Genomic DNA, 72089 nt, shown 5'->3' on the forward strand with positions numbered 1-72089 from the left:
CCTCCAAGTTCAAGATGTCTTCGATGGGAGAGTTGAAGTTCTTCCTTGGTTTTGACATCAAACAACGAAGAGAAGGAACCTTCATCAACCAAGCCAAATACACTCAAGACATGCTTAAAAGATTCAAGCTAAGTGATGTCAAGCCGGCTTCTACACCAATGCCTACGAAGTGCCAACTTGACATCGATCCCAATGGTAAAGCGGTGGATCAAAAGGTATATCGCTCCATGATTGGCTCCTTGCTTTACCTTTGTGCATCTAGACCGGATATCATGTTGAGTGTGGGGATGTGTGCACGGTTTCAAGCCGCACCAAAGGAAAGTCACTATGTGGCGGTCAAGAGAATCTTTCGATATTTGGCTCATACCTCAAACTTTGGCTTATGGTACCCAAGAGGAGAAAATTTCAAGCTTGAAGGTTTCACGGATTCTGATTGGGCAGGGGACAAAGTGGATAGGAAGTCCACTTCCGGAGGGTGCCAATTTCTTGGTTGCTCTTTGGTAAGTTGGTCTTCCAAGAAGCAAAGTTGTGTTTCCCTCTCGTCCACCGAAGCGGAGTATGTGGCGGCCGGTAGTTGTTGTGCTCAACTCCTATGGATGAGGCAAACTTTAAAGGAGTACGGTGTCATTTGTGACAAAGTGCCTCTTTGGTGTGATAATGGAAGTGCCATCAAGATTTCTCTCAACCCGGTACAACACTTCAAGACGAAGCACATTGAGATTCGGTATCACTTCATCCGGGATCACATTAGGCGAGGGGAGATCGAGCTCAAGTATGTCAACACTCATGATAACCTTGCAGATATTTTCACGAAGCCCTTGGATGAAGCAAGATTTCGCGAGTTAAGGCATGAGCTAAACATCATTGATTTGAGCAATGTGACTTGAACCCGTACACCCCCCACCACACTCAACGTGTTGTCTAGTTTAGGTGTAGGCATGGACATAGGGGGAGTGTTGTTCTCTCAATGAACTCTCCCTCCCCCCATTATGCATAAATCGATCACCTCTTTCACATTAGCCATTTTTAATGGTACTTGTGCTTCAAAGATGAGTTTTGGTCATGGGCCCAAGGATAATTCTTCGCGGTGCCATACCATCCAACTCAAACATAGGTGGCTTCAGCCACCGCCCTCTCTCCTCGAGAGGCTTTGTCGCTTGGTGGTTTCTTGTTGTCTTCTTGCCTCTGGTGTGTGCGTGTTCTTGTGTTTCTTGTGTGTGAAAAGTTTCCGTGCAAAGGCTTCTTCTTTTTCGTGTTGAAAAGCAGTGACTTGAACTCACGGTACTACCGCGGTCGGCTACGGTACTACCGCAGCCTGCCACGGTACTACCGCTTGCGGGAGCACGGTACTACCGTCACCACGCGGCAGTAATTTTTTACTGCCGCCTGGTTGAGCGGTACTACCGCCTCGGTGCGGTACTTCCGCCCAAGCGGTACTACCGCGATGATACGCGGTACTACCACGCCGGTTCAAGCGCGTGGGGGATAAGGACGGGCAGGGGGAGTTTTAACTCCCCATGCCCATTCGATGTCCTCTCTCTCCACGTCGTCTCCTTCTCTCCCTCGCTCAAGAACAGAGCCGGCGTTCGTCGCCGGATCTCCTCCACCGGCTGCCCTCCTGTGATTCCAACCGTTGAGATCGTTCCCCACCACGTGCTCTTGCTATGGACCAAGGTTTTTCCCCAACTCCCTCTCCGTGTTGTTTGTGTTTAGTGTTTCTAGGTTTTGGGGGAGGCTTGTGTGTTCTTGAGATTCGTAGGCTTAATCTCTGCAAGAGTAGGATGATGGAGCATGGTATTGCATAGGATTTATACTTGTATTGTTGTCTTGCGCTAGATCGGATCACCGTGGCACCGCCATTGTTTCGCGGTTCTTTTCAGATTCAAACCGCCCGTTGGATCTGACGCGACGCGGTACTACCGCCCGTCTGGCGCGGTACTACCGCTTGCGCAGTACTACCGCTTGCGCGGTACTACCGCCCCTCGGGAGCGGTACTACCGCGTTCTGTGCGGTACTAAAAGTTTACTTCCGCCCCAACCATGGTACTACCGTGCCCTAGCACGGCACTACCGCGTTTGGAGCAGTACTAATATTCTAGTACCGCAAGTAGTGGCAGTTTTACCGTGGCTCACATCTATCGCATGCCAATTTCTCGTATGCCTTCTATGTGTTTCTTGTGCTTTTTCGTGGCCTTTGCATTGATCTTCTCGCGTCTTTGGTGTTTTGCGTGTGTGTCTCAGGTGGTGGCTCTCGCCGGTCCAACCCCAGTCGTGACACTAGCTCCAAACGTCTGCGCAACCCAGGTGAAGTACCAGAAGGCTCGTCTGCCTCCAAGCGCAATGTCAAGCACTCAGCTAGCAAGCACAAGGAGCCCGCTAAGGGCATGGATGAGATAGCCCAAGCTGATTATGTCCGTCTCAGGCAGCTTCACCCTTACGTGCATCCGCATGCCACCTTCAGAGGTTGTGAGCTATTCTGGAACAAGCAACAGGTCAACATCTATCTGGATGTCATCAAGAACAAGCAGAACACCTATGTGGAGGTGAAGTGGACTGATATGCATCACATGAGGAAGGACAAGTTTCGCGACTACTTTGGAGAGTCTCTGGACTTGGTGGAGCAGTTTGGCATTGAGCATGTGATTACCTTCCACCTCGACTATGACCCTGAGCTTATCTGTCAGTTCTTTGCCTCAGTCTACTTTCACTCCGATGAGGAACGGAGGATGACCTGGATGACCAACGGCCGTAAGCTGTCTACTACTTGGAAGGAGTTCATGGATCTCCTCCAGGTACCTGATGATGGACTCGACTCTCCAGTGGGTGTTCGCCCCCATGCCAATGCTGATTCTGCCAGCAAGGACAGACTTGCCCTTTTCATGGTTGAGAAGGCACTCGCCAATGGCAAGACAACTTTGGTGCTCAACCCTTTCCTGGATATCATGTATCACATCTTCCGCAACTCCTTGTTCCCTCGCATTGGTGATAAAGACAAGGTTCATGCCTATATGGTGGACATGATGCTCATCTATGAGGATGCTCATTCGTCTCAGTCACAGCCACTTGATGTCTCACACATCATGTGGTGTGAGCTCCGGTTTGCAGTGTTCAACCGCAAGGTGCCTATCTATGGGCTCTATATGTTTCTGCTGATTTCGAAGACTTGGGAGAAGATGTTTCCTGCTGATGAGTTTCTTGCTCCTGACTGGATTCGCCATGAGCCCATCTGCCTGCGTATCAAACCCAACTGGGCCAACACCACTACTCGCGCCGAGGCGACTGCTGCTAGGACTGCTGTTGATGAGGAAGATGCTGGCGCCGAGGATGTTGCTGAGGGCCATGCTGCTAGACCTTCCCAGAGTGCCTCTATGCCATCATGGGCCAAGAAGCTGAAGGACAAGATGAAGACTCTTTTCTGCATGCAAGCCAAGGGGCAGTACAGGACTCACGTGGCGTCCAAGGAGAGTCGTCGCCGGGACAACAAGATCTTGCAGCTCTATGGTGAGGTAGTGTCTGGCGGGTCTGAGGAGCACATCACTCCAAAAGCCGAGTGGATGGAGAAGCAGGGCTACAGGTGGACTGAGTCTGAGGAGGATGTCGAGGAGACCATCCCTGCTGCCGAGCCGTCCGATAGAGAGGATTGGGACGAGTTCTCTGCTTGAGCCACCTCTTGTGTGTAGGTGTCCTCTCTGCCTTTTTGGCGTCTCGATACCAAAGGGGGAGAGAGTGTAGGGATTTGCGAGTGTGTCGTGTGTTTGCTGCTTTCTCGTTTGTGTCGTGTGTTTGCTGCTTTCTCGGTTGAACCTCGGTAGCTTTACTTCGTATGGTGTAATACATATGCACTCTATCTATCCTAGCGAGCTTTTGTTATATTGTGCTATATTTATGCTATGCTTTGCTTATTATCATGTCTTAGTCTCTAAAATATAGGGGGAGTGTTGATCCTAGTCTGTGTGTTATGCAGTCCAAAGCATTCATCTAAAGTGCACACATCTAGGGGGAGCCCGTCTATATTTTAGAGAGGTGGGGTTTGCCCCTACTCTAAGTTATCTTATCCATATGCAAATCCCGTGTTGTCATCAATCCACCAAAAAGGGGAGATTGTAAGGGCATATTTTTCCCTCAGGTGTTTTGGTGATTGATGACAATGCATTTGCGGACTAATCGTGTGCCTTGAGTTTCTCAGGTTATTCATATCTAGGCACGAGACGATTCGGTGCCCCTCGGAGACTATTGAAGTCGGCGTCGTTCTACGTTTCTCTTTGGTGGATTTGAGTCGTAGGAGAGCCGTACTATTAAGAGGGGGTCCGCGTCGGAAAGGTTTGGGTGGAATTAACACGTACACTTGTTCCTCCTTTCCCTGCATTTTGGAGCTTCCCTTTGTTATCTTGGTTGTACGGAAATCTGACGACTACTGTTGTGCTTGCGGTAGTACCGCCACTACACGCGGTAGTACCGCTGGGTGTCACGGTAGTACCGCTCATCTGGAGCGGTAGTACCGCGGCTCCCTGGCCTTGTGCCGCTCCGGTGCGGTAGTAGGGGCAGATGTAATTTTTTACATCTGCGCCCTCCACGGTAGTACCGCTCGTCCAGCGCGGTAGTACCGCGGAGGCCCACGGTAGTACCGCTCCCTACGAGTCGTAGTACCGTGGCCCTCCTACCTAGTACCGCAGTGTCGCGGTAGTAGGCGCGGATGTAATTTTTTACATCCGCGCCCGCACGGTAGTACCGCGCCTCGCGGGCGGTAGTACCGCGTCGGATTTTTGTATCTCCTCCGGTTCAGCGGAAGTAGGCACGGATGTAATTTATTTCATCCGCGCCCTTCCCAGGCCATGACTTTCCTGCCTTGCGGTAGTACCGCGCAAGTGGTAGTATTGCCCCCTTATCAGGCTAGTTCCGGCCTGTGTTGCTGTCGCGGTAGTACTGTGGTTAGCCACGGTAGTACCGCACAGCCTTGCGGTAGTACCCGCCCCTGGAGCGGTAGTACCGTGTGTCGCGGGCTGAACATGTGGATAACGGTTGGATTTTGTCCACGACTATATAAGGGGCGTCTTCTACCTCTAGTTCACTACCTCTTCCATCTCTAAGCTCCATTGTTGCTCCAAGCTCCTTTTTCACTCGATCTCTCTCCCTAGCCAATCAAACTTGTTGATTTGCTCGGGATTGGGTGACAAGTGCCCAACCTACACTTCCACCACAGGATATTTGATTCCCCCCACTTATCCCTTGCGGATCTTGTTACTCTTGGGTGTTGAGCACCCTAGACGGTTGAGGTCACCTCGAAGCCATACTCCATTGTGGTGAAGCTTCGCGGGATTATTGGGAGCCTCCAAGTGTTGTGGAGATAGCCCCAATCTTGTTTGTAAAGGTCCGGTTGCCGCCTTCAAGGGCTCCAGTAGTGGAATCACGGCATCTCGCATTGTGTGAGGGCGTGAGGAGATTACGGTGGCCCTAGTGGCTTCTTGGGGAGCATTGTGCCTCCACACCGCTCTAACGGAGACGTACTTCCCCTTAAAAGGAAGGAACTTCGGTAACACATCCTCGTCTCCACCGGCTCCACTCTTGGTTATCTTATCCCTTTACTTTTGCAAACTTACTTGTGCCATATCCATTGCTTGCTTGTGTGCTCATTGTCTTTGCATCATATAGGTTGTCCACGTAGTTGCACATCTAGACAACCTATTTCATTGCAAGGTTTAAATTGTTAAAGAAAAGTCTAAAAATTGTTAGTTGCCTATTCACCCCCCCCCCCTCTAGTCAACCATATCGATCCTTTCAGGTACCTTGCCTAAGCGCCCTGGGCGACCGGACTCGACAAGGGTAAGATCCCAAATCTGTTCATTTCCTGTTGTAAAGTCTGCACCCTTAGAGGTGGCATCCCTTTACGCATGAGCCTTGTTAGTGCATGTCTCAGTCCCTTGAGACATGCTCAGTCCTATGTTAGGAAACCAAACAGTGTAATTAGCTTCCCCCTCTATTCCCGGCCATCGTATGGACGAGGGCTCCTCTCCCCTTGCTCTGCTGCCCGGAAAGGTATATATATACTTAAATTAGGAATTGAAAATGCTTGGGCTTGCCTTATTCTCTCATTTAAGTCTTCAATTCCCTTATCCGGAATGGAGAGGGATGTTGTTGAAGGGAAGGAACAGAGGTAGATCATTCCTCAGAATGTAGGAGAACAGGACCCACGAATCAACTCTAGTTAGGAAAGCCATGGCTCTGAGCTCTTATCCCTTCATGGGTAAGAGCGAAAGCCCGCAGTCAGGGGTTCTAGGCTGCTTAAGTAGAGTCAGCAGCAGTATGCCCCGGATAGGGGAGACATGGACTTTAGTCCGTATCGACCCGGTGATGCAGGAATGTTCCTAGCCTCAAGGAGTGAATCCGAGAGGCGTGACTGGAGCAAGTGAGTGGGTACTGGGAACCGTAGAGATGAGGATAGATCTACCGGAGAGGGGGAAATAAGATCTTGCGGAGTGGAGCCCACTCCTCTAGTCCTGTCTTGAGCTTAGCTTTCTTTTCCTTGAATTAGTTTCCTGTTCGAATCTTCCTTTTCAAATAGTTGGCAAAGCTAGACTTGATCTATTGAATAGGTCTAGCTTGCGTCTTCCTACGCAGTCATCAAATTGGCTGGCTTTGGACCCTCGATCGCAGCAATGAACTCAGCATCCCACTTAACTTACTTTTGGTACTTTTGAATCTTGTCCCATCCCATAGCTTCACAAGTGAATCTACCTATGGATCCATAAAGTTGATCATTACTTTTCAAATTCTTATTTCATGTGTCCGCCATAGCGCTTATCTATCTCCTGGTCTGATTCATCTTTGGAATGTAACCGGACATATTACAAGGCGAAAAAACAGTGATTTCATCGATTCCGGATTGCCCAGTGTCTCCCTTTCCCTCTTTCCTTTCACTTTCCTCGCATAACGAAAGCATGATTTACCCGAGCCGAGTATCTTGTTAGAGTAGTAGATTCCGCGCTCGAGATGATGTGTGTGACCGGGCAGGAGATTCTTTTACTCCAAAGTCGTTGCGCAGGTTTGTGTGGGACAACTATGTCGATCAGTTTTTAAAGACACCTAGAAACTATGTCTACAGATTCCGGCAGAGAGTACAAGTGGTGCCATCGGAGGAAGCTGACAACCTCAGAACAAGAATGGAAAAAGGATTGATTACTCGACGAAGTAGTACCAACAGGATATATTAATCACTAGGTTACGGTAATATGTGCCTGTCTCCAAAAAGAAGGATAAAAGGATAGATTAGCAAAGCAGTCACTCCCAACGGCAGATGAAAACGATACCGACACATCTACTAAATTATCTTAACAACCTTGAAGATACGGGATTATATAATCAACTCATTTAGTTGATAGATCATTATTGGATTCTTTTTATTGTGACCAAGATCCATGAAATAGCTCTCTTTATACTACGTTATAACTAGCGGATACTTCCCATTCTTATGTCTTCTTTCCTTATTACGACTCCTGTGCTTAGATAAAATACGACGTTTGAGTTTGGACATAGCCAATTGCTACTTACGGTGCTAGGCCTTTTCAAGCAATGGAAGGCAGACTTGAATGCCAATCAGACATGGCCAGAAGCTTAGATAATATCAGTAGTTTCTCTTGTTTATCACTTAATAAATAGTCTTATTTGTCCCAGGGAGCGAGGAGAGAAGATGACAGGTTGAGTAGAGAAAGGTGGGTCATTGTCCCAACGTAGTAGTATTTTTGTTTTGTTTTCAGCTGATCTATATAAAAATAATAGAATAAATAAAGGCAAAGGATTTGGTTCAGTCGTCAAGTAAAGATTTCCTTTACCCAGAGTTGGGAACTCTGAATAGTTGTTTGAATACCGACTGCCTTCTGCAATATCACTAAACTTGATGAAACCGATAATAGTTCAGGGACCATCAAACCACTACCATTTCTGTAGAGCCCTCCAAGAACTGAGGATGGCTAAAGCTACCTTGAATCTCTGTTTTTGTAGAATCATAAATGGGACACTCTAGATTTTGAATAATAGCTTTAAACCATCCTAATACCTTTGATTATTAAAAGATATTATGTATAGTTAAACCATAATTATCAAAACCTAAACAATTACGTATATCGAAACGACTTCTGGCATCACCGGAGGGATCGGGAACCACATTCGTAGGCCGACAATTTTTCTGGATAGGTCGAACTATTGGAAGCAAATGGAAAAGGAACACCGAGTGGAATCAAAGAAACTAGCGGACTGATCACTAAATAGATACAAATAGGTGCAAATTCTAACTAGTACTCATTGATTTATTCCGTTGCAGAAAATACTCGGAAACCAAGATAGCTTTGGATTATATACCTTCAATAATAGTTTTATCAAGACTATTATTACTACGAGTCTTTTGTAACCAATCTATGATAATAGTTTTAGTTTTCTAACATTTGTAGTATATTTTGGAAATGGCGTACAAAAATTACATAATTACCAAGGTCTTTTCCCTTCTACATAATAAGTATTGACCATAATTTATAACGCTTTTCTTATGTATTGAGTATTAAAGATAATATTTGAATAATAATCCTTTGATAATATTTTGAACCATAATATAATAAAGACAGCATAATGTTACATTCCTTTGTGATCAATATTACAGTAATAAATCCTTTCCAATATGTTACAGTCCTACTTTATCAGAATATTCTTTGTACCTGAGAAGTTCTAATTATTGGATTATTCAGAGGGCTTTATAATGGTCATCTAGATCAAAATGTCGAGTCACCAGGACCATTTTGTAGATAGGTTGATCCCAGTGAAGAACAATTTGATCAATGATATGCGTCACTTGGATATTTTAGTCGTCTCAATATATTGGGCCCCTATTATGGATAACATATATTTTGAACCACTTCGCTTGCAGATTGGAGTTTCCTACTGACTATCCGGGTTCTTGATACCGCCGACCGGGAATAAGTACCTATCCCTTACGGAATCGAACCCGTGTCTTCGACATGAAAAGACGATGTCCTAACCTCTGGACGAAAGGGACCAAAAAGCTATTTTTCATATACTTAAGAGAAGAGAAGTGGTTCCTTTTCTTTCTATACGAAATACTTGATGCACTTATTGAATGGAAACTTGAATTGAGAGAAAAGGTGTGCTACGCTTCTTCATTCTCGTAACTCAATCAATATCAAGAACATAAAGAGTTTGTATAGAGATGGATTTCTCTTTAGTTCCAAGACTTTTTTTTTGAATGGCTCGTGTTGCGCTAGTGACACAAGGGTAAAACGCTCGAGTTGGCTTGCTGACTCGAGGAGGGAAAGGCTCCATTTGCTTTAGTGAATGGAGGAAGAAACAACCATAGTAACTATCTATGAAATTGATTGATGGATATGAGAGTGGTGCAAGACCGGGACAGAGGAACCATAGGAATGTTATGTCAGGTTCCTTGCTCACTTCTCAAGCCCAATATCATTCCTCCAACTCGGACTTTCATGCTAGAATTAAGAACCCCCCTAAACAATGACAGCGTACCGAGCGGGCCCTACGTCTATCGGGGAGCTCAAATCCTCACTAGAGTGAGGCACGTCTCGATCAATACATCTCGAATCTAAAGAGAGAATGTTATTGTTATGCTGTCCCCACTCTGGAGTATGATTGACCATATCATCCAGCGAGTGGTCTTAAGCGCTCAATGCATCCATACTGAACTCGAATGTGCGCGCTTCGGAAGAGAAAGTAATGCAAACTACTAACTGTTATGCCGGCTTGGCCCGATCAAGACTTCTATCCCTCAGAAACTGTCTCGCGTCTTATCCGTGTGCGCGGTTGAGGACATTGGACTTCGTATTCTTCCTGGGTCTGGCTCGGCTGGAATCTACAAACTACACCTCTCCAAACACAATATCTTGAGTACCCGGAGAAGTTCTGTTTGTCTTCGAGCTTTTATTCCTCAATCCACTTATTCATTCCCTTCTTTCATATACCTCCCCACCAATAGATAGAGACAAATGGGAATAACCGAACCACGTCTACAAAATGCCAGTACCATGCAGCTGCTTCAAAGCCAATGTAATGCTTCTTGGTCAGATGACCAAGATATTGGCGAATACCACATACGATCAAAAAAAGAGTACCTATAATCACATGAAAACCATGAAAGCCAGTTGCTAAGAAAAAGGTAGAACCATAAATACTATCCGAAATAGTGGAGGGTGCTTGGTAATATTCCATTCCTTGAAATCCAGTGGATACTAGAGCCAGTGAAACGGTTGCTACTAAAGCGTAAACTGCTCGTTTTTCCTTCCCCGCGAGTATAGCATGATGAGCCCAAGTTACGGCAGCTCCGGATGAAGGGAGAATAGGGGTATTAAGAAGAGGGATTTCCCAAGGATCTAAAACCCCAATCCCTTTTGGGGGCCAAATACCTCTGATCTCTACCGTAGGTGCCAAAGAAGAATGAGAAGAAGCCCAAAAAAGCAAAAAGGAACATAACCTCCGAGACTATGAAGAGAATAGAACCATATCGAGGTCCTAATTGTACAGCTTTTGTATGATGCCCTTCCAACATGGATTCACGTAGAACATCCCGCCACCATACGAACATGGTATAAAGGATAAATATTAGGCCCAAACTGAGAAGTGTTGCACCCCCTTGAAATGAGTGCATGTAAATCACACCTCCTATGGTAGTTGCCAAAGCTCCGAGTGAACCCGAAATAGGCCATGGACTTGGATCTACCAAATGATAAGAATGCCTCTGAGATTCAATCATAAACCACTTTGCCCCGGTTGTATGTAAACCCCCCTTCACCCCCATCCCCTAAAGTGGTAAAGAAGGAGGCTCTTTTTTGTCTCATTAGGACAAACAAATAGGAAGGGATAGTTCTTTCATTGCATTGATAGAAGTGAGACTATCAAAAGATCTCTCTATTATTTAGAGAAAAGAGTTGGCGCGGGTTCTACCAACGAAACCAAGAAGTTTTTGATTGGTCTTTATCATTCGGAACCCTCTCCGTATTAGTAAGAAAAACACACCCAGACTCTGACTTCAATGGTAGGAACAACCTCAGCACTCCGGCGTGAACATGAACAATCATTCTATGCAAAATTTCATGTATGATAGTGGTCGATCCCTCGGGAGTGACATTCGTTACTTTGGATTTTGTTCACGCGGTGATCTTCTCTCTTTCCAAGAGTACTACCCTTTACGTAGTCTATGTCTGGGGAGACAGGTGTGGTAGAGAGGTCCCCCACTTCGATTCCTGTCCCGTTAGCATCTCCGATCCGAGAGTTGGGATGACTCCATTAGTTTCGGTCGGGATAACTATATATGGGAATATGAAAGCAAGAACTACTAATTGTAAAAATGACAATCGAAAGCCCCCCCGGTAGAAAACCAACTATCGTTTCATATATGCGCTAGGATATATATAGTATCCTATCCCCCTCAATCTCAGGAGTCGCTTTCTCTATGCCCGACTTACGAGCTCTTTGCTTATTATTTATCGGGTGGGATGAAGGTCGAAATGTCTAGTTTGAATTGCTTATGCTTATATAGTTTGAATCGTCTAGCTTCATACCAAGGTTGTTCTACAAAAGAACCAAGTAAGAAAGTAAGCCCGTTCAATTGAAATAGCTTCCTCACTTCGCAGTTCGATACCCACTGAAACTATGGATACGATAGACTCGGGAGGGGTAAAGGGTTACTTTATTTGGGCTGCTAAGTCTTTCTTGTTAATTCCGGAAATAAAGAGGACCTTCTTAATCCTTCGTGCTCCACACCCGCCTCACTGGACCTATCCATTCGAGCTCTCTCCTCTAATCCCAACTCGACACGGCTGGACGACGACGCCTGTTCACTTATAACGAAATCACACGTTAAGCCCGATGAATTCATCTACAATTTATGGGTTTGGCAAGGCAGAACCAGGGCCCTTCCATTAAGGTTATATTATAGTTTCGATAGGAGAGATGCAGACCAAATAGGAATGCAAGAATACTCTGTAAGCTATCTCATAGAGCTATATTGTAGATGACGCACAACTCAGAGAGACGGAGATGTGGGGTTGAGGAAGGAGTAACTCAACAGTAAAAATGGTCGCTAATGATGCCTGATGTACATAAGAGTTTTAATAAAAACATCTAATACACAAAATTGGTATTGAACCATAGAATATGCCCGTTAACGTTACACAAAATTGGTATTGTATCATAAGTATGTATGCCCGTTGCAACGCACGGGCTCATTTACTTTATATGATAGTTCAACTTTCTTTGATTCTATATATGATGATTTTTCATTGGTTGACTCTTTGGGTTCACCGTCACAATACGTTTCTTCCTGTGGTTTTATACGCTTTCAGTTTGGATTTAAAACATATACATAAGGTGGTACTAATTCCCGAGGCGACGTGCATCGAACGTTCGTGGGTCTGCGTTATTGGGCCTGTAAAAACTTAAATATGTATCCCGCCCGGTTCACTCACGTGGCCCGTAACATATGCACACTCCTGATCTGACCAAACATGTCTCCTGCTCAAGATCGATATAAAAAGCCAGCCCCTCGCAACCTGGCCTAGCACAACACGCGATGTACGCCGGCGCTCGCACGGCCGCCGAAGTATGCGCCATGATTTGGGCGACGAAGTTGGCCACGACTGGCGACACTCGAAGAGGGAGAGGTCCAAGATCGCCGTGTCACGAGGTTCTGCAACCCGCGAGACGAGGCCGCGCGGATCGTGGACTGCGGCAGCGGGGCGCTCAATCATTGTGTATATCCAGATTAGCAAGAAGCCAACAACAGGGGATTGTATAAGTCTAAACGGCCGCCTGCGCCTCTTCGCTCCTCCACCATGGGGTAATCAATCACTCAAAACTCACAGGTACATCTTATATTCTGATCTATCCTATGCATGCGTGCGTGTGGGTGAGGAGCTGCCCTTTTCTGACTTGCATGACAAGTTCTGCAGCTGCATATGATTTCTTCAGGACCATCAGCATGGATGTTCAGATATGAATTTCTTTCTGGCCATCCACGCTTATGCCAATATATATGCATGCAGATAACAATTATATTAAGATGTGTCTCTGTGTTATCATACAATTCTACCACTACATTGGACGATGATGAGATGATTGGGCTGAAGGCTTGGCACCATATTTATTGCCAGACAAGATAAGTTATCCACATTACTTCCTGCCTGGTCTCCTTGGAATATAGGAAGTATGTGTACTTTCTATACTATGAGCATACGTTCTCTGAATCAAATATGTACCACTGCATTTTCAGCCATGCATGTGAATGCTTAGGAAGACACAACTAAATAGTTCAGTTTTGTTGTTGTTCAATTCTATTCAATGGATGCAGACCCACACATAAATTCAATTTTTATTACTGACACTTCTCTACAGGGAATGCTTTCCATTAATATTTCTCCTTGATAATTAATTTTCCCCTTGGCATCCATCCACCTGATGGAATCTGATAAATTGATCTTGACTACCAATCAGTCAGATGTAATCGATGAAGGACATGGCATTAGCAGGAGACAACAGACTGTGCGAACGGTGAGCAAAACCCTATATTGTTCAAAAATTTCTTTTTTTTTTTGCGCCACTACTGCTCAGTGAATCATCAGTTTTGTTTCAATGTGGTTACAACCAGCCATCAAAGCAGAAGATAGGTGGATTGTTGAAAAAGATTGGTGGTCTGCGATTCACTTTTGGACATGAGGACATCCGTGTGAGCATCTTCAACCTGCTCTTTTTATCAGCTCACAACGCAAGGTTTATGTCTGTCTGATTACTCAAGTTGCGGCCATGCGTTATATTAGGATTAAACAAATAACAAAAAGTTAAATACTCAGAGGTTGACTCTGCCATGAATTTCTAGCCTCTCACTGCAAATGTGATAAAATTTGTACTGCATTACATGCATAAAAATAGAGCCACCATGTGAACCATGTAGTTCTTTTCTAAAGACTACTTTTATTGTTTTTCTTCTTTCCACCACTACTGTGAATATTTTGATGTACTGAATAATACGTGTCTCGATTCCAGACTTTCTGTCTCAGTTGTAACGGCTAATATAAATTTTGGTAGCTTAAAAATTAAATTTATATTATTTTTCAATTCAAATAAAAAATTGCTAGCATAGAGGCATGGAAAATTTGGCTTGCTTTGTACTATAACAATTTTGTAGGCATCATTTAGATGTGTTCTGTTCTAGTAGGAGGGTGTAGGGATAATTTTCTGTTGTGAGGCACATGATGGGATTGCTAAAGGTGTGTGCTAGAGCGTGACGATCAAGCTCATTACCTGAGATTGATCATGTTCGTCATGAATAGATGGACAACATGACCACAATGGCGAAGAGAGTGGCATCGATTGGTCGCTTGAAACATGCGAGGATTTGTTTTTTCCCGTTGCAACGCACGGGCATATGTGCTAGTTAACAGAAAATAAAATGTAAAACCACTAACTTAACAGAAAATATTTTTCATAAAATTTTATTTGCAAAAAGAAACAAATAAAAAGCTTCTATGAAACTCTAACTATGACCTATACAAGTTTGTATACAAAACTAAATAAAATATATTTTTATATGAAATAAATTTTGTCTACTGTAGTCTAACAGGAATATAAAACAATTGTCAAAAGTGACAAAATGAAATAAGTTAAAACTAATAAAAACAATAAAAAAAAGACTAAAACAAGACTATAAGTAAAACGGTACTGTTTTGCTAAAAAACTAATTTAAAATAAACTAAAAATAATTAACTATATGATACTGGATAGGCAAAATAGTAACAAAACCGTAGCAAAAAGAATCAATCAAAAATACTTTGTAAAACTCAAAATATGACCAAATTAGTGATTTGAACAAATTTTATCAAATTCAAATTTAAACTACTCAAATTTGAAAACTAGGTACAAAAACAGAGACTTCAACAAATTTGTGACACAATGCAAAAAGAATCACTTAATTTGGATCTAAAACATAAAAGATATTGAGTATTTAAGATTGAAACTTTTCTGTTTTTTATAGAAACGAAAATACACACACACACACAAAAACAGACAAGTGCTACACGTCAGGCTGCTACTGGGCCAAACGGTGGGCGATCTGTAGCTATATCGCGCTCGGCCATTATATAAGTACAGCGCTAACGCTCGTACGAATAAAAGAAAATTGGTGAGCCGGTTTAGATCTACCATATGAACCATAAATAAACCATAAGCTAAACCGACCTAAAATCGTAAACTAAAAACCGGTCTAGAAGTGGAGGTCGGCGGGGGCAACGGCTCCGGTGACCGGTGGCGGAGATGAGGATGTCCAGTGGATGGGGAACTTCGAGGGGGTCCGATTTTTCTTGAAGGTGGAGGTCGGGGATGTCCAGGGCGAGCGAGGCAACTCGAGAAGCCCCAATGAACCGGGAGCTCCGGCGACGGCGGACGAGGTTCCGGTGTTCCCTGGACGACGAAACGATGTCAAGGAGATGCGCAATGACGAAAGAAGTATGTTGGACAATATTTGGTGGTTCGGGGTTGCTCACCGGCGTCGGGATCTACGGTGAACCGTCACGGCTCCGGCGAGATCCAAACGAAGATCACGTGAGGTAGAGGTGGTTTTGGCGTGGGGTTTTTATGGGGGGGAGGGGGTCGGATGAGGAGGTGGCTGGGTATTTATAGGACATGTTCTTGGGGCAGGGGGCAAGCCGTAGATAGGGTTTCCGCCGTTTGCGCGTGCGGCATCGCAGCCGTGGCCAAGCTGGGCTCGTCCTCTTTTGCGTGACAGGACAAGATAACAGGTGGGGTCCAGGCGCTAGGGAAATAAAGAAGGAAAAAACAAAGAGAGATGACGTGAGAGAGAGAGGGAACAAGAGTGAGGGGTGGCGGCGGCTCGTGGGATTTCCTCCCGGGTGCGCTAGCGCTGGGCTAGGCCTCAGCCTGCTGGCTGGGCTGCGGCCTGGCCTGTTGGGCAAGTTTTTTTGTTTAAACAACGAGGAAAAAATACACAGAATTAATAAAACACTTTTATAGGCATATTATATACCAAAATTTTCAGAAAAAGATTTCCTAAAACATGAACATATTTTCAAGTTCAAATAAAATCCAAAAAAATCACAAAAGTCAAACAGTGCTGCTGTTGCAATAAAACCTAATAAAAATCATTTTTAAAATACCAAAATGATTTCAAACTTATTTTCTCCTCATTTTACAATGTAGGGAATCATTTTTCCCTATTTTTCATGTATTTATTTTTAGGAGAAAAATAATTTGAATAAAAAACAAATAACTCCAAATTGAAAGTGAGTTTCAAAATACCTTCAAAAGGGACTTTCAATTTGATCCTTCTAAACTTCCAACACATATTTCATATAATTTGAAGAAGTCATTTTATCTTCTCTCATGAAAATCATTGAGTTACATAAAGTTTTTAAATTTGAAATATTTCCAAATGGAATTAAAATCTTTTCAAAACCCTTTTTGTTATTTATGGAAGAAGTCATATCATCTTCACTCTCGGGTTTTATGATGAAATTAATTTGAATTCTTGGAGATCAAGATGCAAGGTGTAAGTTTGGGAAAGTCATTTCATTCCCTCTCATTCTACTTTCAAAAAGTTTCAAATTTCACTCAATCATTCACACAACAATCAAACAAACAATCAAAACTATTTATTTAATATGACATTCCAAAATTTAGAATTTTGGGATGTTGCAAACCCCTCTTTCTTCTAACGACCATCGGTATTTTACTTGGAGCTATATTTTTATTCGTCACATATTATGAGTTTTGTTTGGAGCGTCTTGTATTAGTCTTTGCTTGTTTTGTTTTTTATTTTGTGTCATCTATCCTTGCTGGACACACCTATGTGAGAAAGCCAAAATTATGCTATGATTTGTTAGAATTGCTCTATGTGCTTCACTTAAATTTTTTGAGCAATGCAATTGCTCTAGTGCTTCACTTATATATTTTTGAGCACGACGTGCTTTAGTATTTTTGAAGAAATGCTCCCATGCTTCACTTAGATTTATTTGAGAGTTAGTAAATTTTTTAAGAAACTCTCTCATGCTTCACTTATATTATTTTGGGAGAAGAAATTTTTATGCTCATGTTCTTCACTTAGATTTATTTGAGCTTATCAAAAGCAACATATGAAACTAGTCCCAAAGTGATAGATATTCAAGAAAGATATAATAAAAACTTTCCTGAAAATCATTGGACACAATAAACTTGATTATTGTAATAGTTTTGCGGTATGATGATATAATATGTGAGTCATGTTGATGGGTAATTATGGTTTAGTAAGAATATTGGTGTTAAGGTTTGTGGTTTCCTATGCAAGCACGAAAGTCAATAGTTATGCAACGAAATTACATCCCATTTGTGGTGCATTATTCGGTGTTATTTATGCTTAATGCTCGCTTATGAGATTTTTCGTTTCTTGGTTGGTTGCTTCTCAATCTTTGCTAGCCTTCACTTGTACTAAGTGGGACTACTACTTGTGCATCCAAAAGCCTTAAACCCAATTCTTGCATATGAGTCCACTATACCTACCTACATGCGGTATTTCCGTGCCGTTCTAAGCAAAATTTGTATGTGCCATCTCTAATTTTCAAAATAATTTCCTTTTTGTGTGATCGTACCCCTCATCAAACGGTAGGGGGTGGCTGATATTTTTCCATGCTAGATGTGTTATTCTCAAGATGAGTGTTTATTCACTTGTCATTGCACGAGAGTATGGCAAAGGTATTAGGGATGCCCAGTCCCGAAATGAAAATGAATTTACTTTATGTTGTCAAATAATAAATTCCTTGGAAAATGTTGGTATGGACGGTACCCGTGGATTCGTTTAGCCATGGAATGTGAAAGTATGGTGAAAAAAGGAATAAACTTTATTTTCTGTTTGAGAACCGCCTATGATATATCTAGCATGGAAAGTATTAAGAACTACTCGATCGTTTTCGTTGACAGGAGAGGCATGCCACCCAAAATGTTTTCTCTATCTTTTTTTGCTTTGAGCTCTGGCACCTCTTCAAATCCCTACTTCCCTCTGCGAAGGTCCTTTCTATTTACTTTATGCAATTTTTATTTTTATTTGAGTCTCCATCTTCTCTTATAAAGCGCCAACTAAGGGGCACTATGATCGTACTTGAGCATCGGGTGTAGTTAATATGCGAGTGTGTTTCATGAATGGATCAATGTTTGAGCATAATGGGCTAGGGATAACTTGCTTTAGTGTTGATATTTTGAAAGACATGGTTGCTTGTTGATATGATTGAGTATTGAAATCTTCATGTCAAAACTAGACTATTTCTTTGAATCATATAAAAGTTCAAATGTCCATGCTACAAAAGAAAAGAATATGTGATGAACATATTGGGAAACATTCCACATCAAAAATTCTGTTTTTACCATTTACCTACTCTAGGACGAGCAAGAATTAGGGCATGAGACATAGGGCTTTTACCTGCGTCGAGAGGGGCCTGTACTCGCTAAACAACAAGTGTTACACATGCATCGTAGCTAGGTTCTGCCCCTTATCCGTACCACTAGTACTGACTGTCAGAACCGTAACCCCGACAGGCGGCAGCGGCCCGGTGCGGCGGTGGCTGGAGACAATGGAGATTTAGGAGAGGATCGACGTGCTATCTGATACCATGTAAGTTAGGAAGAGATGGATTGCATGCATCGATAATTCCATTGCGTGGACTAGGCACATATATAGATACAAAGGGCACTTGTTGTCTTGTCTCCCGAGATACATACAAGGGGAGAGAGACGTGACAGGTGCAATATACAAAACCCAGACCTATATACGTACATGCAATGTGTGCATTTTTAACAATCCGGACACATGTTTGGAGAGAAAATGGTTAAAAATGGATGGAAATTCTTATCTGTCTAACTACAAAACAATATACATGTTTATTCTATATAAATACTTCTGCGGGCCCTGCTTATACATGTGTTTACCTGTGCGTATCATACATCCCCCATTATGTTACAAACGTGTTTCATGAATTCCGACCAATGTTTATATTCTTCTTCCTTCGTCCCTTCCCAGTTCTTATGGTATGTTTCAGTTATGTTTCATTACCTCTATAAGCATTGTTATTGAAATTGTTTCGTGAGACAAAATTCACATCTACGGAATCACTATTTTTTTCAATCAAAGTAGACAAAGTCACATCATTAAGATCAATAGGAGCACTTTTATTAGCAACCAATTTCATATGAGCATCAACCTTTTCACTCAAATAATTTATTTCCTCAACCGAATTGACCTTTTTACTAGTAGGGGCTCTTTCGGTATGCCATTGTGAATAATTTGTCATAATATTATCAATCAATTTAGTAGCTTATCCCAAAGTAATTTTCATAAAAGTACCACCCGCGGCGGAATCTAAAAGATTTCTAGAGGCAAAATTCAATCCCGCATAAAAAATTGTTTGATCATCCAAAGATTTAAAACCATGGGTAGGACAATTTCTTAGCATTAATTTCATTCTTTCCCAAGATTGCGCTACATGTTCATGCTCAGGTTGCTTAAAATTCATGATTTGTGTTCTAAAGGAAATAATATTCGTGGGCGAAAAATACTTAGTAATAAAAGCATCTTTGCACTTATCCCAACAATCGATACTATTGCGGGGAAAAGAAGAAAACCAAATTTTTGCACGATCTCGCAAAGAAAACGGAAATAATTTCAACTTCACAATATCATTGTCCACATCTTTTTTATTTTGCATATCGCATAATTCTACGAATGTGTTTATGTGGGACGCGTCATCCTCATTAGGAGTACCGGAAAATTGATCTTTCATAACGATATTCAACAAAGCAGCATTAATATCACAAGATTCCGTGCTAGTGGCGGGAGGAGCAATCGGAGTGCTAATAAAATCATTATTATTAGTATTTGAAAATTCACACAACTTGGTGTTCTCTTGAGTCATCATGACTATGCAAACAAGATTGCACACAAAAACAGATCTGACAATAAAAATGGCGAACGAAAAAAGGGCGAATAAAATGACAAATTTTTGTGAAGTGTGGGAGATGAAAACGAGAGGCAAATGGCAAATAATGTAAATTGCAAGGAGATGAGGTTTGTGATTAGGAACCTGATAGATGTTGATGATGTCTCCCCGGCAATGGCACCAGAAATTCCTTTTGATGCGGCTTGAACTACGTCGATATTTCCCCAAACAGGAAGGGATGATGCAGCACAACTATGGTAGGTATTTCTCTCAGTGAAGAGACCAAGGTTATCAAACTAGTAGGAGAACCATGTGTAAGGGCATATTTATCCCTAAGGTGTTTTGGTGATTGATGACAATGCTTTTGCAGACTAATCGTGTGCCTTGAGTTTCTCAGACGCTTCATCACTTGGCACGAGGCGATTCGGTGCCCCTAGAAGACTATTGAAGATGGCGTTCTTCTACGTTTCTTTCTGGTGGATTTGAGTTGTAGGAGAGCCATACTATTAAGAGGGGGTCCGCGTCGGAAAGGTTCGGGTGGAATCATCATGTACACGTTTCCCTCCTTGCCTCCACCTTTCCCTTGCACTTTGGAGCTTCCCTCGGTTATCCGCTTTGTGCTTTTTCTGGCAATTACTGCTGAACTTGCGGTAGTACTGCTCTATGGAGCGGTAGAACCGCAAGCACCTGCGGTAGTACCGCTGGAGTCCATGGTAGTACCGCTCCTCTGGAGTCTTAGTACCGTGGCTCCCAGGCCTAGTGCCGCTCCGGTACGGTAGTAGGGGTGGATGTAATTTTTTACATCCGCGCCCACACGGTAGTACCGCACGTCCCGTGCGGTAGTATCGCAGGTGTCCACGGTAGTACTGCTCCCCTGGAGTCATAGTACCGTGGCCCTCATACCTAGTACCGCTGCGTCGCGGTAGTAGGAGCGGATGTAATTTTTTACATCCGCGCCTCCACGGTAGTACCGCGCCTCGTGCGCGGTAGTACCGCGCGCGACCTGGTTCAGCTAGGTTACGGTAGTACCGCGTCTTAGCGGTAGTACCACATCGGATTTTTGCACTTTCGTTTCCAGCGGAAGTAGGCACGGATGTATTTTTATTCATCCGCGCTCTTCGTAGGCTAGGACTTTCCTGCCTTGCAGTAGTACCGAAGGGGGAGCGGTAGTACCGCGCCCGCGGAAGTACTACTCTCAATCAGGCAGGTCCTAGTCTTCGCTGCTGCCGCGGAAGTACCATGGTCCCTCACGGTAGTACCGCGGGGCCTTGCGATAGTACCGCGCTCGTGGAGCGGTAGTACCGCGTGTTGCGGGCTGGACATGTGGATAACGGTTGGATCTTTTCCATAGCTATAAAAGGGGCGTCTCCTACCTCTAGTTGACCACCTCTTCCACCTCTAAGCTCCATTGTTGCTCCAAGCTCCATTTTCGCCCGATCTCTCTCCCTAGCCAATCAAACTTGTTGATCTGCTCGGGATTAGTTAAGAAGGCCCCGATCTACACTTCCACCAAGAGAGATTTGATTCCCCCCCACTTATCCCTAGCAGATCTTGTTACTCTTGGGTGTTTGAGCACCCTAGATGGTTGAGGTCACCTCGAAGCCATAGTCCATTGTGGTGAAGCTTCGTGGTGTCGTTGGGAGCCTCCAATTAAGTTGTGGAGATTGCCCCAACCTTGTTTGTAAAGGTTCGGTCGCCGCCTTCAAGGGCACCAATAGTGGAATCACGGCATCTCACATTGTGTGAGGGCGTGAGGAGAATACGGTGGCCCTAGTGGCTTCTTGGGGAGCATTGTGCCTCCACACCGCCCCAACGGAGACGTACTTCCCCTCAAAAGGAAGGAACTTCGGTAACACATCCTTGTCTCCACCGGCTCCACTCTTGGTTATCTCGCGCCTTTACTTTTGCAAGCTTACTTGTGTTGTATCCCTTGCTTGCTCGTGTGTTTGTTGTTGTTGCATCATATAGGTTGTTCACCTAGTTGCATATCTAGACAACCTACTTTGACGCAAAGTTTAATTTGGTAAAGAAAAGCTAAAAATTGTTAGTTGCCTATTCACCCCCCCCTCTAGTCAACTATATCGATCCTTTCAATTGGTATCAGAGCCTCGTCTCTTTATTAAGGACTTTGCCCTCCGAAGAGTATGGCTAACACCATAGACGGTGGGGAGGAGGAGCACTCCGATGTGAATCCGATCTCGTCTACGAGTAATGGGGAAACCGCGGTGTCCCGTGAGGAATTCAATGTGGCCTTGGACACATTGAAAACCTCCATGACGACCACGGTTGAAAGCATGTTTAATAAATTCTTAGAAGGACTTAAACTACCTACCGCGCTGTTGAAAGTGGGTGATCCCGCTAACAAGGTGACGGATGCTAACTCCGACAAGGGGGAAGCTAATAGTGAGAAGGGTCCTTCTACTAGTGGTAGAAATGGCACCAGCATCTTTGCCCATGTGGAACCTCCAATTTATGAAGGACCGATTCCCTCTACTCATTTAAATCATGCCGGTCCTCCTCCTAAGATTGTGAAAAATGAGGATTTTGATTCTTGGGTGTATTGCTTCGAGCGTCATTTAAATCATGTGAATACTAATCTTTGGAGAATCATTGAAGAAGGTTTCTATCCACATGACCGAAGCAACTTCACTCCGAGAGAAGTGGTGGATAATCAATTCAATGAGAGTGCTCTTTTCATCATCCAAGATGCAATCCTTCCCGAAGACCTCCCTCATCTTCGACCTCATGCCATGGCAAAAGACGCATGGCAATGCGTTGTGTCTCTCTATCGAGGAAGTGCTAGCATTCAACGCTCCAACTATGAAGTGGTGCAAGATGAAGCCGATGAGTTTGCAATGAAAGAAGATGAAGAACCTCGTGAGCTCTTTTGAAGAGTGACCAAACTCGTGGTCTCACTCCGAAATCATGGGAGCAAGGACACGGATGACAATTGGATCAAGCGCAAGTTCCTCAAGGCCATGATGCCCTACAACAAGGCCACTCTGTCATTCGTCAAAGACCGGACTTCCACTCCATGACCTCAAGTGAAGTGTTGGATGAGTTTGTTGCAATGAGCATCTTGGACAAGACCGCCGACAATGCGGTGCTCCATTCTCAAAGGGCAAAGAAGCCCAACCTTGCCTTGAAGGCCAAGGTTAGTGTGGAAGAAGAGGAAGAAGAGGAAGATGAGGAGAGCAACCCCAAAGACACCAAATATGATTATCATGAGCACATGGCTCTTGCTTCAAGACAATTTTGGAGCAAGAAGAATACAAGACCCAACTTCAACAAGAACAACTCAAGTGGCTTCAAGGGCAAGCAATGAGTTAGAACTTGCTTCAATTGTGGCAATGTGAGCCATTTCGTTGCGGATTGTCCTTACGAGAAGCGGGAAGACAATGGTGGCAAGTTCATCCGAAAAGACAAAGCCAAGTCCTTCCCCAACAAGAACAACTTCACCAAGAAGACTCCTACTCGTGGGTTGGTGGTTCAAGAAGAATACCATGAGGATGACGATGATGATGAAAATGGAGAAGCAATGGCCATGGCGTCCGTTGCCATTGCTACCACTCCCCGGGTGTCTCTCTTTGATTCACCCAACGAGAACATCATCGCCAAGTGCCTCATGGCTAAAGCTTCCAACAAGGTAGCCCCCAACATCAAAACCACCATCATTACTAATCCCTCCTTGGAGGATTGCATTGATGAACATGATGGGCCTAATGAGGAAGTGAATCAATTTGAGTCTTTTATGAGTAAGCTCAAGGGCAAATCCAAGAAGCACTTTGTTGCTCTCTTGGAACAACTTGGTGAGGCCAATGACATGATCGAGGCTCACGAAGAAACCATCTCTAAGATGGAAGGTCATAGTCGTGACTATGCCGATGAGATATCAGATCTCTCTAATGCTCTTGAGGAAGAGCGTGGGCATCATTTGACTCTTGAGGAGTCATACAACGATGACCATGCTAAGTTAAAGAAAGATCTTGATCATGCTCTTGTCGTGTCTCGTGTGCTAACTTCCGAGAAGGCTAAACTTGGGGTTGATCATGCTAGACTCAAGGAGGAGTTTGAGGTACTTGACAAGGCCCACAAGGTCTTGAAGGGTGCTCACGCTAACCTCAAGGAGTCTCATGCTCAACTCCAAGTTAAGCTAACCAAGGAAAAGGCCACCTTCCCTCATATGGTATTAATTGAGAATGCATATGCTACTAACCCGTGTTGTGAGCATGTGCATCTTGTGGAGGAGAATGCCAAGTTGAAGGATCAACTTGAGAAAGGCCTTGTGACTTGCATTCAAGGTGAGAAGAACCTCAATGACCTTTTGAGCAATCGAAAGGAAGTTGTGGCCAAGAAGGGAATTGGGTTTGCACCCAAGTCCAAGAACAAGAAGAAGAACGACAAGACCAAACGTCCTCCTCCTCTCAAGCAAACTTTTGTGAAAGAGGGAGAGGGTGCTCCTAAGGAGAATAAGGAAAAAGTAAAGGGCGTTGATGTCAAAAATGGCAAAACCATTTCCTCCAACAAAGCCGGCGACTTTAACCCGTCATATGTGTTGTGCCGTGATAGTGATGGACATGTTTATGCTAAATTTGTTGGTTCTCCTTATGAGTACACTGAATGGTCTATTTGGGTTACTAAGACCCTTGTTACTAACATCAAAGGACAGATTACTAAATGGGTACCTAAAACCAAGCATTGATCTCTTGTGGGTGTTTGCTTCCGGTGGGGGATCATGGTTGCTCGATAGTGGAGCAACAAATCATATGACCGGGAGCAAGGACTTGGTGGTGGACGTGAAAAAGATTCCATCTATGCCCACCAATGTTGAGTGGGGTGATGCCTCACATTCTAAGGTATTGGGTCTTGGCAAGGTTGTCATTTCTCATGATCTAACGATCGAGAAAGTCATGCTTGTTGAGTCCCTTGCATACAATTTACTTTCCGTTTGTCAACTTGCACTCATGGGCTTTGCCACTTTCTTTGACATTGATACCGTGGCTCTCTTGTGGAGCAAGACTCTTAAAGTAGCCTTTGTTGGGCATGTCGAGAATGGTCTCTATGTGATAAACTTTTCGGAGCGACCCACTAAGCCCGCGACATGCCTAATGGCTAAAGTTGACGTGGGATGGCTTTGGCATCGCCGTTTAGCCCACGCCAATATGAGATCTTTGCAAAGTCTTCTCAAGGGGGACCATGTCCGTGGACTAACAAATGTTAGTTTTGCCAAAGATCGTGCTTGTAGTGCTTGTATTGAAGGGAAGCTTCATGAGAAGGCTCACCCTCCCACGACCATCATCTACTCCAAGAGACCCTTGGAGCTCCTTCACATGGATCTCTTTGGACCCCCATCTTTTGATACTCTTGGAGGCAGAAAGTATTGCTTGGTGATTGTGGATGAATATTCAAGATACACTTGGGTATACTTCTTCAAGAGGAAGAGTGAGACTCAACAAACCGTCATCGACTTTGCAAATGAAGCTCAACGTCAACACGATGCAAAGATCTTGACAATAAGAAGCGACAACGGCACCGAGTTCAAGAACTACACCTTGGATGAGTTTCTTAGTGATGAGGGGATCAAGCATCAATATGCTGCACCATATACCCCTCAACAAAATGGTGTAGCGGAGAGGAAGAACCGGACGTTGATGGATGCAGCAAGGACCATGATGGCGGAGTTCAAGTCTCCACACAACTTTTGGGCCGAAGCCATCAACACGGCGTGTCATGCATCCAATCGGCTCTATCTCCGCAAGGGCTTGAACAAGACTCCTTACGAGATACTCACCGGCAACAAGCCCAATCTCAAGTACTTCCGGGTGTTCGGGTGTAAGTGTTTCATTCTCAAGAAAGGTGTTCGTTTGTCTAAATTTGAGGCTAGAGCTTATGAGGGCATATTTGTTGGTTATGCTACAAACTCTCATGCTTACCGTGTTCTCAACAAGTCCACCGGACTCATTGAGGAGACGTGTAACGTGGAGTTTGACGAAAATAACGGCTCCCAAGTGGAGCAAAGTGGTACTTGTGATGTAGGTGATGAAATTCCTCCCCAAGCCATAAGAAGAATGGGTATTCGTCATATTCTACCCATTGAGGAACCCCTTGTGGCCGAAGGAGAAGGACAATGCTCCACTCAAGTGGAGCCATCACCACCCCAAGACCCACACGCTTCCGAAGAACAAAGTGAAGGCCCTCAACCTCGTGAACAAGACCAAGGGCAAGATCAATCTCAAGATGGTGGTGAACCTCCAAATGATGCCTAAGGTAAAGTTCTCCCCCTCGAGCAAGTTCAAGATCATGAGCAAGCTCAAGATCAAGAATAAGCTCAAGACGACGCTCAAGATAATCAAGTTAACCCTCCTCCTTCCACATCCGAGGAGGAATTAGAGCGTCGTGCCGCGAAGATTGCTTCCAAGCTCACCACCAAAGGCCATCTCATGGAAAATGTGGTTGGAAGCCTAAGAAAGGGGGTAAGCACTCGTAGACAATTAGCAAACTATCATGAACATCACGCATTTGTCTCTTGTGTTGAACCCCAAAAGGTCTATGAGGCGCTCAAAGACTCGGATTGGCTCAATGCCATGCATGAAGAACTCAACAACTTCAAGTACAACAAGGTGTGGAGATTGGTGCCAAGGCCATCCGGGAACCACAACGTCATTGGAACCAAGTGGATTTTCAAGAACAAGCAAGATGCTCATGGGAACATCATTCGCAACAAGGCAAGATTGGTAGCACAAGGCTACTCCCAAGTCGAGGGTATCGACTACGGTGAAACCTTTGCTCCCGTTGCTCGTCTTGAATCCATACGTTTGTTGATTGCTTATGCTTCCCATCACAACTTTAAGTTGCAACAAATGGATGTGAAAAGTGCTTTTCTTAATGGACCTATTAGTGAGTTAGTCTATGTCAAGCAACCCCCCGGGTTCGAGGATCCCTACTTCCCGGATCATGTGTATCAACTTGATAAGGCACTCTACGGCCTTAAACAAGCCCCACGTGCATGGTATGACCACCTTACCGAATTGTTACAAGATCATGGATTTGAGGTGGGGCAAATCGATCCCACTCTTTTTACTAAGAAGGTCAAAGGGGAGTTGTTTGTATGCCAACTATATGTTGATGATATTATCTTTGGTTCCCCTAACAAAGCTTTCAATGAGGAATTTGCCTCTCTCATGACCTCCAAGTTCAAGATGTCTTCGATGGGAGAGTTGAAGTTCTTCCTTGGTTTTGATATCAAACAAAGAAGAGAAGGTACCTTCATCAACCAAGCCAAATATACTCAAGACATGCTAAAAAGATTCAAGCTAAGTGATGTCAAGCCGGCTTCTACTCCAATGCCTACCAAGTGCCAACTCGACATTGATCCCAATGGTAAAGTGGTGGATCAAAAGGTATATCGCTCCATGATTGGATCCTTGCTTTACCTTTGTGCATCTAGACCGGATATCATGTTGAGTGTGGGAGTGTGTGCACGGTTTCAAGCCGCACCGAAGGAAAGTCACTATGTGGCGGTCAAGCGAATCTTTCGATATTTGGCTCATACCCCAAACTTTGGCTTATGGTACCCAAGAGGGGCAAACTTCAAGCTTGAAGGATATACGGATTCTGATTGGGCGAGATACAAAGTGGATAGGAAGTCCACCTCCGGAGGGTGCCAATTTCTTGGTTGCTCTTTGGTGAGTTGGTCTTCCAAGAAGCAAAGTTGTGTGTGTCTCTCGTCCACCGAAGCGGAATATGTGGCGGCTGGTAGTAGTTGTGCACAACTCTTATGGATGAGGCAAACTTTAAAGGAGTACGGTGTCATTTGTGACAAAGTGCCTCTTTGGTGTGATAATGAAAGTGCCATCAAGATTTCTCTCAACCCGGTGCAACACTTCAAGACGAAGCGTATTGAGATTCGGTATCACTTCATCCGGGATCACATTAGGCGAGGGGAGACCGAGCTCAAGTATGTCAACACTCATGATAACCTTGTAGATATTTTCACGAAGCCCTTGGATGACGCAAGATTTCGTGAATTAAGGCATGAGCTAAAATATCATTAATTCGAGCAATGTGACTTGAACCCTTGCACCTCCCACCACACTCAACTTGTTGTCTAGTTTAGGTGTAGGCATGGACATAGGGGGAGTGTTGTTCTCTCAATGAACTATCCCTCCCCCCATTATGCATAAATCGATCAACTCTTTCACATTAGCCATTTCTTATGGTACTTGTGCTTCAAAGACGAGTTTTGGTCATGGGCCCAAGGATAATTCTTCGCGGTGCTATACCAACTAACTCAAACATAGGTGGCTCCGGCCACCGCCCTCTCCTTTTGAGAGGTAGTGTCGCATGGTTGCCCCTTGTTGTCTTTCTGCCTTGGGTTGTGCGTGTTCTTGTGGTGTCTCTTGTGCTAAAAGTTTCCTTGACCTCTTTTTGTGTATTGATACCTGCTTTTTCTTGAGCTCAAGGTAATACCGCAGCCAGCTATGGTACTACCGCGTGTGGAGAGCACGGTACTACCGCCCCCATGCGGCAGTAATTTTTTACTGCCGCCTGGGAGAGCGGTACTACCGCTTTGGTGCAGTACTTCCGCCCAAGCGGTACTACCGCGATGATATGCGGTACTACCGCGCCGTCATAGACGCGTGGGGATAAGGACGGGCAGGGGGAGTTCTAACTCCCCCATACCCATTCATCAGTTTCCCCACTTCGTCTCCCTCTCTCTCCCTCGCTCAAGAACGGGGCCGGCGTCCTTCGCCGGATCTCCGCCTCCGGCCGCTCTCCTGCGATCCCATCCGGTGGGATCGTTCCCCACCACGTGCTCTTGCCATGGACCAAGGTCTTTCCCCAACTCCCTCTCGTTTTTATTGTTTTCTTTGCCTCTAGGTTTGTGGGGAAGACTTGTGTGTTCTTGAGATTTTTAGGCTAAATCTATGCAAGAGTAGGATGTAGGAGAGTAGTATTACATAGGGATTATACTTGTCTTTTGTCATGTGCTACATTTGATCACCGTAGCACCGCCGCGGTTTCGCGGTTCTTCTCAGATTTAGACTTTCGTTCGGATCTGACGCGGTGTGGTACTACCGCCCGTCTGGTGCGGTACTACCATACTCGCTGCGGCACTAAAATTTTACTACTGCTCCCACCTCGGTACTACCGTGCCCTCGTACGGTACTACCGCGACTTGGAGCGGTACTAAAATTTTAGTACCGCAGGATCTGGCAGTACTACCGTGGATCACATCTATCTCATGACAACTTTCATGTATACTTTCTATGTGTTTCTTGTGCTTTGCCGTGGTCTTTGCATTGATCCTTTTGCTTGTCGTGGGTGCTTTGCGTTCTGTGTCTCAGGTGGTGGCTCTCGCCGTTCCAATCCCAGTCGTGACACTGGCTCCAAGCGTCTGCGCAATCCAGGTGAAGCACCAAAGGGCTCCACTGCCCCCAAGCGCCATGTCAAGACATCAGCTAGTAAGCACAAGGAACCCACTAAGGGCATGGACAAGATACCCCAATCTGAGTTTGTCCGTCTCAGGCAGCTCAACCCGTATGTGAACCCTCGTGCTACTGTCAGAGGTTGTGAGCTGTTTTGGAACAAGCAATAGACTCTCACTTATCTGGATGTCATCAAGAACAAGCAGAATACCTACGTGGATGTCAAATGGATAGAAATGCATCACCCGAGGAAGGACAAGATCGTGAGTACTTTGGAGAAGCTCTGGACCTGGTGGAGCAGTTTGGTATTGAACATGTGATCTCTTTTCACCTTGACTATGACCCTGAGCTTATCTGTCAGTTCTTTGCCTCAATATACTTTCACCCTAATGAGGAGCGGAGGATGACCTGGATGACCAATGGCCGTAAGTTGACTGCTACCTGGAAGGAGTTCATGGATCTGCTCCATGTTCCTGACGACGGTCTCGACACTCCCGTCGGTGTTCGCCCCCATGCAAATTCTGAGTCTGCCAACAAGGACAAGCTTCAGCCATACTATGTTGAGAAGTCGCTTGCCAATGGCAAGTCGGCGTGGGTGCTCAACTCCTTTCTGGATATCATGTATCGCATCTTCCGCAACTCCTTGTTCCCTCGCATTGGTGACAAGGACAAGGTTCATGCCTATATGGTGGATATGATGCTCCTATGCGAGGAGGCTCGTGTGTCTCAGACTCCCCACTTGATGTCTCACACATCATGTGGTGTGAGCTTCGGTTTGCAGTGTTCAACCGCAAGGTGCCTATCTATGGGCCCTACCTGTTTCTGCTGATCTCGAAGACTTGGGAGAAGATGTTCCCTGGTGATGAGTTCCTTGCTCCAGACTGGATTCTACATGATCCCATATGTCTCCTTATCAAGCCCAACTGGGTCAACGCTACTACTTGTGTTGAGGCGTCTGCTGCTAGGGGTGCTGTTGATGAGGAGGATGCTAGCGCAGAGGATGTTGCTGAGGGCCGTGCTGCTAGGTCTTCCCATAGTTCCTCTATGCCCTCGTGAGCCAAGAAGCTGAAGGACAAGATGAAGACTCTTTTCTGCATGCAAGCTAAGGGACAGTACAAGACTCACGTGGCTTCCAAGGAGAGACATCGCTGGGACAAGAAGATCTTGCAGCTGTATGGCGAGGAAGTGTCTGGCGGTTCTGAGGATCGCATCACTCCAGAGGCCGAGTGGATGGAGAAGCAAGGCTACAGGTGGACTGACTCTGAGGAGGACGTCGAGGAGACCATCCTTGCCGCCGAGTCTGACAAGGATCATTGGGATGAGTTCCCTGCTTGAGCCACCCCTTGTGTGTAGGTGTCCTTTCTGCCTTTTTGGCGTCTCGATGCCAAAGGGGGAGAGAGTGTAGGGATTTTCGAGTCGTGTGTCGTCGTTCGTGTTTGGTGTGTTTTGCTTTCTCATTTGAACCTCGTTTCAGTTGCTTTGGGTTGCTTTACTTCATATGGTGTAAGACATATGCACTCTATCTATCTTAGCGAGCTTGTGATATATTATGCTACCTTTGTGCTATTCTCTTGCTTAGATGTTAGTTATCATGCCTTTGTCTCTAAAATATAGGGGGAGTGTTGATCCTAGTTTGTGTGCTATGCAGTCCAAAGCATCCATCTAGATTGCACACATCTAGGGGGAGCCCGTCTATATTCTAGAGAAGAGGGGTTTGCCTTTGCTCAATATTATCTCCTTTTGTGCAAATCCCGTATTGTCATCAATCCACCAAAAAGGGGGAGATTGTAAGGGCATATTTATCCCTAAGGTGTTTTTGTGATTGATGACAATGCTTTTGCGGACTAATCGTGTGCCTTGAGTTTCTCAGATGCTTCATCACTTGGCACGAGACGATTCGGTGCCCCTCGAAGACTATTGAAGACGGCGTTCTTCTACGTTTCTTTCTGGTGGATTTGAGTCGTAGGAGAGCCGTACTATTAAGAGGGGGTCCGCGTTGGAAAGGTTCGGGTGGAATCATCACGTACACGTTTCCCTCCTTGCCTCCACCTTTCCCTTGCACTTTGGAGCTTCCCTCGGTTATCCTCTTTGTGCTTTTTCTGGCGACTACTGCTGAACTTGCGGTAGTACTGCTTTATGGAGCGGTAGTACCACAAGCACCTGCGGTAGTACCGCTGGAGTCCACGGTAGTACCGCTCCTCTAGAGTCTTAGTACCGTGGCTCCTAGGCCTAGTGCCGCTACGGTACGGTAGTAGGGGCGGATGTAAATTTTTACATCCGCGCCCACACGGTAGTACCGCACGTCCCGTGCGGTAGTACCGCGGGTGCCCACGGTAGTACTGCTCCCCTGGAGTCGTAGTACCGTGGCCCTCATACCTAGTACCGCTGCGTCAAGGTAGTAGGAGCGGATGTAATTTTTTACATCCGCGCCTCCACGGTAGTACCGCGCCTCGTGCGCGGTAGTACTGCGCGCGGCCTGGTTCAGCTAGGTTACGGTAGTACCGCGTCTTAGCGGTAGTACCGCGTCGGATTTTCGCACTGTCTCGTTTCCAGCGGAAGTAGGCACGGATGTATTTTTATTCATCCGCGCTCTTCGTAGGCTAGGACTATCCTGCCTTGCGGTAGTACCGCGCCCGCGGAAGTACTGCTCTCAGTCAGGCAGGTCCAAGTCTTCGCTGCTGCTGCAGAAGTACCATGGTCCCTCACGGTAGTACCGCGGGGCCTTGCGGTAGTACCACGCCCCTGGAGCGGTAGTACCGCATGTTGCGGGCTGGACATGTGGATAACGGTTGAATCTTTTCCATAGCTATAAAAGGGGTGTCTCCTACCTCTAGTTGACCACCTCTTCCACCTCTAAGATCCATTGTTGCTCCAAGCTCCATTTTCGCCCGATCTCTCTCCCTAGCCAATCAAACTTGTTGATTTGCTCGGGATTAGTTGAGAAGGCCCCGATCTACACTTCCACCAAGAGAGATTTGATTCCCCCCCCCCCACTTATCCCTAGCGGATCTTGTTACTCTTGGGTGTTTGAGCACCCTAGACGGTTGAGGTCACCTTGAAGCCATAGTCCATTGTGGTGAAGCTTCGTGGTGTCGTTGGGAGCCTCCAATTAAGTTGTGGAGATTGCCCCAACCTTGTTTGTAAAGGTTCGGTCGCCGCCTTCAAGGGCACCAATAGTGGAATCACGGCATCTCGCATTGTGTGAGGGCGTGAGGAGAATATGGTGGCCCTAGTGGCTTCTTGGGGAGCATTGTGCCTCCACACCGCTCCAACGGAGACGTACTTCCCCTCAAAAGGAAGAAACTTCGGTAACACATCCTCGTCTCCACCGGCTCGACTCTTGGTTATCTCGCGCCTTTACTTTTGCAAGCTTACTTGTGTTGTATCCCTTGCTTGCTCGTGTGTTTGTTGTTGTTGCATCATATAGGTTGTTCACCTAGTTGCATATCTAGACAACCTACTTTGATGCAAAGTTTAATTTGGTAAAGAAAAGCTAAAAATTGTTAGTTGCCTATTCACCCTCCCCCCTCTAGTCAACTATATCGATCCTTTCACCATGTAACACTATGTAAGTGGTACCTTCACACAAAGAACAAATACTTGCAACCCGACATGAAAGAGGGTTGTCAATCCCTCTGGGGTAAAAAGATAGATAAATTTGTAGTAGATTGGATAAATAGATATCATGGAAACGCGAAATAAAATAAATAACAAAAAAATATAGCAAGGTATTTTTGGGGTTTTGGATTAACAAATCTGAAAATAAAAGCAAATAGATCTCAAAGGCAAATATGATAAAGAAGAGACCCGGGGGCCGTAGATTTCACTAGTGGCTTCTCTCGAGAAAAATAGCATACGGCAGGTAAACAAATTACTGTTGGGCAATTTATAGAACTTCAAATAATTATGACAATATCCAGGCAATGATCATTATATAGGCATCACCTCCAGGATTAGTAGACCGACTCCTGCCTGCATCTGCTACTATTACTCCACACATCGACCGCTATCCAACATGCATCTAGTGTATTAAGTTCATGGAAAAAATGGAGTAATGCAATAAGAATGATGACATGATGTAGACAAGATTTATTCATGTAGGAATAGACCCCATCTTGTTATCCTTAATAGCAACAGTGCATATGTGTCATGTCCCCTTCTGTCACTGGGATTGAACATTGTAAGATCGAACCCATCACAAAGCACCTCTTCCCATGGTAAGAAAAATCGATCTAGTTGGCATAACTAAACCAAAGATTCGAAGAAGAAATACGAGGCTATAAGAAATCATAAATATAAGAGATCAAAACTCAAATAACTTTCATGGAGAAACTAGATCTGATCATAAACTAAGTTCATCGGATCCCAACAAACACACCGCAAAAAGAGTTACATCAAATAGGTATCCAAGAGAACATTATATTGAGAACCAAAATAGAGAGAGGAAGCCATCTAGATCAATGTTGGGGATATCGCTTATCGGGAACTTATTGTTCGACGCATGATAAGGGGTAAATCGGCCAGTTAATCGGCACATCGGCCAATTTATCACCATATCGGCTGATTTATCGGCCGATTTATCTTATCGGTCAGACAACGGTAAGCGATAAATCGGTTGATTTATCAGAAATATCGGAACATATCTTGAACAGTGATCTAGATACTGCCTACGCACCCGTAGGTCTACAATGAAACTCAAGCATCATCGTAGAGGCACCAATGAGGATGATGAACCCCTCTATGATGGTGTCTAGATTGGATCTATGGTTTCTGGAACTTGCGATAGCTGGAATTGTGTTTTGTCCACTCCCCTAGGGGTTTTAGAATTTTGGGGTATTTATAGATCAAAGAGGTGGTGCAGGAGGCGGCTGAGGTGGGCACAACCCACCAGGGCACGCCTGGGTCCCCAGGCGTGCCCAGGTTGGTTGTGCCCCCCTCGGGGCCCCCTTTGGTACTTCCTTGGCACATCTTGTGTCTTCTGGTCCAGAAAAATTGTCCAAAAAGTTTCATTACGTTCGGACTCCGTTTGGTATTAATTTTCTGCGAAGTAAAAAACAAGCCAAAAACTGCAACTGGCACTGGGCAATATGTCAATACGTTAGTCCCCCAAAATGATATAAAGTTGCTATAAAATGATTGTAAAACATCCAAGAATTATAATATAACAACATGGAACAATAAAAATTATAGATACGTTGGAGACGTATCATGGCCGGAGGCTTGCTTTGATTTGATGGGTATGGTTACAAAGATTGCTCGTGCCTGACTATGGAGAGGGGTGTGGCTTATACAGAGTGCACCGCAGCCCCATGTCTCCCGCACCGCCGAGGCAGTTAATGACATTGAATGAGTCAGTTACTAGTGTAATGAGCGTCTACTAGAGCACTTAGAGGTAACAGTAGTTATAACTCTATTTAGTGGATGACTTAGGATTCCTCGACCGTTGCAGCTCCCATGTCGTCCTCTTGCCCTTTTATGTACGAATGGTGATCCATCAGCTAAGTGATATGTGATCGTTCGAGTGTCGTTGAGTTGTCCGAGTGAACTCCCTAATGTATGCATCCTAATGTTAGCATGGTCCACGGACCTACCTATGATGGTGATGGGCCAGATGTGGGTTCCAAATGATGGGTCATTGACCCTACCTGGAATAGTGACCACATCATTAGCCCCCGAATCGGTTGAGATTTCATAGGACAGACAAATTGATCCTTCGGTTGAGTCCGAGTGTTGTGGGGGCACTCGGAATATGTTTGTGAATCGTGGCTCGTTATTCCTTGGATGAAAACACAATGGATTCTAGACTTTAGGTTTACCCAGATGACCGGGTGTTGTTGATCATCGAGAAAAGAACCCGGTGGCATTCGTTTTGTCTCTCGGAGGAGATAGACTAGGGGCCTGAGTGAGAGCATGCCACTACAACTCAAGTGGCGACGCCAGCATGTGGTGAAACTCTCCGAAGAGACGACACTACTTATCCAAGGGGAACACCAGCGCAAGCCTTCTATGAGTCCAGGTTTACAAGTCATGCGCCTTGGAGCCAACTGTGAGGGCCAAGTGAACCTGCAGAGGGGCGTCAAGCTCGTCACATAACGATCTTAAAGAAGACTTCAGTTGGCTGTTTAACGTGGCCGAGTGCACGGGTCCCAGCAGAGGGTGATCAGTCGGACTGATGTGTGTCCTTTAGGAAAGGGATCGAGGGTAATCAATTGGATTAATTCGACCGAGAAATCTCGTGGTTTGAATTCATGCGTTCGCGCGCAAAAGCGGTAACATCGTGCGCTAGTGGAGGAAGTGGGGGTGTGGCTCCTCGATTTTTGTGCACGACTGCCGCCAAATGCCACGCCCACTCTGCGCAAAGCCCTGTCAGGCGGGACATCGATCCAGAGATCTGCGGTGGGAGATCCGGCTAGAGATTTGTTTCGTGATATAAAAGATTTGGGGGCAGATGTCCGGACCTCAGATCCCATTTCCCTCGCTCTGACTCCTCTGATTTCTTCCTCCTCTCGAGTGCGCGGCGATGGCTAGGGATTCCACGGCCAATGCGGACAAAGCGAAGAAGGCAGGGAAACCTCCTCCGGCTCTTGTGCGGTGGCCGGTGGCACGGCGGGGGACTAGATCCCGTTACGCTTTTCGGCTCGGCGGTTGGAGGAGCTTGCGGAGAAGGGGCTGATTCCGCACAACAGGTGGCATCGCCCGGGCGCAGGAGAGGTTGAGCCGGCACCTCAGGAGGATGAGTGTGTCTTGCTCATCACCCACATCGAGTGGGGCTTCTCAATGCCTCCCCACCCTTTTTTATGCGTGTTCCTCGACTACTTTGGCGCGCAACTCCATCATCTTCCTCCCAACGCCTTGATTTATCTTTCAGCCTTCATCTCTCTTTGTGAAAATTTCTTGGGTTTTCATCCTCACTGGAGCCTCTTCAAATACATCTTCACCTGTCGTTCGATGGCCATCATGAAGGACTCGCCGACTGGTGAGAAATCCAATGTCATCAAGCTATGTGGGGGCCTACGCATCCAGGTTCACGGGGGGAGGTCCTTCCCGTAGATGAGCTTCCCCAACTGTGTCAAGGGGTGGCAAGTAACCTATTTATACTGCAGGGACATTCCCAGTGCCAACAATCAATCAGGCCTCCTGCCGTACTCGTCCGAGAGAGTAAGAGCCCCTACGTCCCTTTCTGTGGCAAAGGGGGAGAAAGCAGGCGTCGATATCTTATCGAGTGCGTTGATTGGAGTTCTGAATATTGGAGGGAATAGCATGGATTTGTTGGAGACTTTCTTCATTTGGCGCATCCAACCGCTGCAAGCTAGGGCTCATCCCATGTGGCTGCATGAGGGGCCGAGTGACCCCACCCGGGTGCACCCTGAGGAGCTCACCGAGAAGGAGGTGGGGGCCAAGATCAAGGCCATCACATGTGCTCGATACAACCCGCCTCGGGCTCGGTTGGTGCCAGCCTTCCACAAGGACTTGCCGCCCATTGAGGTAATCATTTGTTGGTCATTCGGCTTGAACACGTGTTGCCTCTTGCATAGCTGACACTTGTGTTGTTATGTTTGTTTGTTTTTGCGTTGATTCAGACATTGACCGAGTGTTGTTTGACCTCCGTAGCAATGACACTTTGACGACTTTGACGGACCCACACGCTCCTAATCCGGGTCCGAGTGATGTTGATGCGGCGTACGCCACCACTTATGAAGGTATGACACGCCGACTAATTCTGACGGTTAGGTCTTCCTTTGACTGAACGACAATGATTTCTTTGGTCTACATGTTTGAGCAGCTCCACCCAAGATCATCTAGCTGGACGATGAGGAGAGGACCGACTCACCCAATCCGGATGCCATCAAGGAGGGAGTGTCGAGGGCCTACTTGCCCATGCCGAACACCTCCCCTCATCAAGTGGCTCGCGTTTCTCCGGTGAAGGCCGTTGCAAGGGCTTCGGGGTTGAGTCCTCTGGCTCAAGGTGCCCGGAGCCTTTGATTGTGGTTGTCCCGTCCGCAGGGCCTACCCAGGCTCCTCCGAGTGGATCGGCTGTGGTTCTGACCCCAAGGTATGCGTTTGCGTCTCCATCGGCCCTAGCTACCTCCTTCCCCATGTACCATGTCCCTGAAGATCAGGTGGGGGCGAGCAAGGAGGCTCTAATCTAGGTGGGGTTGATGTGCGACCGGCTGAAGGAGGCTTACAACACCAACACGGCATTGCATACCAACATCCGAGTAAGTATTGTTAGGACCGAGAGTATATCAACCAGAGGGGGGTGAATGGGAGATTCAAAAATTCTTTCGAATGTTTTGAAATCGATCCCCAATCACATCAGCAGAATAATGTAGAGAAGGAAATAAGTTGAATTAATCTTGTTCGTTAGAAACATATTCTTTGATGAAAGCATTGATAATAGCACGATCTTGGGAAATCATAGGTTTAACTACGATGAGAGTAATACAATATGCAAACAGGTGCAGTAGAATGATACACAACATAATATGCATAGAAAAATAATACGATGATATGATTTCACAGGTGACCAAGGCATATGATGGTGACGAATGACTACAAGTGATGAGAATGAGACAGTATGAACACAGTGATATATGAAGTTGACAATTGAACGAAATGATCAGTTAAATTGCCGACATAGAGCACGAATAAAAACTGCTGAAGGAATAGCAGTGAAGTAGAATGAACCAGTGGTGCTCGATGGCGACAATCAGATTTGGTAGACCAGTTCACCCTTCTGCCAAAGGGCTACATCCGGTTGGAGGGGCTGTGACTTAACACGAAAGATAAACTCTCTTCACCCTATTCTCCTTCAACGCAGAGCTGATCAACTCAGGTTGACTTCACTCGTGGTAGATCCTTGTTGGCGATCTCCAAACCTCCGGTCGACCTTCGTGAACCACAACCACTCTTGGTTGCTGAAGATCTAGCTCGGTGAAGACAACAACTCTTCAACACTCGAGCTGAAACCTATCCGTCTAGAGAGTGCGCAGATCTCAAGAGTAATAGGTACAAGAACTCTCACTCAGAACTACTGTGATGCTAAACCAGTTTCTAAGTTTGGGCTCTTGATTTTTTCTCGGTGGATCTTAAACTCAAATCACTCGTAGGGGGGTTGCTCAAATCAATCTTCTTAGAAAAAATCTCAAGCGGAGTAGCCAACGGACAATGTTGGAGCGGGGTGGCTATTTATAGCCACAACCTTCCTTGATGGGAAATGACCAAATTAGACATCGGGACCAGCCAATGGTCGAATGACATGAGTCCAACAGTCGGATTTGAGCACAACGGTAACATTACTTGCGGAGCATGTAATGCTAACTCCTCGGTGTGAGACAAATCTCTTGCAATGAAGAAGATCACAGTCTCTTGCTGGCAAGTATTTGCTCGGAACATAAAGAGATTTGTCTCGCAACTTTCATAGGTTTTGGCTAAGCACCATAGCGGATCTAAACTTTGAGAACCTATACCCCTCTTCATAGTACGGAGGTCCTATGACTCAAATAAATGAAAGCAGAACAATGAAATGTATACTACGTTTTCACTTTGTCTTCGACTTCCATTCGCTGCAGTCAATTTCTTCGGACGACCATACCGAAGCATATGCTTCCATTCAGCAGTAAATGTTCGAGGGGATAATTCCTTCACATCAAAGTTCTCAACAATATGACTTCAACAAATATAGCTTGTTCTTCTCTGCAACGCAGATATAGTTCAGGGAAGTTCCTCGAACTCATCACTAGAGTCAGCATTATCTTCGGTTGTATATGGACTATTTCTCTCTATAAGTACTACGCTGGTGCAGAGACCTGCTATACAAATGGCTTTTAACCCCTTTCCGTGAAGGTGTTTGGAACCGTCGCCAAGTGAGTGTGGGTGATAGGGGGGTCCTTCCCACACGAGCCAGAAACCATCGGGGATAGGCCCTCCTGGCACATAGGCTAGGGCAAAATGAGCTCGTGTGCGATCTGGCGGGGCATCGAAACCCAATTGTTTCTGTTCGTATGTACATCCCACATGGTGAATCACAGAAAAGCATTTCCATTTCTATGTATATCACACACAATTTTTTGTGTGGAAAAGTTTGTGCAAGGTGGCCTAATGCAAACAGTTCTCTGCCGGAAGCTGTGTGCGATTGTGATCGAACACGCCTACTTTCTAGAAACCATGCAGGTTTTTTGAGTTCATCGCCCACGGTGCTGTCTGAGTAGCCGTCTGCAATAAAAACTGTCACATTCCTAGCTTCTGGCAATGCACTAGGCTAGCTTCATGTGTGCATCATGTTTAATCTTTGAAAGAAACTTGAAATGGGGATTTCCTAAACCCTAGAACCAAATGAATTCAACTGGGTTCAAATAAAATCATTTTCAAAGAACCCAAAATTGCCCTTAAAAATGTTCATGATTTCTGATAAAGGTGAAAACCTATGCCAACAACGATGGACATATTTTTAGGTCATTTTTTGATTTTGAGTTAATTCATAAGTATTTGAATTTGGACATTTAAATCTTATAAATATTTCTAAATGTCCAAATAATCCTGGAAGTACTTGGGGCTGTTGGAAATAATTCAAACAGTGCCTATAAATTTATTTCAGGATTTTATGAAGTGATTTAGTATTTTACTAAATCCAGAAACAAAATAGCAGAATAAAAAGGGGAAGACCTACCAGGTGCTTATCTGCCGCCCAAGTGGCCAGCCCAGCCCACCGGCGCCCCCTTGTCATCTTCCTCCTCTGTCAGAAGGACTGGGCGCGTGGTCGCCCCGCGCGCGCGCGCTCTCCGCCAGCTCCTGCTTGTCGCTTCCCCCGGGACGCTCTGGACGACACTACGCAGCCCCCGACCTCTCTCGCACTCTCCCTCGCCCTCATCCTCCCCTGCTGCTCTCTCTCGCTGGACGGAGCGGAGCTCGTCACCACCGCTCGCTGCCCGTGCAGCCACCGCCTTCCCCTCGCCCTCTCTTCGTGTCCGGGTGCTCCGACTCGTCGCCTGCATCGTCCTCGACGAGCCAAGCGACCAGGGACGCGCTGCATCGCCGCCACCATCGTCGTCTTCACCTCCGGCCGCCCGAGATCGCTGTCGCCGTTCCGGCCACACCAACGCATCCAACGACCTCGCTCTCGTGCCCGTCGACCTCACTGTGACCTCCACCGTCGATTATCCCTAACCCCGTTGCGTTTCGCCAGCCGTACCCGTCGTTCTACCGACACCCGTAGCATCGCAACGGTCGAGCCGTGCTCCGGTGCCGCTCCGCTTGACACCGTCGCCGCCTCAGGCCATCTCCGGCAACCCCGCAGCCACCACCCGATGCGCCTCGTCATGCTGTAGCCTTAGAGTCCAACCCCGCCTCCTCTCGTCACCGGAGTGACCGGGACGAGCGACGCCGCTGCATCTGTGTGTCACTGGCGGTTAACCACCGACGTGGCCGGCTTAATTAGTGCCTAACCACACAGCTAAGTACCAACCACAGTCAATGACACGCGGGACCCACTAGTCAATTTGACCTGGGCCACTCCATTGACCGCTGACATCAGCATGATGTCATGCTGACGCAGTAAATCATTTACTGGATTTTGGTCAATTCCAAATAACCAGAAAATCCAGAAAATGATTTGAACTTCTAAAAATCATAGAAATTCAATCGTAGCTTAGAATGAAATAATTTATATATGAAAAATGATTAGAAAAATCCAAAGAATCTGTTTATGGCATTTGCATGCATGTTAGAGCAACTTATGTCCTCTGTTTAGGACAAATCAATTAAATGGCATTTAAGAAAGCACATATGGAGTTTGAATTTGAACCTAGTGTTCAAACCAACTCCATTTAACTTGTTGCTAGTTGCATTAGCCCAATCAACAGCATATTGCCATGTCACATTCATGCATCATATTGTTGCATGGCATTGATTGTGTTTCTTCTTTGTTTGTCGGTGGTTGTTCCCTCTCGATCGACGTGTTCCGACGACGTGATCGATGACACCGATGAAGAGCTATAATATCTTCAGAAGTGCCAGGCAAGCAAAAGCCCCTTGTTCATTCTGATACAATCCCGCTCTCTCACTTCTGCTCCCTTTTACTGCATTAGGACAACAACGATTCAACTGTCACATGCTGCGGTAGTTGAACCCCTTTCCTCTGCATGACCTGTCATTGCCATAGTAAATAGATGAAACCCACTAGCATGAGTAGGAGTTGTTTGAGCCCTGATGTGCCTACTCATTAATGCTTTTTTGTCATGCCTGCTACTGCTTAGAGTTGAGTCAAGTCTGATTCATCGGGGATGAATTGGAATGTGGTGAACATGTCCTACTGTTGAGAGCTAAGTGTGTGAACACGATTTGGTAAAGGTAGCGGTGAGAGGCCATGTAGGAGTACATGGTGGGTTGTCTCATTGAAGCCGTCCTCAGGAACAGCTACTACCACGCATTGGAATGCTTAAGTGCCCCTCTCGACTTATTAATCAACCTGATCTTTGTCTAGGAGATGCAACTAGTTTCTGGTGTTTGTAGGTTGTGTTAGTAGTCTACCAAGTGGTACCCGGTACAGGTGGGCTTGGGACGGACTAGGCACCATAGCACGGTGTACCAAGCGTAGATCCATCCATTGAGGTGGGCTTGGGAACCCTGCACACATCGTTTGGGGCCGTGAGCGACACCCCGGCCGGATCTCCTTGAGGATGGAACCCGAATAGGCGATAAACCTGGACTAGAGACTTGTGTGGTTAGTCAGGTCGTGGCTGACTCCCTCGCCAAGCTTCCGCTTGAAGGTTGCCGAGATAGACGACGTGTACATGGTGGTAAGTGGCGAGAGTGTGTGTGAAGAAGTACACCCCTGCAGGGTTAACATGATCTATTCGAATAGCCGTGTCCGCGGTAAAGGACTTCTGGGTTGCCTATACAGTTCATAGACAAGTGAAAGTGGATAATCTAAAATATGCAAGATAAGCGTGAGTGCTTTGGATGGCGTTCTCGTAGGGAGACGGGAGCGGATCCATAGTGGTGTATTGATATGGTGAATATGTGGACTCATGTGCGCACACCTCAAAAGAGTTACTTGCAGTCGTAGTTCAGGTTAGCCATAGAGTCGAAGCTGGCTTGCTGCAGTTAAACCCCACCATCCCTTTGTTGATACTGATGCATATGTAGATAGTTTTGATGTAATTCTTGTTGGGTTCATTTGTACTCACGTTTGCATATTTTATGTTTTCGCAAAGAGACTTCCGTCTCACTAGTAGTTCCGCATGGACTTTGATGTTTAGCTTGTTACCTAGCTACGATCTTGTGCCATCGGCAGGATCTGGTAGATAGTCAGGCTTCTTAGCCATTTTTATTTGTAGATGTCTGTACTCAGACATGTTAAGCTTCCGCTTGTGCTTTGACTTGTATGCTCTGAATGTTGGGTCATGAGACCCATGTTTGTAATATCTCGCTCCTCGGAGCATATTGAATAAAATACTTGAGTTGTATAGTCATGTTGTGATGCCATGTTGTATTTGCACATATTGAGCATATTGTGTGTATGTAATTGAAATGCTTGGTATGTGTGGGATCTGACTATCTAGTTGTTTATCCTTGGTAGCCTCTCTTACCCGGAAATGTCTCCTAGTGCTTTAACTTAGCCTTGGTAGCTTGCTACTACTCCGGAACACTTAGGCTGGCCGGCATGGTTCATTCTTCGTTCATGTGGCTGTCCCTTTGGGGAAATGTCACTCGGTGTCTTCCGGAGTCTGTTAGCCTGCTACAGCCCGGATTCTCCGGAGTCCTGCTAGCCCAGCTGCTATAGCCCGGATTCACTCGCTGATGACCGACACGTTCATTGTTGGGTCATGTATGCATTTCCCTGTAAGTTAGTGCCACTTTGGGTTCACGACTAGCCATGTCAGCCCGGGCTCCTTGTCATATGGATGCTAGCGACACTATCATATACGGGTGCCAAAAGGCGCAAATGGTCCCGGGCCTGGTAAGGCGACACCCGTGGGAATACCGTGCGTGAGGCTGCAAAGTGATATGAGGTGTTACATGCTAGATCAGTGTGGCATTGAGTTGTGGTCCTGACAGCTTTGGTATTAGAGCCTGACTGCCTGTAGGATTAACAAGCAAACTGGTCGAAGTTGTGTCTAGAAATGCTTTAGTTATATAAGGGAATTGATTGTGGAAGGGAATGTAAGGCTCTTTTTACTCCTTTATCTTACGCCCTTCTGATCTGAGTCATCCTCTTCTCTTCTACGGGGATTAAGAACTAGGCTTTCTCATCTTTCTATCAGGATCACGTGCTACTAATCCGTAGACTTATAAGATTGGTGGGTTTAAGCCCCAATTCAGTTCCTACTGTCTCCGTGTATCCATAAGAACCTCGATATTATGATGATCGAGTGGTTATGCCACCATTTTGCAGGATGCCTCAAATCTTTTGAGCATTTATAGTCGTTATGCTGTCCGAGTGATCCCAGGTTTCTAAACAATCTGATGCACTTGCAAATCCTTTCCCTCTGGTTTTGATGTTCTTTTGGGCCAGGTTAATCACACTAATTGCTGAGTTGAGGTATTCTATTGCCTCGACATATATGTTGGAGTTATTATTATGACCCTAGGTGTCTTAGGGGATCACCCAATAATCTAGCAATGCTTTTTGTATCCCTAGTGTGATGATTCTGGCCATTAATCTCGAAAGCATCCCGTGATGCCATTTAGTTAGTAGGCATTCCATTCCTGGGTTCTTGAACCTGAGATTCACTCTACTCATCCATGTTGATAGTGTTGGCTCATTCCTTTAGGATATTAGTAACCCTTGCAATAGTCCTCGGGGTCCATGGTATTTCCTTCTTCCAAATACCATGAACTGCTTATGGCAGAAGTTCTTTTGAACCAAAAGATCACAACAAGAGTGCTCTTGACGAGTTCTCCATTCTATATTGTGACTCTGCCAATTCTACCTCTCCGCATGGATTATCCGGAAGAAACCTGTTGAACCTGGTTCGATATACTAATCTATGCATCCACAACTCAGAAAGTTATATGTTCCTTGAGTTGTCCCTCCTTAGTTGTATTCTGACCCCCGTCTATCAATTGATAGTCAAGAGTATGTGTGCATTCGTTTATCGATGCCTATTACTCTTGTGGTCCATCAAGCCATTCTATTCTGGAATAACTAGGAGAAACAAACTCCATAACCTCATCCATATCCAGGATTGGGTCAAAGTAGTTGTGCTTCGCAGATCAAATTGCTAATCCAGCTTTTGTTCTACTCTACCTTGCAGTATTACCATCTTTATATTAAGATTATCATGGGAATTGCACACCATTCTATGAACTCTTGATACAGTGATACTTCTCGCCCTCATTATTCATTTCTCGGCTTCCGTGTTGTTGCAACCGGAACACCGACAAGTGAATTGTGATGTGTGAAATCTATACTCCTAGGACCTCTGTTGCTTGGTAGTTAAATGGACAATAACCTCATTCTTAGTGTGTTGGTTACTGAATCATCACCCTAAGGTTGATCGTGCCCCTAGTCCTTGATTCCGGTGCACTCTTCGATCAATGAGTTAGGATTGTGTCAATCCCTTGCTCGTTTGATCATATCGTCTTGCCCTAAAAACCAAGATTGTTCTCGAGCTTAGTAACATATCGGTGGTTCGTGATTTTCTGAATATCTTCTCGGAAGTGTTACCAGGTTGTCACCTGACCGCTATGTTGAGTTCGTGATCAAGTTGGTTTCTTGTAAACCACCCCTTCTCCAAGAATCTATGTTGGGTACCCCTGAGCTAGTTGGTTAAGCTGAACAACAACTTGGAGAGTTAGAAGATAGAAGCTTGTCCGATTTAGTTCATTTTAAGGGATATCTTGTATGTGTGTTGAAGAAAGATGATATCTTCATTGATTGATCCCCGTGACCAGTTGTTGGACCTATTGTCTTGCCAAAACTTAGATTTCAGTGTGGGCTATCCTCAAATCAAATCAGAACCAACGATGTTTGTAATGTTGTCTTACTCGTGGATTTTCCTCGAGCATACACCATTATATCTTTTGGGTCTGACCAGTGCTATCACTTGTTCGCATAATTATGGAATTCCTTCTTCATGGAAACCTGGATGAATTGTTGTTGAGCCCATCAACAACATTTTTACCTTCTCCATGATTTTGTTGAACATTAAGCTAGTGTTGGAAACTTTTGAAAGCATCTCCTCATGCTAGCTCATGAAGCATATGTTCGGATGTAAGAGGTGACCTCCTCCAGTTCATGTGCACTTGATGCAAGTTGCCGCCGCGAATTCGAGAAAGTCAATGTTGCTCCCTTTGGAATAATCCCAAATCGGTCATGCATACGTGCGAAGTACTCTGTGGTTTGGAGACTTGCAATCTTCACGCTATATGTGTCCCTAGCACACCAAGCCACTGATTGATTTGTTCAAGGAGCAGGAGTTCCTTCTTAAGAGCTAGACTTACGCAAGACTTCAATATCCTCGATGATGGTTCCCTACTAGGACTTGGTAGTGTTTTGTTGTAAGACTACCATCTGGTCATGTTTGTCTGGGACAGCGTGTTCACATGTGTGTAGCAGAACCAGCTCATGTTTTGGAGCTTGCTATCGTAGTTCATTCCCCGAGAATCTTGCAACGTCATCTCGTCAATTGTGTTGCAAATTTTAATTTTTCTTTCTAGACTCGATGAGTCTGGGATATCCTGACACCAACCAGATCTGAATCTTAGGCATATATGATGGTTGGAACGTTTCCCAAGAACTATAATATTGGTCTCCCTGTAGCCCGGTAAAGTGGATGTCATGGCCAACCCACCCAGCCAGAAGACCTATTACTGTAGTATCTTGATTGAAGAAAGTTGGCCACCTCCCCATGAGGATTTCGTAGGATTTACCTCCGTAGTTAATCCTTACGGATTTTTGTGCCCCCGAAGTCTGACCTTTTACTTGATGTTCTAGGTACCAAACCATTTTAATAAATGGGTTGCGCTAGCACATCAAGGAGAACATTAGAAGCGGAGTGCTAAATGTTTCTCGGCCGATCATCCAGATTTTGTTTCCTTGGCTTTGCTAAGGTGAAATCTGAGAAAGTGTTATCTCCTTTTGCGTCTGCATCGTCCATCACCATTCATCATGGTAGTATGTTGTGTTGCTAGGATCCTTCACACGGATATTGATAAAACCTTGATGAATATGGAAATGCTCAAGTTCTTGAGAGCACGCGCAAGTGCTAGGTTTTATCGTCGGCATTAATTGCATAGTGCTATCAGTTTCCTCGGTTATGCTATAACCCTTTCAAACAGTGGATTCACTCTCTACTGATGGGGTTCCTCCCCAGTTACCAGAATCATTCCTAGCATTTGCATTTGTTCCCAGCTTGCACCGCCAATGTGCCATTCTACCATGGGTTCCATCCATTTCTGGTGATAAGCAAATCACCCCTTGTGTTGTCTTCAACAAGGTAATCCACATCATCCATACTAGTCCGAGTATGCCATTCCTTCGAACTCCGCCAAACGATTGTTGTGATTTGCCTTAGGCTGATATAAAGAGTCTCAATGATCTCTATATCAAAGGTAATACTTTTTGCCACTTAAGGTAATAACTCTACGAATCACCCTCCTCCAAGATGTCTCGTTATGGTATCATGGCAACTCAACTCCTTGCTACGTTGACAACCGTTCACCACCTCCTTAAGCGTGAAATTGTTGTCTACCTAGTGAACCTTCGTCATCTGCTTCACTCCATTCCTCTGGATGTGTGCTTTGCGTCTCAGCTCGTGAGATGTTTCCATGTCTCATTCCATGAGTTGATCCTGAGTTGCTCGATCTTCGAGAAGATCGATCCTTCTAGAGTTTCTTTTCCCTCTCGTTGTCATGTTGATAGGAGTTCCTGGAGCAAGACTTCGAGACAATGATGGTGATTGAATCAACGTTCTTAAGAAGGGCACCCTGGATCGTGAAGATTGTGTTAGTTTGCGTTCCCCCTTCATCTTACCCTATGCTTGAATCTCGGGACGAGATTCTTGTTTAGTGGGGGTGAGTTGTCACATCCCTAGCTTTTGGCAATGCACTAGGCTAGCTTCATGTGTGCATCATGTTTAATCTTTGAAAGGAACTTGAAATGGGGATTGCCTAAACCCTAGCACCAAATGAATTCAACTAGGTTCAAATAAAATCATTTTCAAAGAACCCAAAATTGCCTTTAAAAATGTTCATGATTTCTGATAAAGGTGAAAACCTCTGCCAACAATGATGGACATATTTTTAGGTCATTTTTGGATTTTTGAGTTAATTCATAAGTATTTGAATTTGGACATTTAAATCTTTTAAATATTTATAAATGTCCAAATAATCCTGGAAGTACTTGGGGGCTGTTGGAAATAATTCAAACCGTGCCTATAAATTTACTTCAGGATTTTATGAAGTGATTTAGTATTTTACTAAATCCAGAAACAAAATAGCAGAATAAAAAGGGGAAGACCTACCACGCGCTTACCTGCCGCCCAAGTGGCCAGGCCAGCCCACCAGCGCTCCCTTGTCATCTTCCTCCTCTGCCAGAAGGACTGGGCGCGTGGTCGCCCCGCGCGCGCATGCTCTCTACCAGCTCCTGCTTGCCGCTTCCCCCGGGACGCTCTGGACGATGCCACGCAGCCCCCCTGACCTCTCTCGCGCTCTCCCTTGCCCTCATCCTCCCTTGCTGCTCTCTCTCTCTCTCTCCCGATGGACCGAGCGGAGCTCGTCACCGCCGCTCGCTGCCCGCGTAGCCACCGCCTTCCCCTCGCCCTCTCTTCGTGTCCAGGTGCTCCGACTCGTCGCCTGCATCGTCCTCGATGAGCCAAGCGACCAGGGACGCGCTGCATCGCTGCCACCATCGTCGTCTTCACCTCCGACCACCCGAGATCGCCGTCGCCGTTCCGGCCGCACCAACGCATCCCCGACCTCTCTCTCGCGCCCGTCGACCTCACTGTGAGCTCCACCGTCGATTACCCCTAACCCCGTTGCGTTTCACCTGCCGTACATGTCGTTCTGCTGACACCCATAGCATCACAACGGTCGAGGCGTGCTCCGGCGCCGCTCCGCTTGACGCCGCCGCCGCCTCAGGCCATCTCCGGCAGCCCCGCAGCCACCACCCGATGCGCCTCGTCACGCTGCAGCCTTAGAGCCCAACCCCGCCTCCTCTCGTCCCTGGAGTCACCGAGACGAGCGACGCCGCCACGTCTGTGTGCCATCGGCGGTTAACCGCCGATGTGGCCGGCTTAATTAGTGCCTATCCACACTGCTAAGTACCAACCACAGTCACTGACACGCGGGACCCACTGGTCAGTTTGACCTGGGCTGCTCCATTAACCGCTAACATCAGCGTGATGTCATGCTGACACAATAAATCATTTACTGGATTTTGTTCAATTCAAAATAACCAGAAAATCTAGAAAATGATTTGAACTTCTAAAAATCATAGAAATTCAACCGTAGCTCAGAATGAAATAATTTATATATGAAAAATGATCAGAAAAATCCAAAGAATCTGTTTATCGCATTTGCATGCATGTTAGATCAACTTATGTCCTATGTTTAGGACAAATCAATTAAATGGCATTTAAGAAAGCACATATGAAGTTTGAATTTGAACCTAGTGTTCAAACCAACTCCATTTAACTTGTTGCTAGTTGCATTAGCCCAATCAACAGCATATTGCCATGTCACACTCAAGCATCATATTGTTGCATGGAATTGATTGTGTTTCTTCTTTGTTTGTCGGTGGTTGTTCCCTCTCGATAGACGTGTTCCGACGACGTGATCGATGACACCGATAAAGAGCTATAATATCTTCAGAAGTGCCAGGCAAGCAGAACCCCCTTGTTCATTCCGCTATAATCCCACTCTCTCGCTTCTGCTCACTTTTACTGCATTAGGACAACAATGATTCAACTGTTACATGCTGCGGTAGTTGAACCCCTTTCCTCTGCATGACCTGTCATTGCCATAGTAAATAGATGAAACCCACTAGCATGAGTAGGAGTTGTTTGAGCCCTGATGTGCCTACTCATTCATGCTTGTTTGTCACGCCTGCTACTGCTTAGAGTTGACTCAAGTCTGATTCATCGGGGATGAATTGGAATGTGGTGAACATGTCCTACTATTAAGAGCTAAGTGTGCGAACACGATTTGGTAAAGGTAGCGGTGAGAGGCCATGTAGGAGTACATGGTGGGTTGTCTCATTGAAGCCGTCCTCGAGAACTGAGTTCTGCGTTTGTGATCCATGAACAACTACTACCATGCATTGGAATGCTTAAGTGCCCCTCTCGACTTATTAATCAACCTGATCTCTATCCAGGAGTTGCAACTAGTTTTTGGTGTTTGTAGGTTGTGTTGGTAGTCTACCAAGTGGTACCCGGTACAGGTGGGCTTGGGACAGTCTAGGCACCATAGCACGGTGTACCAAGCATAGATCCATCCGTTGAGGTGGGCTTGGGAACCCTGCACACATCGTTTGGCGCTGTGAGCGACATCCCGGCCGGATCTCCTTGCGGATGGAACCCGAATAGGCAATAAACCTAGACTAGAGACTTGTGTGGTTAGTCAGGTCGTGGCCGACTCCCTCGCCAAGCTTCCGCTTGAAGGTTGCCGAGATAGACGACGTGTACATGGTGGTAAGTGGCGAGAGCGTGTGTGAAGAAGTACACCCCTGCAGGGTTAACATGATCTATTCGAATAGCCGTGTCCGTGGTAAAGGACTTCTGGGTTGCCTATACAGTTCATATACAAGTGAAAGCGGATACTCTAAAATATGCAAGATAAGCGTGAGTGCTTTGGATGGCGTTCTCATAACGAGACGGGAGCGGATCCATAGTGGTGTATTGATATGGTGAATATGTGGACTCGTGTGCGCCACCTCAAAAGAGTTACTTGTATTCGTAGTTCAGGATAGCCACCGAGCCAAAGCTGGCTTGCTGCAGTTAAACCCCACCATCCCTTTGTCGATACTGATGCATATGTAGATGGTTTTGATGTAAGTCTTGTTGGGTACATTTGTACTCAGGTTTGCCTATTTTATGTTTTTTCAAAGAGACTTCCTTCTCACTAGTAGTTCCGCGTGGACTTCGACATTTAGCTTGTTACCTCAGCTACGATCTTGTGCCCTCTGCAGGATCTGGTAGATAGTCAGGCTTCTTAGCCATTTTCATTTGTAGATGTGTGTACTCAGACATGTTAAGCTTCCACTTGTGCTTTGACTTGTATGCTCTGAATGTTGGGTCATGAGACCCATGTTTGTAATATCTCGCTCCTCGGAGCCTATTGAATAAAATACTTGAGTTGTATAGTCATGTTGTGATGCCATGTTGTATTTGCACATATCGAGCATATTGTGTGTATGTAATTGAAATGCTTGGTATATGTGGGATCTGACTATCTAGTTGTTTATCCTTGGTAGCCTCTCTTACCGGGAAATGTCTCCTAGTGCTTCCACCGAGCCTTGGTAGCTTGCTACTGCTCAGGAACACTTAGGTTGGCCGGCATGTGTCCTTCTTCGTTCTTGTGTCTGTCCCTTCAGGGAAATGTCACGCGGTGTCTTCCGGAGTCCTGTTAGCCTGCTACAGCCCGGATTCTTCGGAGTCCTGCTAGCCTAGCTGCTACAGCCCGGATTCACTCGGTGATGACCGACACGTTCATTGTTGGGTCATGTATGCATGTCCCTGTAAGTTAGTGCCACTTTGGATTCACGACTAGCCATGTCAGCCCGGACTCCTTGTCATATGGATGCTAGCGACACTATCATATACGTGTGCCAAAAGGCGCAAATGGTCCCGGGCCTGGTAAGGCGACACCCGTGGGAATACCGTGCGTGAGGCTGCAAAGTGATATGAGGTGTTACATGCTAGATTGGTGTGGCATTGAGTCGGGGTCCTGACAAAAACCCCAATAATCAGGGTAATTAGCCTATTAGTGATAATCCATGTACTAATCAAATTGATATTTCTTATAAAACACACCAAATATATCATATCCGTATAACGACAACTAGGATTTCATAATCAAAATACATCTGATAGCTTTGGCACTCAGTTACGCCATTAAACAACAGCACCAAGTTTCACATGCAACATCAAAACCTTTGGAAAGTAGCATCATACACGGTAAATAGACAAATGAATCTCATCTGGGAACCTGCAGAAGCGGAAGGCAAATATTGAGCCTTCAGTGATGTTGAATGTCCTTGCAACTTTAGGCCAGTGGCTATGGATAATTGCCCGCCCAACCTTCGTCCTCTTCAGCAAGACTTCAATATTGTATCATGGGTGTTGAATGAATACCTTCCTCGCCTCTCGACCATGCAGGTTGTTTGGGAGGTAATCATCGGTGAACTGCTTTGAAAAGTACTGAAAACAAAGATATGCATAAATCGCTGCTATACATTTTGAAATGGTGCATGGGGTAAAAAAAGGTAAAAGAGTTAGTACCATCCTATAGTTGACTGATGACTTCTTCATTGTGCAAACAAAGATCTTGTTGTTATTCGTCGCAAGTTTCTTCATCCTAACAATCTTTCTGAGTTTCTTGACTTGACTGATATTCATGGACATCTCATTTCCCCATATGCAAAATGGGTCAAACAGTGGGTCTAAGCCTCTGACAGTAGGACCTACATGTGCAAGACCAAATTGTAAGAAACCTAAATATTGGAATTATTCCTGCAACTGCACAATAATGTGCTATTAGCCAAAAGACCATGCTTGAACAAACCTCGATGGTAAAATGTAGTGTCTCCCATTGTTTCCCTGCAACACACATAAGGAAGATCTTGATCAGGTTAACTGAGAGTTGCCATACTATCAGTAGAATATGTATTGAGTACAGCCAAATTATATTTATTTCACATGCATAACAATATAGAATTGTACCCACAACAAATGAAAATCAAATTGATTAGTGGAACCAAACAGTTAAATGGACAGCAAACCAAATGAACCAAAATAGTTAACTGAGCACGGCATTGCAGAATAGAAACATGTACTAGAAGATAAGCCAGTTAACAAAAAAAGAATGCTTGAGAACACTACTATGCAATTTTTGGACCAAACTGTTAACTGAACATTACATTTCAGAGGACCAAAGTGTTAACTGTACATTACATTTCAGAGGACCAAGTTGTAAACTAAACATCAGATTGCATATTAACATTACAGAGGACAAATCACTAGAAGGCACTGGCGGTGGCCTGGAGAAAACAGCATGAACTATATTTTAAAGTAGACAACCGCATGGCGGTGTCGATGGTGGCCTCGAAGACGAGGTGCTCCTCCAAGATCTGGCGGATGACACGCATGGAAGCCATAGCAACCTCGTGCGCGCGTGCGGCCGCGAATTTCTTCTCCGCTACCAGATGCTACTGAGCTCCATGTTATACTGCGTGCAAAATGGCTGTGGGCGGTGCTTAATTGGAGGAGTTGGACAGTGATTTCGGCGGAAGGGGTCGCGTCGTCGGTCGGGGCATGTGGGACGGGAAAGGAGGAGGATGGTGTGGGTCGCGTGTGGATTACCTGACCATATCGACGAGGCCACGCAGCAAGAAGAAGGGTTGGCGGTGAGGAGGCCGCGCAGCAAGAAGAAGGGTTGCCGGCAAGGAGGCGGCGCTGCAAGAAGAAGGGTCGCCGGTGAGGAGGCGGCGCTGCAAGAAGAAGGGTAGCCGGCAAGGAGGCAGCGCTGCAAGAAGAAGTGTCCCCGGCGAGGAGGCTGAGCTGCCAGTAAGCAGCAGTGAAGGTTTTAACTTGGCAAGCAAGGAGGAATAGTGGAAATGTGGCTTTTGGTGGGAGGGAGGGGCAGGGAGACAGATATTTCCGCGGTGGAAAAAATATTTCGCTCGGTGCCACGAGAAACTGGTGTGCAAGTATGGTTCAAGCGGGGGCGGTGGACTGTAGAGGACGAAGCTTCCTGCGTAAGCCAGACAAGACGATGCGCCAAGATATTTTATATCGCATCCCACACGATTCTCTCTAGTAAACTGTTTGTGATATACCTGATTTTTTCATTATGTTTTGAAAGACAAAATGGTCTTACGGAGGGAAAGGATGGTGTTTGAATTGCTAGAACATTTATGTACAGTGAACATGCAACTACATGAGTGTCGTGTTTAAATTTGGAATTATTCCAGCTTCGTTTGGCATTCTTATGGATTAATTGAGTTTCTCAGCATTTAATGTGCATAATTCAAATTTGAACTACAAGCACATGCTCCAGTGCACCAAAGTTTGTTGAAAAATCACATGTGTGTCTTTGGGTGAATTTATAGGTCCCATGCAAGAAATGGGGATGAAATTCAAACATCTGGGCGTTGTGGCTCGGCCGGGAACATTGAGAAACTTGGTTTTAAAATTCCTTGAAATTCAAAACTCGCCTGAAAATCATGAAACTTGGCATGGTGTCATTTCTTGGCACCAACATTCTGTGGTAAAAAAATTGGCCACATTTGGACAAGTTTTTGGTATAAGCTTCTTGCAAACCGGAGCTTCTCTCGATAAGACTCATGGTTCCCGAGGGGGGCGTGTCACCTTTGTGTTCGAAATGATATACGCTGCCTCCCCCCCTTGTTTTTTTATAGAGGCAACATAGAACTATATGAGTGTCGTGTTAAAGTTTGGAATTATTTCGGGTTCGTTTAGACTTTCTTATACATTAATTGAATTTCTGGTCATTTAATGTGCATAATTCAAATTTGAACTGCAAGCACATGCTCCAATGCACCAAAGTTGGTTGAAAAATCACATGTGTTTCCTTGGGTGAATTTCTAGGTCCCATGCAAGAAATGGGAATGAAATTCAAACATCTAGGCATCGTGGCTCGGCCGGGAACATTGAGAAACTTGGTTTTTAAATTCCTAGAAATTCAGAACTCGCCTGAAAATCATGAAACTTGGCATGGTGTCATTTCATGGCACCAACATGTTGTGGTAAAAAAATTGGCCGCATTTGGACAAGTTTTTGGTATAAGCTTCTTGCAAATCGGAGCTTCTCTCAAGAAGACTCGTGGTTCCCGAGGGGGGACATGTCACCTTTGTGTTTGAAACGATATACGCTGCCTCCCCCCCTTGTTTTTTACATAGGCAACATAGAACTATATCAGTGTCGTTTGAAAATTTGGAATTATTCCGGGTTCATTTGGACTTTCTTATACATTAATTGATTTTTTGGTCGTTTAATGTGCATAATTCAAATTTGAACTACAAGCACATGCCCCAATGCACCAAAGCTGGTTGAAAAATCACATGTGTGTCCTTGGGTGAGTTTCTAGGTCCCATGCAAGAAATTGAATGAAATTCAAACATCTGGGCGTCGTGGCTCGACCGGAAAGATTGACAAACTTGGTTTTTTAATTCATGTAAATTCAAAACACGTCTGAAAATCATGAAACTTGGCATGGTGTCATGACATGGCACCAACATGCTGAGGTAAATTTTTTGGACGAATTGGGACAAGCTTTGGTATAAGCTTCTTGCAAACCGGAGCTTCTCTCAAGAAGGCTCGTGGTTCCGAGAGGAACGTGTCACCTCCATGTGTGAAACGACATACGTACACTACCTTCTCCCACCTTAATTTTTCTACACATGTAGATTAGACCAAATAGAAGTATCATGCTAAATTTTGGAATTATTCCGGGTTCATTTGGCCTTTTTTATACATTAATTGAATTTATGGTCATTTAGTGTCATAATTCAAATTTGAACTACAAGCACATGCTCCAGTGCACCAAAGTTTGTTGAAAAAATCACAGGTGTGTCCTTGGGTGAATTTCTAGGTCCCATGCAAGAAATTGGAATGAAATTCAAACATCTGGGCGTCGTGGCTCGGCCGGAAAGATTGAGGAACTTGGTTTTTTAATTCATGTAAATCCAAAACACATGTGAAAATCATGAAACTTGGCATGGTGTCATGACATGGCACCAACATGCTGCGGTAATTTTTTTGGCCTAATTGGGACAAGCTTTGGTACAAGCTTCTTGCAAACCGGAGCTTCTCTCAAGAAGGCTCGTGGTTCCGAGAGGGAACGTGTCACCTCCGTGTGCAAAACGACATACGTACACTGCCTTCTCCCGCCTTAAATTTTTTTTACACAGGCAGATTAGACCAAATAGAAGTATCATGCTAAATTTTGGAATTATTTAGGGTTCGTTTGGCCTTTTTTATACATTAATTGAATTTATGGGCATCTAATGTGAATAATTCTGAACTACAAGCACATGTTCCAATGCACCAAAGTTGGTTGAAAAATCACATGTGTGTCCTTGGGTGAATTTCTAGGTCCCATGCAAGAAATGGGAATGAAATTCAAACATCTGGGCGTCGTGCCTCGGCCGGAAAGATCGAGAAACTTGGTTTTTTAATTCCTGTAAATCCAAAACATGCCTGAAAATCATGAAACTTGGTGATGTCTACTACACAACCTTCTTCTTGTAGACGTTGTTGGGCCTGCAAGTGCACAGGTTTGTAGGACAGTAGCAAATTTCCCTCAAGTGGATGACCTAAGGTTTATCAATCCGTAGGAGGCGTAGGATGAAGATGGTCTCTCTCAAGCAACCCTGCAACCAAATAACAAAGAGTCTCTTGTGTCCCCAACACACCCAATACAATGGTAAATTGTATAGGTGCACTAGTTTGGCGAAGAGATGGTGATACAAGTGCAATATGGATAGTAGATATAGGTTTTTGTAATCTGAAAATATAAAAACAGCAAGGTAACTAATGATAAAAGTGAGCGTAAACGGTATTGCAATGATAGGAAACAAGGCCTAGGGTTCATACTTTCACTAGTGCAAGTTCTCTCAACAATAATAACATAGATAGATCATATAACAAGCCCTCAACATGCAACAAAGAGTCACTCCAAAGCCACTAATAGCGGAGAACAAACGTAGAGATTATGTAGGGTACGAAACCACCTCAAAGTTATTCTTTCGGATCGATCTATAAAAGAGTTCATACTAGAATAACACCTTAAGACACAAATCAACCAAAACCCTAATGTCACCTAGATACTCCATTGTCACTTCAAGTATCCGTGGGCATGATTATACGATATGCATCACACAATCTCAGATTCATCCAACCAACACAAAGTACTTCAAAGAGTGCCCCAAAGTTTCTACCAGAGAGTCAAGAACGTGTGCCAACCCCTATGCATAGGTTCATGGGTGGAACCCTCAAGTTGGTCACCAAAACATACATCAAGAGGCACGTGAAATCCCATTGTCACCACAGATAAACACGGCAAGACATACATCAAGTGTTCTCATAAAAGACTCAATCCGATAAGATAACTTCAAAAGGGGAAACTCAATTCATCACAAGAGAGTAGAGGGGAGAAACATCATAAGATCCAACTACAATAGCAAAACTCGGGATACATCAAGATCGTGCCATAGAGGGAACACGAGAGAGAACACGAGAGAGAGAGAGAGATCAAACACATAGCTACTGGTACATACCCTCAGCCCCGAGGGTGAACTACTCCCTCCTCGTCATGGAGAGCGCCGGGATGATGAAGATGGCCACCGGTGATGGATTCCCCCTCCGGCAGGGTGCCAGAACAGGCTCCCGAGAGGTTTTTGGTGGCTACAGAGGCTTGCGGTGGCAGAACTCCTAATCTATCTTGATATCTCATGGTTTTAGGGTACGTGGGTATATATAGGCGAAAGAAGTCGGTCGAGAGGTTCTCGAGGGGCCCACAAGATAGGGGGTCGCGCCCTGTAGGGGGGGGCGCCCCCCTATCTCCTGGGCTCCTCGAGGGTCTTCTGACTTGATCTCCAAGCCTCCAGGATGATATTCTTCCAAAAAATCACGATGCCGAAGGTTTCATTCCGTTTGGACTCCGCTTGATATTCCTTTTCTTCGAAATACTGAAACAGGCAATAAAACAGCAATATCGGTTGGGCCTCCGGTTAATAGGTTAGTCCCAAAAATGATATAAATATGTAAAATAAAGCCCATAAACATCCAAAAGGGGTAATATAATAGCATGGAACAATCAAAAATTATAGATACGTTGGAGACGTATCAAGCATCCCCAAGCTTAATTCCTGCTCGTCCTCGAGTAGGTAAATGATAAAAATAGAATTTTTGATGTGGAATGCTACCTAGCATAATTCTCAATGTAATTTTCTTTATTGTGGCATGAATGTTCAGATCCAAAAGATCCAAAATAAAAGTTCATATTGACATAAGAAATAGTAATACTTCAAACATACTAATCAAAGTAATCATGTCTTCTCAAAATAGCATGGCCAAAGAAAGTTATCCCTACAAAATCATATAGTCTGGTTGTTGCTCTATCTTCATCACACAAAGTATTTAATCATGAACAACCCCGATGACAAGCCAAGCAATTGTTTCATACTTTAATAATCTCAAACTTTTTCAACTGTCACGCAATACATGAGCGTGAGCCATGGACATAGCACTATATGTGGAATAGAATGGTGGTTGTGGAGAAGACCAAAAAGAAGAAGATAGTCTCACATCAACTAGGCGTATCAACGGCTATGGAGATGCCCATTAGTAGATATCAATGTGCGTGAGTAGGGATTGCCATGCAACGGATGCACTAGAGCTATAAATATATGAAAGCTCAACAAAAGAAACTAAGTGGGTGTGCATCCAACTTGCTTGCTCATGAAGACCTAGGGCATTTTGAGGAAGCCCGTCATTGGAATATACAAGCCAAGTTCTAGAATGAAAAATTCCCACTAGTATATGAAGATGACAACATATGAGACTCTCTATCATGAAGATCATGGTGCTACTTTGAAGCACAAGTGTGGAAAAAGAGATAGTAGCATTGTCCCTTCTCTCTTTTTCTCTCATTTTATTTTTTTTCCTTTTCTTTTTTTTCTTTTTTCCTTTTTTCTATTTTTTTCTTTGGCCTTTCTTTTTTTTCTTTTTCTTTTTTTTTCTTTTTGTAAAGTCCGAAGTCTCATCCCGACTTGTGGGGGAATCATAGTCTTCATCATCCTTTCCTCACTGGGACAATGCTCTAATAATGAAGATCATCACACTTTTATGGATTTACAACTCAAGAATTATAACTCAAAGCTAGAACAAGATATGACTCTATATGAATGCCTCCGACGGTGTACTGGGATATGCAATGAATCAAGAGTGACATGTATGAAAATTATGAAGGTGGCCTTGCCACAAGTACAATGTCAACTACATGATCATGCAAAGAGCAATATGACAAAAGTAATGTGTGTCATATGAACGGAACGGTGGAAAGTTGCATGGCAATATATCTCGGAATGGCTGTGGAAATGCCATAATAGGTAGGTATGGTGGCTGTTTTGAGGAAGGTATATGGTGGATGTATGGTACCAGCGAAAGTTGCGCGGCACAAGAGAGGCTAGCAATGGTGGAAGGGTGAGGTGCGTATAATCCATGGACTCATCATAAGTCAAAAGAACTCATGTACTTATTGCAAAAACTTAGAAGTCATCAAAAACCAAAGTACTACGCACATGCTCCTAGGGGGATAGATTGGTAGGAAAAGACCATCGCTCGTCCCCGACCGCCACTCATAAGGAAGACACTCAATAAATAAAATTGTGCTCCAACTTCATCACAAAGCGGTTCACCATACGTGCATGCTACGGGAATCACAAACTTCAACACAAGCATTCTTTAAATTCATAATCACCCAACTAGCATGACTTTAATATCACTACCTCCATACCTCAAAACAATTATCAAGCATCAAATTGATCATAGCATCCAATTCACTTTTTATGATAGTTTTTATTATACCCAACTTGGATGCTCATCATTCTAGGACCAACTTTGTAACCATAGCAAATACCATGTTGTTCTAAAAGACTCTCAAAAAGATATAAGTGAAGCATGAGAGACTAGCAATTTCTATAAAATATAACCACCGCCGTGCTCTAAAAGATATAAGTGATGCACTAGAGCAAATGACAACTACTCTGAAAGATATAAGTGAAGATCAATGAGTAGTCGAATAATTGTGCAACTATGTGAAGTCTCTCTAACATTAAAGAATTTCAGATCTTGGTATTGTAATCAAGCAGCAAGCAAAGCAAAATAAAATGACATTGCAAGGATAGCAAAACTCAAGTGAAGAAGCAAAAACTTAGGCTCAACCGATACTAACCGATAATTATTGAAGAAGAAAGGTGGGATGCCTACCGGGGCATCCCCAAGCTTAGATGCTTGAAACTTCTTGAAATATTATCTTGGGTGCCTTGGGCATCCCCAAGCTTGAACTTTTGTGTCTCCTTAATTCCTCTCATATCATGATTTCTCTTTTTATCAAAAGCTTCATCCACAACAAACTCAACAAGAACTCGTGAGATAGTTAGTATAAACCAATGCAAAACCTTATCATTTTCTACTGTAACAAATAACTAACATTATTATTCAACATTGAATACTAAATGCCTCTGCATATTTAATACTCCTATCCTCAAATAGAATCATTAAACAAGCAAACATATGCAAACAATGCAAACATAACAGCAATCTGTCAAAATAGTACAGTCTGTAAAGAATGCAAGAGTATCAATACTTCCCTAACTCCAAAATTTATGAAATAAAATTCCCACTGTAGTAAATTTATCAGATCTCATCATGCAAAAAGTTTCAACATTATATCATGCTCTTACTTTTCTAGGGAATTTTTGCAACAGCGGTAAACTTTGCGTTTTCAAACAGCAACATGTATACTACCAAAATAAGCATGGCAAAGGCTATCCTTGACTTTTTTATTGAAACTAAAGATGCAAAACATTATTATAAATAACAGCAAGCAAAAACTAGCAAAAGAAAATGACGCTCCAAGCAAGACACATATCATGTGGTGAATAAAAATATAGCTCCAACTAAAGTTACCGATGAACGAAGACGAAAGAGGGGATGCCATCTGGGGCATCCCCAAGCTTAGGCTTTTGGCTATTCTTGAATATTACCTTGGGGTGCCTTGGGCATCCCCAATCTTAGGCTCTTGCCACTCCTTATTCCATAGTCCATCGAATCTTTACCCAAAACTTGAAAACTCCACAACACAAAACTCAACAGAAAACTCGTAAGCTCCGTTAGTATAAGAAAATAAAACCACCACTTAGGTATTGTAATGAACTCATTCTAAATTCATATTGGTGTAATATCTACTGTATTCCAACTTATCTATGGTTCATACCCTCCGATACTACTCATAGATTCATCAAAATAAGCAAACAACACATAGAAAACAGAATCTGTCAAAAACAGAACAGTCTGCAGTAATCTGTATCAAACGTATACTTCTGGAACTCCAAAAATCATACCAAATTAGGAAGTCTTAAGCAATTCGTGTACCAATCCATAGAAAAAATAATCATATCAGAAGAACGTTTATGTGAATTAACAAAACTAATTTACTGGGTGCAAAAGTTTCTGATTTTCAGCAGGATCAACACAACTATCACCGTAAGCCATCCTAAAGGTCTTACTTGGCACTTTATTGAAACAAAAGCTATAAAACATTATTACTACAGTAGCATAATCATGTGGACACACAAAAACAGTAAGTATAAATATTGGGTTGTCTCCCAACAAGCGTTTTTCGTTAATGCCTTTCTAGCTAGGCATGATGATGACAATGATGCTCACATAAAAGATAAGAATTGAAACATAACGGGAGCATCATGAAGCATATGACTAGCACATTTAAGCCTAACCCACTTCCTATGCATAGGAATTTTGTGACCAAACAACTTATGGGAACAATAATCAACTAGCATGGGAAGGTAAAACAAGCATAGCTTCAAGATTTTGAGCACATAGGGAGGAAACTTGATATTATGGCAATTCCTACAAGCATATGTTCCTCCCTCATAATAATTTTCAGTAGCATCATGAATGAATTCAACAATATAACCAGCACCTAAAGCATTCTTTTCATGATCTACAAGCATAGAAAATTTACTACTCTCCACATAAGCAAAATTCTTCTCATTCGGAATAGTGGAAGTATCATAAAAGACTTGAACACTAAAAATTGTTTCCACATTAAAAGAGTAATGTTCAGAAAAAGGGTAATCATAATCATGACAAGATTTGTAAATATAATCATCACTACTTTTTATAGCATAAGTTTCATCACAATAATCATCATAAGTAGCAACTTCGTTCTCATCATAATCGATTGAAACCTCTCCCAAGATAGTGGAATCACTAAATAAAGTTGACACTCTTCCAAATCCACTTTCATATTCATCACAATAAAATTCAACATCCTCCAAAATAGTGGGATCACTAATTCCTAAAGTTGACACTCTTCCAAACCCACTTTCATCAACATAATCATCATAGGTAGGAGGCATGCTATCATCATAACAACTTTGCATCTCAAAACTTGGGATGATAAAAATATCATCTTCATTAAACATAGCATCCCCAAGCTTGGGACAAACATTAATTTCAGCAAATAAATTCTCAAATATTTCATCCTCATCAAACATAGCTTCCCAAGCTTGGGCTCTTTCATATCATAAGCATAATCACTCTCATCATTAAAAATATGGATGGCACCAATAGTAAAGCAATTTTCATCATCACAATGAGTAGTAGGAGCAACATCATTTGGGAGGGATACCTTTTTACCTTTGTTGCTCCTTCTTTTCTTTTTCTTCTTCATATTATGTGTGGGTTCAACCTTCCTCTTTGAGCTCCTTATTGATGAGATTGGTTGAATAGAAAGCTCCTCCTCGTTACCCGATTCATCATGAGAAATAGTAGGAGGACATTGGGAAGTCTCTTCCCTTTCATTAGTATTTTCATCATCTTCTATTTGCTTTCTTTTCTTTAGGTAGTTGGCAATATAAGGATTTTCAATGCAATTCTCCGGACCAAACAAATAAATCTAGATCAATATCAAGGATTTTCTTATGGGCAAATTCCGGAAGGTCCTTAAGTAAACGTTTCAATTCTTCATAACCCAATAGCAAACTAAGTTCATTGTACTGAGCAATGGAGATCAAATCATCACAACTTTTGGACACGATTCGATCATGAAACAATTTGCATAGGAGATGTAAATGACCACGTTCATTGCAAAGTTCACAAGTATGGCAAAGGAATTTTAAATTTTTAGCACTCACACCTAGCCTTTCATGCAACCATTTAGTTTCTAAATGCTTATGCCTCTTGCAATAAATATCTTCTCTATTTGGTGTGTTCATGCAAACATGCACTCCACAAAAGTTGACATGCTCATAAGGGATATTTTCATCATGACTAGAGCAACCATCATTAATACTATGGATATTCAAGGAGTTTATACTAACAACATTGCAATCATGCTCATCATTCAAAGATTTAGTACCAAACATTCTAATGCATTCTTCTTATAGCACTTGAGCACAATTTTCCTTTCCATCATTCTCATGAAAGATATTAAAAAGATGAAGCGTATGACACAAACTTAACTCCATTTTTTTGTAGTTTTCTTTTATAAACTAAACTAGTGACAAAACAAGAAACAAAAAGATTCGATTGCAAGATCTAAAGATATACCTTCAAGCAATCACCTCCCCGGCAACGGCGCCAGAAAAGAGCTTGATGTCTACTACACAACCTTCTTCTTGTAGACGTTGTTGGGCCTGCAAGTGCACAGGTTTGTAGGACAGTAGCAAATTTCTCTCAAGTGGATGACCTAAGGTTTATCAATCCGTAGGAGGCGTAGGATGAATATGGTCTCTCTCAATCAACCCTACAACCAAATAACAAAGAGTCTCTTGTGTCCCCAACACACCCAATACAATGGTAAATTGTATAGGTGCACTAGTTCGGCGAAGAGATGGTGATACAAGTGCAATATGGATAGTAGATATAGGTTTTTGTAATCTGAAAATATAAAAACAGCAAGGTAACTAATGATAAAAGTGAGCGTAAACGGTATTGCAATGATAGGAAACAAGGCCTAGGGTTCATACTTTCACTAGTGCAAGTTCTCTCAACAATAATAACATAGATAGATCATATAACAAGCCCTCAACATGCAACAAAGAGTCACTCCAAAGCCACTAATAGCGGAGAACAAACGCAGAGATTATGTAGGGTACGAAACCACCTCAAAGTTATTCTTTCGGATTGATCTATAAAAGAGTTCGTACTAGAATAACACCTTAAGACACAAATCAACCAAAACCCTAATGTCACCTAGATACTCCATTGTCACTTCAAGTATCCGTGGTCATGATTATACGATATGCATCACACAATCTCAGATTCATCCAACCAACACAAAGTACTTCAAAGAGTGCCCCAAAGTTTCTACCGGAGAGTCAAGAACGTGTGCCAACCCCTATGCATAGGTTCATGGGTGGAACCCGCAAGTTGGTCACCAAAACATACATCAAGAGGCACGTGAAATCCCATTGTCACCACAGATAAACACGGCAAGACATACATCAAGTGTTCTCATAAAAGACTCAATCCGATAAGATAACTTCAAAAGGGGAAACTCAATTCATCACAAGAGAGTAGAGGGGGAGAAACATCATAAGATCCAACTACAATAGCAAAGCTCGGGATACATCAAGATCGTGCCATAGAGGGAACACGAGAGAGAACATGAGAGAGAGAGAGAGAGATCAAACACATAGCTACTGGTACATACCCTCAGCCCCGAGGGTGAACTACTCCCTCCTCGTCATGGAGAGCGCCGAGATGATGAAGATGGCCAGCGGTGATGGATTCCCCCTCCGGCAGGGTGCCGGAACAGGCTCCCGAGAGGTTTTTGGTGGCTACAGAGGCTTGCGGCGGCGGAACTCCCGATCTATCTTGATATCTCATGGTTTTAGGGTACGTGGGTATATATAGGCGAAAGAAGTCGGTCTTGAGGTGCTCAAGGGGCCCACAAGACAGGGGGTCGCGCCCTGTAGGGGGGAGCGCCCCCTATCTCCTGGGCTCCTTGAGGGTCTTCTGACTTGATCTCCAAGCCTCCAGGATGATATTCTTCCAAAAAATCATGATGCCAAAGGTTTCATTCCGTTTGGAGTCCATTTGATATTCCTTTTCTTCGAAATACTGAAACAGGCAATAAAACAACAATATGGGCTGGGCCTCCGGTTAATAGGTTAGTCCCATAAATGATATAAATATGTAAAATAAAGCCCATAAACATCCAAAAGGGGTAATATAATAGCATGGAACAATCAAAAATTATAGATACGTTGGAGACGTATCACTTGGCATGGTGTCATGACATGGCACCAACATGATGTGGTAATGTTTCTGTCCGATTTGCGAAGGCGCACACATTAACAATCAACGAAGTCATTTTGGAACAAGTGTTGTCACGTTACAAATCGGAAACACAACTATTATTGAAATCGTGGGTGTTCTACTTACCAATTACATGCTGCCACGCGTCCCCTTTTTTATTGGCTAGGAGGTGCCGTGCGGGGTAGCTATTTGAGTGCGGGAGGCGTGGGATCAGACCCCTGCGCGTTCTGATCGGGAGGAGTGCCCTTTGACCTCTATCCGCCGCGCACCTCCTTCCCAACATCTACATTAGTGGCTCTCGAGCCCTTGTTTCACGGCGTGGCTATGTCTTACTAGACTGAGATTTAAGAGAGAAAAATGACAATCTGAAAAGAAAGTTTTGCATGGATCTTGATGTAAGATCCGACGGACCTATATAGCATCGACTGCGACTTATAGCAAGCATGATGAATATAAGGACGATGAAAGTGGATAATAATTGTCTTACATATTTAGAAACATAATTAAAAAGCCACATGCGGCACCCCCAAAATACACAAGGGCAATAGAAGAAGGAAGACAACGATCTAGCTCACTAATCGATTTTCTTGATGCGGTGCTGCAGGCCGCAGGAACTAGTCTCTACGGCGTGCGGCGATGAGCTCTTTCTTGTCCTCACTATGCTGCTTGAGAGCATCCATATATTTCTCCACCAACCTTTTGTGCTTCATGCGCAGCACGGCATTCTCGTCCATAAGTTTGTCGATGATGATGTTGGTCCTCTTCAACAAGGCAGTGGTCTCGTCCTGCTGCTCCGCACTTCCGACGATCTTCGCCCTCAGCAGGTCGTGCTCGGCCTAGAGCTTCTCATTACTCTCCCTTAGTTGCCGGATGACGCCGGTAGCCTGTTCAAATGAGGCTTTCATGTCGTCTGCAACCTCGCCCAGCCGGAGATCTGATCCATCTGGCTATGGACGATCGCATGGATGTGCCTGTAAGAGTCCTCGCCTTCCCACGAGACATTTTCCTAGGACGCCGCGGCGCGGGAGGTCATCTCTGCTGCTTCCATGGCGCGGCCAGACATCTCTGCTGCTTTTGCGGCATGGCCACACCAGTCTGCGTCATCGACGGTGCGACGGGACCTCTGTGCTGCTGCGGCCGCACGGCGGGACATGTCGGCTGCTTTCGCAGTGAGGCGGGACATCTCTCGTGCTTCCGCTTCCATGCTCGCCTCTCCCTAGTGGCAATCTCTCGACCTAGAACTCATGCTGGCCTTGGCAGACACACGGGAACGATGATGAATGACTTGTTTGTTTTTGTGGATGAGGAGTTGAGGAGGAATGTGCAGTCATCTTGGAGTAGTAGTATTTATAACCGAGTACTAATACACTCCTAAGTGGGAAACCATTTAGGTTTTGATCAGTGTGAACAGGCTTGCAATTTGGAATGTGACGGGACACAGGCTCAAAATTATTGACGGTTCTATAATTTCTAAGTGCGGCACTATTCCCGGACAGCGTAACGTGGGCATGCTTTCTTGGCTGCGTATGTGGCATTTCCACCATACGGTGCACCGCAATAGGCAATGTCAGCACACGTCTTGTTCCAAGAACCATGCACGCTCGTTATTACCATCGCGCACACTTCTTTTAATTAGAATGTGTGCCCGTCTAGCACACACACATTGATCTGACTAACTATTTCTGTTTGTTGTGGCTAATCGCAAACAGTTCATCTGTGTGAAGTGTATGGCATCAATCGCACACACCTTTGATCTGGCTGACCATTTTTGCTCTATTGCCTAATCACAAACAATTAATCCTTCTGAAGCATATGCCCTCAATAGCACATACCTTTATCTAGCTGCCCATTTTTGTTGTTCCGCCTCATCACAAACAGTTAATCCGATTGAACTGTATGCCGTATATCGCACACGCCTTCATCTGGCTGCCCATTTCCGTTCTTCTTCCTCATCACAAACAGTTCATTGAGCTGAACCGTATGCCCTGCATCACACACGCAACTAAAATATGAACTGTGTTTGATGCATCCGTCATCGCAAATGTTTTCCACCTTTTTTGATGGGTTTTTTACACCACCATTTGCGATTATTGCATCACACATAGTTTTGTCGAAGGGTCTCTGATCGTAGTGTTGCGTTAGCAACATCCTGTAGTAGTGCTAGCAAACAAATCAGTCCATACATGTTTTTGTCAACAATCTCCAAAACATAAGGTGGGTAGATATTGCACCAACAATCTCCCCCTTTTTGGACGATTATTGACAAAACAGATCACATCGAAGGATAGATAATGAATGAAATGTAATGTGAAGAATAATTGGAAGACGAGAGAAGTTTACAAAGATAAAACATGCTCCCTTGAAGATATGCGTCGGAGCATGATAGGCCGTAGGGAGGCAAGGTAATTCTTCATAATAGTGTCATTGACAAATGATCTTATACTTCACTTCTTTCAATGCACTCGACGATGTCTAAGGTGATTCATGTCACAAAATCTTCGAAAATGATTAGAAATAGGATATACTCTAAAAGATTTGTGATGAAGCATATAACATGAAGGATATAACATGAAGGTTTTCTCATAACACAATTTGAATCCACGCGAGATGTGGGCTTCCTGCATGTTAGATATTCAATACGATCAAAGCAAGAAAAAAATGTAAATATATCGCTCGGAGTGGATGTGCTTCAGATGTGGTTTTCCTGCAATACGTAAGATAATAGGATGGAAGATTTGGAGGAAAAACACTTTGTCAGTGAAACATATAGCCTTCACAATGTAAGGCATAAAAGCTTAGACTGACATGCTCTTCCTGCAAGGTTATATCATTCATTTAGTACTCGAAGTACTTCTCCCCCTTAGTATCATCACTTGATGATTTCATGTTCTTCTTCGAGGAGCAAATATATTTCCCTATAAGATAGATAGTTATCAAGGATAATTATTGCAAGGGAAAATCACATTCGATGGTACCTGCAAACAAATAGTACGAAGCAATAACATTGCAGGAGGGGGGGTTATTAATGTTACATGGCGATCGAGTATATCAACACCACAGGCGGTGCGTTAAGTTCTTCAAGAAAATTGTTCGAGGGAAAACCAAATGTTCGACTGCGAAAAGCAAAGAGCGAATAAAAACACCCTACAAAAATCCCGATAATCTATCACTCGATGTGATTCTCCCCCTTTTTGTCAACAAGTGTCAAAAAGTAAAGAGATAACATAAGAGGAATTACTCTTCCGGCACATTCTCGGAATCAGAATTAAAACCACTCGATGAATCAGAATCCGCAGAGCGAGGAATGCTCGAGGCTGAAGTAGGAGTAGCAGCATGGGCTCTTGATGAACTGGCGGGACGAGTGTCTGGCTTGTATATCAGTGTTCCTGCAGTCTCTTCAATTTCATCATCATGGCCGACGAACAAAAGGTCAGTTGATGTAGAATGATCAGGGAGCACTGGAGTTTGTCTTCGGATGCGAGGAATGGCAAGCAAGTCCATGTAATCATAATCCTTCTTGATGCCCTTGGAAAATAGCTGCTAGTGAGAATAATGTTGTGTCAGCAGAGTCCACGAGGGGTTCTTTTCTTCCTTCTCGTACAGAAGGATTTAGCGAGTATGATTGTGAAGTAAATTCAGCTCAGTCATCAACTCCAGCTTCTCCTTTCTTTCCAGTTTAATGTGGCTTTCCAGTGTGTGCAGAGTGCGAATGCAAATCTCATAAAGATGTGGATTTTCCTCACGAGGGATTTCAACCCTGTCTTTCTTGATCTTTGGTGCATTTTAAAGGCAGACACCGTGGCAGCATCACCAAGTTCCTTCCCTGTTCCAGTGTCCTTCACTATGCGCAAAGTGTCACGAACTGGTGGCATGAATACCTTCAGAATATAAGCCCATAATAATTTCTCATGAGTGAGCTGCTCGATTGCAAACATGGTCCATGGAGCATAAGGCTTCAATGATCGAGGGTTGTCAGCTGCACATGCGAGGTTTCAAATGAAAAGGTCAGAAATATCAAACTTAATTCCTTGAGACATGGCCAGAAGTGCATTTGCCACAATGCCTTTGATGGAATTAGGTTTGTTCGTTGGTGTGAGAGTATTGCACATAATGTGAAATAACACTTTATTGTCACAGGCCAACTTTTTCGGATCAACATAAATGCATTCATCACCAACTATGGTGGGATCCATCACACTGTGGAGTTGTGCTTTAGACACTTCCCAGAAATGCATCTTGTGTTCTCTATCATTCTCAAATTCACACCGAGGAAGATTTATCATGGCCAAAAATTGATCTGTCGAGCACTTGATCTTTTCTCTGCCAGTCATCCATTCGAGAATCCAGGATGATGTGTTCCCAAGCTCCCCTAAGATATACAATGTGGCATAAAATTGAACGATAATTTCTCTATTCTAGCCATGATTGAAGCGCATGAATCCTTTCAGGAGAGCATGTTCAATATGCTCAATGGTATGGTGAAAACACGACATATCTTTGAGCTCAGAGAAGTTTAATATCTTGTGATTGAAAATTCTACTTTTGCCGAACAAGATCCGAGCATAATAAACACCATGTACTTCAATCCAAAACCTCGGTGATAATGAAGTTCTTTCTCCTTCGTAGGGGCTTGTTGATACGTCTCCAACGTATCTATATTTTTTTTCTTGTTCCATGTTGTTATCACTGTTCAAAAGATCTTCTGATTCATCGATTTATCATCCGATTTACCGCTACTCCTGGGGTGACCAATAAGATTATACCTTATCTTCACAATTTATCATTTGGGCCAATTTATGGCTCTAACAAGCAATTTATCGAGAATCTACTGATAAATGGAGCCTATTCCTACCACTATTTTTGCAAAACTATGTTTGTTTGTGTTTGGTGGACCATGTTATGCAATATGTACTATTGTCCTATTTTGTTTATCATTATATGAGGATTCAAAGGCAAGAAATCAAGGTAACACTTCTGTCAAATATTTTTTTGGTGTTTAATATAGCATATATAAGTGTTGGGAGCCTAGGATTTGCAAAAAATGGCTGATTAATAGTCGACCGATAAAATCAAATAATCGGTTGATTTCCGATTAAACTCTATTCCTCGGCTGACCGAGAATCTAACGATAAGTGATATCCTCAACATTGGCTGTTATATTATCATTCTTGGATGTTTTACAATCATTTTATAGCAACTTTAAATCAATTTTTGGGACTAACCTGTTGACATAGTGCCCAGTGCCAGTTGTTGTTTTTTGCTTGTTTTTTAAAAAATTAATACCAAACAGATTCCAAACGCAGCAAAACTTCTTGGAGATTTTTTTCTGGACCAGAAGACACCCGGTGGGCCAAAGAAGTACCAGAGGGGAGCTCTGAGGGAAGCACAACCCACCAGGGTGCGCCTAGAGGCCCAGGCACGCCCAGGTGGGTTGTGCCCACCTTAGTGGCCTCCTGCACCGCCTCTTCGCCCTATAAATCCCCAAATATTCTAGAAACCCTAGGGGAGTCAACGAAACACAATTCCAGCCGGCGCAAGTTCCAGAACCACGAGATCTAATCTAGACACCATCACGGAGGGGTTCATCATCCCCATTGGTGCCTCTCCAATGATGCGTGACTAGTTCACCATAGACCTTCGGGTCCGTAGGCAGTAGCTAGATGGCTTCCTCTCTCTATTTTGATTCTCAATACAATGGTCTCTTGGAGATCTTTTTGATGTAACTCTTTTTGCGGTGTGTGTTTTGGGATCCGATGAACTTTGAGTTTATGGTCAGATCTATATCCATGAATATTATTTGAGTCTTATTTTGATCTCTTATATGCATGATTATTTATAGCCTCGTATTTCTTCTTCGAATCTTTGGTTTAGTTAGGCCGACTAGATCGATTTTTCTTGCCATGGGAAGAGGTGCTTTGTGATGGGTTCGATCGTGCGGTGTTCTTTCCCAGTGACAAAAGGGGCAGCAAGACACGCATGTATCATTGCTATTAAGGATAACAAGGTGGGGGTTCCTACATGAATAGATCTCATTTACATCATGTCATCGTTCTTATTGCATTACTCTGTTTCTCCATGAACTTAATACACTAGATGCATGTTGGATAGCGATCGATGTGTGGAGTAATAGTAATAGATGCAAGTAGGAGTTGGTCTACTAATCTTGGACATGATGCCTATATATTGATCATTGCCTGGATATCTTCATAACTATTTGATTTTCTATCAATTGCCCAACAGTAATTTGTTTACCCATCGTGTGTTATTTCTTGAGAGAAGCCACTAATGAAATCTACGCCCCCGGGTCTATTATTTATCACATTTGCTTTCCGATCTATTATTTGCCTTTGAGATCTATATTTATTTGCTTTTATTTTCAGATCTATTATTCCAAAAACCCAAAAATACTTGCTGCACTTTTTATTTGCATTTCTTATTTCGCGTTTATTCGAGATCTATTTATCCAATCTATCACAAATTCTATCATGTCAACTTGACAATTTCTGGCACTGTTACCCGATAAGGGATTGACAACCCCTTATAATCATTGGGTTGCAAGTATTTGTTCTTTGTGTGTAGGTACCGTTTACATAGTGTTGCTTGGTTCTCCTACTGGATTGATACCTTGGTTTCCTAATTGAGGGAAATACTGTAACGCCCCGTATACAACTTTCCATATTCGTAACTCCAACTCTTGCCTTTTCCGGAGATGCGATATGATTATTTCCTTCGTGGTTGGGTTTTTGTCTTCGTTTTGTATTTTGTTCATGTTAGACTTTTCATCTCATTGCTTCATGTGCATTGCATCATGGCATCTTGCACCCCTTTTTAAAACTCAACTAAATAAACCTTATGGATCTTCGGTCCATTTAAATCGAGGGATATGCACATGGTGATTTCTCTTTATAACATATATCCTCCCAATATTATTAGGGAGCTATAAAACTAATATTCCATTGTTTTGGAATTAACCATAACACACTTGCAAATAAATCTCAATGCCTTTGTTATCTCAATTCTTGGTCTCCGACTTGTCCTCTTATTCTTTTATTGTTTTATCGAGGCTCTTCCTAAATGTTCAACATTTTCGGAAACTTCGGATTCCTACTCCTTGTTCAAACCATTTGAATTAAATTCAAATGTAAACCTTGCAATCTTGCCCACTCCGTTTTTCTTGGAACGAGCACATTTTTATGAGTCCAGAAAAATTGCCCTCCTCCTCAAGCTTCGCCCCTAACCTCTCTTTCTTTTCTTTCTCATCTCTGTGTTTTTTATTTTTTTAGAGTGAGAGAGAGCCTGCAACCCCGGTCCTTTTGGCCCAAGGCCCAGCCGCACCTTTAACCCTAGCCTCCTCCCGATCCATCTCCTCCTCCTCGTTCCCCTCGCTTGCGCCGCCAGGAAGAACCTCGGCTCGATCCCTTTTTC

At 44.1% G+C, this 72089-nt stretch overlaps 1 long non-coding RNA gene and 1 pseudogene across 1 annotated transcript; one reads left to right on the forward strand and one right to left on the reverse strand.

Moving 5' to 3' along the window:
* Positions 1-9956: 9956 nt before the first annotated feature.
* On the reverse strand, positions 9957-10987 carry LOC123044961 (cytochrome c oxidase subunit 3-like; annotated as a pseudogene).
* A 1604-nt stretch (positions 10988-12591) lies between these two features.
* On the forward strand, positions 12592-13992 carry LOC123041247 (uncharacterized). Its single transcript, XR_006418436.1, has 3 exons — positions 12592-12877; positions 13058-13562; positions 13660-13992. It is a non-coding gene; the product is annotated as an uncharacterized lncRNA (long non-coding RNA).
* The last annotated feature ends 58097 nt before the right edge of the window (positions 13993-72089 follow it).

This window comes from Triticum aestivum, chromosome 2B (assembly GCF_018294505.1).
Source record: "Triticum aestivum cultivar Chinese Spring chromosome 2B, IWGSC CS RefSeq v2.1, whole genome shotgun sequence".
Taxonomy (NCBI): domain Eukaryota; kingdom Viridiplantae; phylum Streptophyta; class Magnoliopsida; order Poales; family Poaceae; genus Triticum; species Triticum aestivum.